This window comes from Euleptes europaea, chromosome 4 (genome assembly GCF_029931775.1).
Source record: "Euleptes europaea isolate rEulEur1 chromosome 4, rEulEur1.hap1, whole genome shotgun sequence".
Taxonomy (NCBI): Eukaryota; Metazoa; Chordata; class Lepidosauria; order Squamata; family Sphaerodactylidae; genus Euleptes; species Euleptes europaea.
In genome coordinates, this window is record NC_079315.1 from 100,231,575 (window position 1) to 100,303,467 (window position 71,893).

A 71,893-nucleotide genomic window follows, 5' to 3' on the forward strand; every position below is an offset into this window, starting at 1 on the left:
AGGAGCAGAATTGACCCTGCATAAATGGCCTGTGTCTCTTTATACACATTTGGAGAGTGCCCCAACACGCTCGAATGTATCAAGAAGATTTTGGAACACAAAATGTGCAGTTCAAGAGTTGCAAGTGTGTGTGTGTGGGTGGGGGAATAACTATGTTGGAAACCGGTCAAGACAGTGGACTTTCCATTGACTTTTGGCACAGTTGTCACATTGTGTTGCCCTAAACAGCGGTCTTGTTTGTCTATATGGTCGAGACGGTCTCTAATTCACACAAGCAGGTCAGCGAATGCCACAGCATTACTTCCCCAGCATCATCCACTATTTGCAAGAATGGGTCGTCTTGTTTGGGCTTCATGTATGAAACATTTCAAATAAATGTTTGGCCTCCAAATACAGGTTTATTTTCAAAGGTCATCGTAATTATAAATGGCGTCCTGTATTTACAGTGTCCTTAACTGATGGGTCGCAGAAAGGGGGAAGAAAAACCCTCCATAAACGTTTCAGGTTAATTCCCACCATATCTTACTCTTTATCATGCCCGGTGACCCGTCTCACTTTATCTGTATGGGCCTGCTAAGTTTAACACTTTTCAAACAACACCTAGTATTTGTGACAAATCAAAATAAACAGCAAGTTTTACCCATGAGAAAAAGAAGTAAAGTGGGAGCCGGAGATACTGTTAAAGAAACTGGGGGGGGGGGAGAGTGAAAAAACTATTTATACCATCTCAAATGTCCTCACAAGTTTGAAGGAAGGGCAAGGGATTTTCCCCACCCCCTCAGTAGGTCTGAGAAGGATTCCAGTTTACCTCTCACATAGAGAGGAAAGCTCTGGATTTGACTGAAGCTGGTACAGCATATTTTAACAAAAGGACAGACATGCCCAGAATACACATAATATGATTTTGGAAACTCAGTAGGAGCCAAAGCATCCTCCCCCATGCAACGGATAATTTCACGGTACCAAGAATAAATTGTCTGGATGTTTTTCCAACAAGGGTAGAAGACTTTCCTCCTTTGGAGGTCCAATCCCTGGACTTGCTGTGCAACTGAACATTTTGAAGATAGCCCTTTTCGGATGTTCCAAACACACACTAACATTTGTAAGGATACTGGGATTTTAGCAGCCAGCTCGGCCCAACTACTACCCTTCAGTTTACATATGTTCATTAGAAGATATGCATAGACCTGAAGTGCGTTAAGACGTATGTATAGCTCTCTCTGTGAGCTCAGGAATGTGGCTTTTTCAGGGTACCTGGCAGGAGGAGGAAGAGGAGAAAGAGGAAGAGTTGGTTTTTATATGCCGACTTTCTCTATCACTTAAGGAAAAATCAAACCGCTTACAATCACCTTCCCTTCCTCTCCCCACCACAGACACCTTGTGCGGTAGGTGGGACTGAGAGAGTGTGACTATCCCAAGGTCACCCAACTGGTTTCATATATAGGAGTGGGGAAACAAATCCAGTTCACCAGATTAGCCTCTGCCACTCATGTGGAGGAATGGGGAATCAAACCCGTTTCTCCAGATGAGAGTCCACCGCTCCAAACCACCGCTCTTAACCACTACACCACACTGGACAGAGAGATCCCCACATTGATACACTTGTCCATGCACACAAGGCCATCCTAACGCATGGGCCCGATGGGCACTTGCCCCCGGGGGCCCTGAGCATAGGGGCCCTATGCTAATCTGTGTATGTTAAGTGACTTGCCATAAATAAATACTACTACACAGTAGTCTAGACTATACTAAACTATAAAATAATATTTGCTGCAATGTTATTGTGTTACAAATGGACATTGCGATTTGTCTCTGATTTAGTATCCCTAGGTTAGTATTGCAGTCTCCTCTGCCACAGTGCCACCTCACATGCATGTAGGCCTATGTGTATGGATCTCGTGCTGTATAACGTAATTTAGCGTATATGTTACATCACACTCAAACTCAGTTGATGTTACTAACATTAGACCTACTGTAGTACTATTAATAGCTGCTGTACAGCATGCTTTTAATGTTTTAACACCAGTTTTGTTGATGTGCCAATAAAATAAATATATGTTTAATATTACTGACTATTTACTTTTTATTCCTGTGAGTGGTTGTCGTAGGGGCCCCAGCACACTGGTTTGCCCAGGGGCCCATAATACTGTTAAGACAGCCCTGCGTGCACACAAATGCCTTCCAATTAACTCACATAGGTCAGAGCAGAACCTCTTTCCACGATCCAGGATCAGATATTCATTAATTGTCTGTTTTAAGAAAAAGGGCTCCTTTCACACTGGAAACTGATGGCAAAATAGAGGTATAAGCAAGTGCTTAATTCTCCCATCGACATCAATAAAGCTCAAATGGTTAACTTTGAGTAGATTGCACTCTGGGACTTTAAAAGCTTTTTTTGTTGTTGTTTGTGTGTGTGTGGTTTTGTTGTTGTTGTTTTTAAACAGAAAATATTGTGCCTGCAATAATAATCCAGAGAGCATAAGGAATTTGGTGGTTCTCTCTCCACATCCGTATATTCCTGTAAGAGACAAATAGAAACATTTTATAATGTTCACATCTTCCAGTGAATGAACCTTGGTCAAAACTGAAGATGCTTGATAAGATACTTGCTCTGCTTCTAATGAAGAAAAAGCTTCCTTGTGTTTCAGATGTGCTTGATTTCTCAAAGGAGAGATGATGGAGCCAACAGTAGAATTAACTCCCATGTCTTTACACAACACTCATGCTTTCCAATAGCACATGCACAGCACTTGCTAATGAATTGTGTCCATGTCACCCTGGCTCCATTTGTTCCAGATACACTTTTTCCAGATACCTTGTGGTCATCAGATAATAATCTACTGGTGGTTCCCTGGCCCTAAGAATCATAGAATTATAGAATCATAGAGTTGGAAGGGACCACCAGGGTCATCTAGTCCAACCCCCTGCACAATGCAGGAAATTCACAACTACTTCCCCTGCCCACACACCCAGTGACCCCTACTCCATGCCCGGAAGATGGCTAAGATGCCCTCCCTCTCATCATCTGCTTAAAGTCATAGAATCAGCATTGCTGACAGATGGCCATCTAATCTCTTCTTAAAAACCTCCAGGGAAGGAGAGCTCACCACCTTTTGAGGAAGCCTGTTCCACTGAGGAACTGCTCTGTTAGAAAATTCTTCCTAATGTCTAGATGGAAACTCTTTTGATTTAATTTCAGTCCGTTGGTTCTGGTCCGACCTTCTGGGGCCACAGTAAACAACTCGGCACCGTCCTCGATATGACAGCCCTTCAAGTACTTGAAGATGGTTATCATATCCCCTCTCAGTCTTCTCCTTTTCAGGCTAAACATACCAAGCTCCTTCAACCTTTCCTCATAGGATCTGGTCTCCAGACCCTCACCATCTTTGTTGCCTCTGTGTGTGGCTATCTTTGATGAGAGCCAGGGCCTTCTCGACCATGGCACGGCCTGGTGGAATGCTCTGCCTGGTCACATCAGGGCCCTGTGGGACCTGAAAGAGTTCTTCAGGGACTGCAAGACAGAGCTTTTCTGCCAGGCCTACAGTCGAGGGCAGCCGCGGGTATCATCTTTTGCTGGCCTCCTTATTCTCCCCCTCCGCATTTATGTTATTTTTATTAATTGAGGTAACCTGCCACCTATTCCAAGTGCAATGAGTTGAATTAGGCGCCATCTGGAGTTTTAAGGCTTTTAATTGGGATTTTCTTGTTTAATTTTATCAATTATTATTAATTTTATTGTGGATGTTTGGATGTATTTTAAATTATGCTACCCGCCCTGAACCTGGCCTTGGCCAGGGCGGGCGGGCTATAAATCGCAAAATAAATAAATAAATGAGGAGGGAGGGGCTGATTGAGATTTTTTCCAGATCTGAGGCAAGAAAAGTCATTCTGCATATGCTAAAAGATGCTACTTCCCAGAAGCAGAACCAAGGGAAAACACACATTGCTTGCTCTCCGACCCAGTAACCATTGGTGCAACCACATATTATTTTTCTTACCCAACCTGGTCTAAGGCTGTATAACACCACTTGTTTTCCAAGTGCATAGGCCCATTTAATTGTTTATAAGGACTTAAGTAAATGACACATGACAGATGAACAGACTTCCCAATGTCTTAAATGTCACTCAAAAGCAGCTATGAATGTGGATTGAGGCTGTTGGATTGGGCAATGAAAAGTTACGCCATTTCCTTACATCACTACTCAAATCCAAACCCACCACCATGGCTATTAGCATTAGTAGGGAAAAAGACATGCAACCTGTCTTTTTTCTCTATGCATTAGTAAATTCTTATTGGAAACTCTTCTGGGAAGGATTAATTCTCCTGCCCAACCTTCATTACTTAGAACAGTAACACACACAAACTCAACTAATCCCCTTCTCCAAAGTAAGAAGTCTGGGCTTAATCCTCAGCCTCACCTGCTAAAATTGGTCTCCAATAATTAATCAGCTAAACCTTCCAGTTGTTGGAAGCAGGCCTAGTTTAAATGTTCATGAACATACATTACCCGTGAATTTCCTGCATTGTACAGGAGGTTAGACTAGATGACCCCTTGAGGCACCTTCCAGCTCTATGTTTCTATAACATCCTTCATCATTCACCTGGATCAACACAACCCACTGTACTTTGTTATGCCTTTGGGGCTTTTAGATTCTCCAGGCCACGACGAACAGCCATCTTCTGAGTTGTTGCATTTGCTATAGGGGTTTCAGCCTGCCCTGCCTGAAGAATGGTGCTGATTGCTGCTAGTTCACATCAGAGTCCGCATGATTAGTGCAAAACCAATGAGAGTAAGATGCACATGTATCTATGCTCCTTCTGAGAGGGCCCCTTCCCCTGTGGCGCTAGTCTTACCTGAATTATCTAGCAGCCCTCAAGATCTACTTAACACCAGATTTCTGTAGCGAGAGCATCGTTTCACCTTTAGGCTGGATCCCCACCCCTGACCCCATCTCTGCTAATTTTATTTTCCAGCAAAAAAATTATATCCTTAAAAAAAACCCAAAAGTACTGGTTAACAGCGCTGCATTGCTGAAAGGGCCAATTGATCTCATGTTTTGTTCTCGTGAAAGTTCTGTATTCTATGGAAAACTCAGTGGGTGCGGAGTTTTTTTTTTTTTTTTTTAATTTGAAATGACATTCGATGATTTTGGAGTGTAATTATTTTTCACTTTCTGAAGCTCAGTCTCTGGGCACTTCTGTGGTACTCATTTCCCCTGACAATGTCATATCAATGGAATAGTTGGGGGTCTGTCATGGGTAGGGGGCTTGGCCTTGGGGGCAGGGGTTTAAGAGGATGCTCTATGGGTCCATTGTGCCTTTTCTTATACCCTAATTCAACTGTGTGTTGTAGTAATGCCTACTCTTGTTCCTACCCACAAGCGGGGCCTATTTATTTCAACAGAGGAAGATGATAGGGCTGCCAACAACCCTGAGGGGAAAAATGCCCTGCCCCTTTAACAGAGGCTTCTTACATGGAAATGGACAAGTGAAACATTTCCTGAGCAGGGAAGTAAATAGCATCACCTGCTAAATAACACCTCGTTAAGCCTCGGCTAAGGGGTGGACCTTTTTTTCTCCAGGTTGTTGGCAACCCTGTGGCCCAGAGACACAGATGAATACCCATGCAGGTCATCTTCTATCAAAATAAAGCACCTGTGGGCAGAGGAAGGGGGTTGCATGTGCAGTTTATAAGGCCCTTCTGCAAGGGGTACTGCATCCATCTGTCCCCCAGAAAACCAGTTGAGCTGGAGGTGTCCAAGGGCTTCTTTCCTCCTTATATACAACAAATGAGTATTTGCCACCCTTTCACAATACTCAAACATTGCCACTAGTGTTTCACCAGGGCACCCATCCCTGGCCTGACCTTCCACAGGCCTAAGGCCCAACCTGCAACCTGACATTTAGCACCTTCTGAACAGATCACTTGGAAGGTCATAGGTCTCCAAGTTCTTGGCTAGCTAAAAGACTGTGCTGCTACTTTTCAAAGGGGGAGTTGGAGAGAGAGAAAAAGGAAATATATGATTATTGATCTCATCTCTCTCCACCCTCCTCAGCCTCAGGAAGGAGAGGCTCCACCGGAGAAACGCAATTTCCAGTTACCAGAGAAGATCTCTCCTCTAACCGGACATCCTCGGTCTTAATTGAATGGCTTCGATCGCCACTTAAACAATGCCAAATGCAAGAGCTGAGTTTTCTTTTTCTCAGCAAAAACCTGAAGCAGAGGAATGAGGGAAGAAAGGGGGGAGAGAATCGAGAAACCTCAATTCGGTGTTTGATGGGGAATCTATTCTTTTTTTTTCAGATGTGGGGAATAGAGGGATGGAAGAAAGACAGGGGAGTGTGGTTAGGGAGCTGTATTGATCCCTCAGGATTTCAGACTACCTTCTTGCTGGTAAATCGACACAACACTTCCAGATCTGCCAGGTTTATGGCCCTATCCAAGAAGTTAGGGGAAAATAAGGGATTTCAGTGTAGCTAAAGACTAATTTATAGCCCAGGCTAGTCCAATCTGGTCAGATCTCAGAAGAAGAAAAAGAGTTGGTTTTTATATGCTGACTTTCTCTACCACTTAAGAAAGAATCAAACTGGCTTACAATCACCTTCCCTTCCCCACAACAGATACCCTGTGAGGTAGGTGGGGCTGAGAGAGTGTGACTAGCCCAAGGTCACCCAGCTGGCTTCAGGTGGAGGAGTGAGGAAACCAACCTGGTTCATCAGACTAGCGTCTGCCATCATATGGAGGAGTGGGGAATCAAACCTGGTTCTCCAGATCAGAGTCCACCACTCCAAACCACCGCTCTTATCCACTACACCACACTGGCTCAGAAGCTAAGCAGGGTTGGCTCTGGCTTGTATTTGGTTGAGAGATCTCCAAGGAATACCAGGGGTGTGAGGCAGAGGCAGGCAACGGCGAACCACCTCTGAACATCTCTTGCCTTGAAAAACCCTACGAGATTGCCATAAATCAGCAATCCCTTGATGGCAATAAAAAGACTAATAAATAAATAAATAAATTCAGGAGTCAAAGGGAACAAATATCACCTGCCTAAGCAGTTTAGGGATCGAGAGCAATTCCTTCACCCTGAAAGTGGTTGGAATGCCCGGATCCCACTCTCCCTTGTCAGGTGTGGCTGTGCCCCTGAATTAACTTGAACACATGAAGCTGCCTTATGCTGAATCAGACCCTTGGCCCATCAAAGTCAGTATTGTCTACTCAGACCGGCAGCGGCTCTCCGGGGTCTCAGCTAGAGGTCTTTCGCAACACCTACCTGCCTAGCCCCTTTAACTGGCAATGCCGGGGATTGAACCTGGGACCTTCTGCATGCCAAGCAGAGGCTTTCCCACTGAGCCAGCCCCCTCCCCCTAATCCGAGGCGATCAATGGAAGGAGAGAGGAGACGGGGGGGGAGAGAGGGGGGGGGGGAGAGAGGGGGGGGGATAGACACGATGCCTGTTTTGAGCCATTAAAACCACCCCGCCTGCCCTGCAGCCTCCAGGTGGGGCGTTGGTTGTCCTGTCTGCGAGGTGTGGCGGCCAGAGCGGAGGGCCGGTGGGGACTTGAAGGAAACCTCTCCGCGCCGATCCCAGGGAGAGATAAGGAGCCGCCCAGCCACCGGCCCTGTCTAGACTTCGGACCCCACAGCGAGCCAGCCCGAGACTGTTTGCAGGAGCCTCCGCGCACCGCCGACCCCGGCGGTTGCTCTCTCGCTCCGGCCGGCCGGGGTCCGCGCCCTGGAGCGGGGCCCGAGGGAGAGGACCCGACGGGGCGAGCGGGCCTGGCAGAGCCGGCCTCCCCCGCCAGACCCCAGCAACCCACCCACGCCTCGCCCCTGGTGGGGAAACAGACCCGCCTGGCCGAGCAAAGGCAGGCGCGCCGGCAGGGAGAAACTGACCAGCCCTTTGGCTGCCTTTGACAGTCCGGGGCAGCTCGCTTGGTTCGTGGGTTTGTCCGGGGAGGGGGGAGGGGGGAGGGGGGAGGGGGGAGGGGGGAGGGCGGGGGAGCATTTGGGGAAGGGCTTTCTCTCGCCAGGTCCAGAAAAAAAGACGTCGCTGGTTATAAGAGAATTTTACAGCCAGCGAGGAAGGCAATGGCAAACCACTTCGGTTAGCCTCTTGCCTTAGAATCGAATCGCATCATCGAGTTGGAAGGAAGCACCAGGGTCATCTAGTCCAACCCTCTGCACAATGCAGGAGATTCACAACTACCTCCCCCCCACACACACCCCAGTGACCCCTACTCCATGCCCAGAAGACGGCCAAAATGCCTCCCTCCCATCATCTGCCTAAGGTCACAGAATCAGCATTGCTGGCAGATGGCCATCTAGCCTCTGCTTAAAACCTCCAGGGAAGGAGAGTTTACCACCTCCCAAGGAAGCCTGTTCCACTGAGGAACCGCTCTGTTAGAAAATTCTTCCTAATGTCTAGACGGAAACTCTTTTGATTTAATTTCAACCCGTTGGTTCTGGTCCGACCTTCTGGAGCAACAGAAAACAACTCGGCGCCATCCTTTCTATGTCAGCCCTCCAAGTACTTGAAGATGGTTATCATGTCACCTCTCAGTCTTCTCCTCTTCAGGCTAAACATACCCAGCTCCTTCAACCTTGAAAACCCTACTGGGTTTCTCATAAGTCGCTGCGACTCGAAGGCACTTTGCAACCACGCAAGGCTTAAAATGACCATAAAGGTTATTTGGGGGGGGGGGGCTTCCTTCATTGGTGCGGCAATGACCCATCAATAAGTATTTACCGATTATGGTGATGATGGGGAGGAGAGAAACGCCCCCAATAAATACTGGGAATGTTTTGACATCGCGGCAAAATTGGGTGAAATCAATCACCCAAGGGATCTTCCGGTACCTTAAAGGCTCACAGTAAAATCCTATACAGAGTTGCTCCAGTGTTGAAATCAACGGGTGAAGATGGCACTCACCTTTCCATGCCACAAATCCCTTGTCCTCTTGCTTTAAAGCGCTTTGGGGGGGGGGAGAGATACAACTTGGCACCCGGAGGCTAGACCGGATTGTTTCGACGGATTTAAACATGAGGCGGGAGCGAGCGATTCCAACCGCGCTATCCTATGCAGGTTCACTCCTAAGTAAGCCTCGAGATATTCAATGGAATTGACTTCCAAGAAAATGGGCATACGATTACATTGAAAGCTTCTACCCCCCCCCCCACCAAATTCAGATCCGTGGGATCTAAGTCCTAAACGATCCTAAACGCAAACAAGCAACGTTTGGGGTCGGATGACAAGCGCTTCGCCCCCAGAATGGAAGTTCTCGGGTTCCAAAACCGCCAGAAGCGCCATGCTTCCGCTGACCTTCCCGGTTAGGAAAACCCAGCGACTGAAAGACGACAGCAATAGAGGCCATCGGTGCATCTAGCTACGCCTGTACCCACACACTCCCTAACAGAACATCAGTGCTCCTCATCCCGGCCAGAGGAGGAGGAAGAAGAATTTTCTAACAGTTGGAGCGGTTCCTCAGTGGAACAGGCTTCCTCGGGAGGTGGTAAGCGCTCCTTCCCTGGAGTTTTTTAAGAAGTTAGATGGCCATCTGTCAGCAACGCTGATTCTATGACCTTAGGCAGTTCATGAGAGGGAAGCCATCTTGGCCATCTTCTGGGTATGGAGTGGGGTTCACTGGGCAGGGGGAGGTAGTTGTGAATCTCCTGCATTGAGCAGGAGGCTGGACTAGATGGCCCTGGGGGTGCCTTCCAACTCTATGATTCTAAGAAGAGGAAGAGTTGGTTTTTATATGCCGACTTTCTCTGCCACTTAAGGAAGACTCAAACCGGCTTACAATCACCTTCCCTTCCCCTCTCCACAACAGACACCCTGTGAGGTAGGTGGGGCTGAGAAAGCTCTAAGAGAACTGCGACTAGCCCAAGGTCGCCCAGCTGGCTTCATGTGGAGGAGCTGGGAAACAAATCCAGTTCACCAGATTAGCGCCGGTCCGCTCATGTGGAGGAGTGGGGGATCGAACCCGGTTCTCTAGATCACAGAGTCCACGGCTCCAAACCACCGCTCTTAACCACTACACCACGCTGGAAGAGACATCAAGGGACACACGTCTCTTTTTTTTTCCCCCGAGAGGGAATTCCTCTGCAAATATCCCGGGCTTGTGCAAACAAAACAGCCGCTTATCTCCAGCGCGAAAACTCTCTTTGCTCGGCCTAACCTCACCTGGGTGGGTGGGAGGAGGCGGCCCGGCGCAAAACCATCGCATTGTCCCGCTCCCTTCTGGCTGGCTCCCTCCCCCAGTCTGCACGCCTGAAGTCTTCCGGAGGTGAAGAGAGATCTCCCCGCCAGCTCCTGGGACATTGTCCGCGGGCGGGCTGGTGTTTGTGGCGCCTGAGCTCAAACAGCCCCCTTCCAGCGGCTCGGCTGGGTTATCAAGAAAACAACACGCCCGAAAACACACTCGCTCCCCCGGATCTCCGGCCAGCGTCCCAGGCAGACCCGACAGGAGAGGCGGGTTGTGTTGACACTTGAGGACGGGACCAACAGCGCATTCCGGAGGAGAGTTACTCTCCTTCGGAATGCACTGCAAGGCTCCCTCTGTCCAACACACTTTGGGCGAAAACGCACGGGAGGTTTTGCCTTGGCTTGGCCGCTGTCTAAATGCACGTTTTCCCCAGCCAAATTCTCAAAACTGAAAAATAAGCCCCCCATGCAGAGTTTGGAGAATTCAGATGGGGGGAATGTGCATCAAGAGAGCGGCAAACCCAAGGCAAAACCTCCCCGTGCGTTTTAGCCCTTTATTTATTCTTTCCTTTTGTTTCCTCCCCCCCCCCCGTCGGTCGAGGGCTCTAAGTCCTAAAAGGAATACTTCCCGGGAAGCAAGTTCCACGGGTCTTCCTTCCGAGTAAACACTAAGGCTAAGGATCATGTCCCTTTCAACGGTCCCTTGCGATGGGAATCTTTGCAGTGTTTCCATTTAAAAAAAAAAAGATACTCCTGTTTCTTTATCCCAAAATGAAACTAAGAAGGGTGGGGTGAGCCTTCATGTCACGTGCTTACTTGGACTTTAAAAAATGTAGCCAAATGCCAGCAGCTACTTTGGCCAGTTATGCGTAGGGTTTTTTTTTTGCTTGGGTTTGCCGCTCTCTAGATGCACTTTCCCCCCATCTGAATTCTCAAAACTCCACAATAAGCCCCCATGCAGAGTTGTGAGAATTTGGATGGGGAAAATGTGCACCTAGAGAGCGGCAAATCCAAGGCAAAACCTCCCATGCGTAATGTTTTCACGAAGAGAGAGAAGCCCGGGTATAATTTAAGGAACTGTTGGAATTACCGCGTCTTATCTGACCAATATCACATAGCACTAAGGAGAGTACGACCCAGCGACAGTTAAGTCCTATGGATTTCAAAGCCATTTAAGTATTCGCTTAAATACCGTTCACCTAAATGGGCGGAACTGAAATGCTTTGCCTTGTGCGGGAGGGTGATCTGAAGTTTCTCGAACGGTTAAAGTTGTAAGTCCTCTGCACCCTTCCGTGGGTTGAACAAAGAGAAACTTATTTCTGAGGAAGTGTGCATAGAATTGCACCACTGGTAGCTGAAATTAGGTCTCTCAATATTTGCATTTTTAAGCGTCGTTATTAGGGAAAGGTCGTAATACAAATAGATATGAGAAGCCAAAAAGAACAAGACGGAGGTGTTTTTTCGGCAGGATGTCCACGATGTGCTAAAAGAACCAGCGAGCTTCTGACTTGCAGGCAAGCCTGTTCTAGGGCTGAAGCCCGATAACGACCGGCTGAAATAAACGTAAGCACTTTCCGAAATTCCGCCACGACCACTTTCCTTTAATGGGGAGGGGGGCGGATGTAGTAAAAAAAAATATTTTAGGGTAAAACCATGATCATAGCTCGTCGGCTTCCCAAAGCGGCGTCCTCAAGGACTCTTCTAGCCTTGCGCTTGAGATCTTGTAACTTGGAAAATCGGGGGGGGGGGGGGATCTGGAGCCTTAGGCCATTTACGCATGGGAAGTTTTGCCTCTCTCTAGGTGCACATTTCCTCTATCCCAAGGCTCAAAACTCTGCATAGGAGCTTATTTTTGAGTTTTGATCATTGGGATGGGGAAAATGTGCATCTAGAGAGAAGCAAATCCAAGGCAAAGCCTCCCGTGCATAAATGGTTTTAGATTTCTTGCTACCCAAACCGGGGGACTTTCTCCTGGGGCTGCGAAGTCTTCCCGACTGGTGCGTTCTTTGCAAACGTAATTAAACCTCCCCCCCCCTCCTTTCATTTGCGGACAAAGCACATAATTCTAATCTTGCTCGAAGAGGGGGGGGAGAGTCTCCTCTTTAAAATCTGCACGTCCCAGCTCCAGAGATTGCGAGCTGCAAGGGACACAAACCTTGCCATCCCGATAATCGAGGCCGAAGAAACCCACGCCCAAAGATTAACTCCTGTCAATACCATTACCGCTTTTCAGGGTTTGGTTAAGTTTTCTCTTGGTCTACTTGGGAGTATATATCTATGCTTCCTGATAAAGCTGCTGCGCTGTGTGCTCTTACTCTGACTTGGGAGTTAGTTCCACTGAAACACAGTGGAATAAGGACGATGCATAAACACGCGTTTATCTTTTTGCCCAATGCGCCTTTCTCCAAAGAAGCTGGACAGTTCCGTAGAAGCCACACTGAAAGCAACGCCGACTTTAACCGGTGGAAACCCATTGGTCCACTCCGCTTAGTGAAAGAGCAGGACCTACGTCCGGAGACACCGGGTCAAGCAGACGGCCAATACATAAAACAACCCAATTTAGTTCGGATTAATCAATAATGAAAAAAAAGTACTGCTGTCTGAGTCACAAATGCAGGGGGAGATTAGAATGCCTCACACACCCCCACCAATAAACATAGAGAGATTTTTTTTTTTTTAGGGGAGCAAACCTTTGACAATCAGACACAAACAGACAAACAAGACCTTACAATGAGCTATGGGGTAATTAACCTGCATTCAGTCTGCCATCCTGAGCCCAACTTCTTGGATGCTGGCAGTTCAGGGTAGGTCTATAAGAGACCCCGAACGTGTGTCCAGTTTCACTGGTAAGGAAGAGTTCCCAGATATTGGAGATATACTGGATTAGTTGCTCCAGAAACCGCAGCAAATGAATGACACAAACCAGAAAGAGGCACTAGATTGGCAAAAGTGAGTTTCTTCTGTTGCCATTTATGCCCGGGAGGTTTTGCCTTGGATTCGCCACTCTTTAGATGCAATCCCCTCCCCCATCCATACTCTCAAAACTCAACAATAAGCCCCCATGCAGAGTTTTGAGACTTCGGATGGGGAAATATGCATCTAGAGAGTGGCAAATCCAATACAAAACCTTCCATGAATAAATGGCCTGTGCCTTAAACTGTCTTTAGCAAGCTGAATAATTCTCATGTTTTAGGCTGAAGTTTTAGCAATGCAGTTGGAAACAGAGGAACATCGTTCTAAGTCCATTTGAATCAATAGAATCATAGAATTGGAAGGGACCACCAGGGTCATGCAGTTCAACCCAGTGCACCACGCAGGAAATTCACAACTACCTCCCCCACACACACCCAGTGCCCAGAAGATGGCCAAGATGCCCTCACTCTCATGATCTGCCTAAGTTCATAAAATCAGCATTGCTGACAGATGGCCATCTAGCCTCTGCTTAAAAACCTCCAGGGAAGGAGACCTCACCACCTCCTGAGGAAGCCTGTTCAACTGAGGAGCCGCTCTGTTAGAAAATTCTTCCTAATGTCTAGACGAAAACTCTCCTGATTTAATTTCAACCCGTTGGTTCTGGTCCGACCTTCTGGGGCAACAGAAAACAACTCCACACCATCCTCTATATGACAGCCCTTCAAGTACTTGAAGATGGTTATCATATCCCCCTCAGTCTTCTCCTCTTCAGGCTAAACATACCCAGCTCCTTCATCCTTTCCTCATAGGACTTGGTCTCCAGACCCCTCCCCATCTTTGTTGCCCTCCTCTGGACCCGTTCCACGTTCCAATAGGTTCGGAAAGATACAATGCTTGTTTAGGACTGCACTACATGTCTCCTAAAATGCTTCATTTGAGCCCCCCACACACACGCCAACTAACAGGAAGAAAATCGGTTCCTCGGCCTGAAATTGGCTAGGGGTTTTTATAGGGGCGTGGGTGGGTGACAGATTCCTGTATGAAACCCTGCAGAATCAGCCATCTAAAACAGGAAGCGGAAACGACGGCGCCCTGCCTAGCAAGGGGTTTCCCGATGGGAAAAAGAGGAAGTTGATGAACTAGGCCCCATGGAAGTCAAAAGGAACCTTTCCTTTCGCTAGTTTTTGGGTATTCACTTACGACCCCACCCCTTCATTCCACCTCTGTTGAGATTATTACCCTTGAGTCGTTTGCACACATATATAGAAGAGGCGGCTAAAAGCAATGCCCCTGCCCCCAAGTATCTAGCAATCTTGCAGCAGACCACGGCCCATAAGCAAAGAAGCTGGGGAAAGAACGCCAGCATTGCAAATTAGTTTGAAACCAGTTCCAAACCGGAGTGGCTGCCAGGAAATCCTGCGGCGTTAACGGCAAGATTATAAGAATTCCGTCTCTGAATGCTCTCCCGGCTTCTTGACGAGTCCCCATTCAGTTCAATGGGATTTAGCCCGCGTAGGATGCTTCCTCCTACTCACATCCCAGTACATTCAATAGGAGGAAGTTTACGTTTCTTGGAAAGAACCGACCCTTAAACGGTTGGAAAACGGGGGCATCTGGACGCTGGTTGCAACAGAATTCGGTGGGCAGACTCGGACTGAGTCCCAGGCCATTTATGCACGGAAGGTTTTGCCTTGGATTTGCCACTCTCTAAATGCACATTTCCCCCATCTGAATTCTCTAATCTCCAAAAAAAAAAAAAAAAAAAAATTAAGCCCCCATGCAGATTTTTGGGAATTCAGATGAGGAAAATATGCATCGAGAGAGCAGCAAATCCAAGGCAAAACCTCCCATGCGTTTTTGCCCACAGTTTCCCCATCTGACTTCTCAAAACTCTGCATGGGCGTTTAGTTTTGAGCTTTGAGTATTTGGATGGGGAAAACGCGCATCTACAGAGCGACAAATCCAAGGCAAAACCTCCTGTGCATAAATGGCCCCAGTCTGCCTTGTAGCTGGAGGTCCAAAAACGCTGCCTTAACCGATGGGAAGAGCGAAGTTCGCGCACCCGACCGAAGTGCTGTGGACTGCCGGGTCAGTTCAAGGGATGACACCGCTTCGTGCCTCCTATCCCAGATTAGACCCATTCAGCTACTGACTCGGGCTACCCTGTCGTAACTGGGACCAAGAGGGAAAGGGTTCGAGGATGCTACAGAACAGTTCGTTCCTCCTGCTGTGTTTGAGCTGGAATAGTAAGGGGGGGGGGGGTTGGATGGTTAACTGAGCTATATCCCAGCCCATCTTCTCGAGAAGCCCAGCTTCCTTGCAAGGAACAAAGCTGTCCCAAGAAAGGCACGGATCAACAAAAACCTGTTACAGCCGGTCATGCCGACACTGATGCGATCCTAGACCCGCTTCCTTGCCAAGCGTATTTGAATCAATTGTCACCATTATCAAGTCAGCGCAGAGTCAAATGAAGCCTTTCTTGGAAGTAAGATGCGGTGGGGGGGGGGGGGCGCTACAGAATTTACGCCGAGAAAATGCTCCCAGGATCGCAGCCAGGGGCACGATCCGGCCCAAAGCGCCACATTTTTAAAAAGGCAATCCTACACCTGGGCTTAAGCCCGCTGTCGATTTAGTTCGTCTGACTCAGGAGTAAAATATGCACCGAACCCAGTTGGACGCGCAGCCTTCTCCTAGCCCTGCTTACTCGGAAGTAATTCCTTTTGACTTGAACGGGACTTAGGCCCAGGCAAGGGTGCAAAGGCTGGCAGCCCCGAAGTTGTTTCGCTTTGGCTGGATCGTGTCCCTAGCTCGTTTGCTGCTCTTGGGCAGGAAAAGGTTTTGGAAGGGGAAAGACACCCAAGCAAGGGCGCGCAAGCAAGCATGTATTTACCTGTGCAGTGGCGAATCTTTAGACATTTATTAGGAAAGCATAGCTCCCCAACCCAACATATCCCCAGACTATGCTTGTTTTGAACTGGTATTAACATTTGAGACGCTTGTGACACCCGATTTTTTTAATGTAGATTTTCATATTTATTGGGGAAGGGGGGGAATTGACTACATTTGCCTTCAAGCATGGCTGGGAGGGAGAATAGGGCTATTTATGCATGGGAGGTTTTGCCTTGGATTTGCCGCTGTCTAGATGCAAATTTCCCCCACCTGAATTCTCAAAACCCTGCATGGGGGTTATTGTTGAGTTTTGAGAAGTTGGCTGGGGGAAATGTGCATATAGAGAGCAGCAAATCCAAGGCAAAACCTCCCATGTATAAATGGGATAGGTTTTTGTTTTTAACCCTAGTTTGCTCGTTTCTCTTTCCTGCAGCCCCAATCCTAGTCGCGTTTACTCAGAAGTAAGTACCACTGACTCCTATCAGATTTACTCCCAGGTAAGTGCGCGGCCCTGGGGTCCAAACTGTTTTGTTTGTGACTTGCTCTGCGAGATCAAGGGGGAGCGCTTTGGTGGCGCTGTTAAACAAATCAACATACTTCTGTCAGGCATTCTTTAAACGAAACACATTTTCCCACCCAGAAGCCAATCAATGCGATCCTCAAGCCCCTTGGGATCAGGGTTCAAGTATCTTCACTTGCGTGGGCACGTCCCGAAGCCTATCCCTTTTAAAAAGTCCGTTTAAGCCACATTTTAAAACCCGTAAGAAACCAGGGAACTCTGTTGTCAGACTTCATATAAGTCCTCCAACAACCACAAACCTCTTAGAACAACAAACTTCCCCCAAAAAAACAAACCTCCCCGAAACTAAAATCCCACCTCTTGCTCAATGGAAACTAATGCGCCCCCCTTCCGAAAATGTTCTGGGTGGGCTACTTGAACGACTCTGCCCGAGGAAATGTACCCGGTGGCGCTGATCGCCCCGATCCACGCCCTACTCTGTAACTGCCAGAAAAAGAATAGAAATACAGAAAAGCCCCGACAGAGATCAACCTCCTGTCATCTTTCCTAAAAAAAAAAAAAAAAATCTCTTGTATCCTATTCCCTCCCTCTCTGAAAGGGCTGAAAAACAGCCCCCAAACACAGAAGGTTCACCAAAATAAGAGCCTTGAAGAGGACGAGCCAGGGGGTGAAATGGGACCCACCACTGGAACCCACAGTGGATGAAAGCGGACCCAAAAAGCTCCAATTCCTGTTTATGAAAGAGTCTGTAGTGGGAATGAATTCTCGGCCTTATACTTTCTCTTACTCCGACTTGTTTTTCTGGGACCAGGGTGGCTCTTCTGCGGTTCTTGGGGTATACAGACTTATCTGTCCTGGGGGAAACTCCTAGGCAACTAGGAATATAGTTTTCACCATGATAGACAGACAGACAGACAGAAACTCGGGTTTCAAACGCGTTAAAGAACCTGTTTATCTGTTAATAGGGGTGAGCCCCCCATCCTTCAAAGATTGCCTGCTACACTTCGCTTTACCAACAGTGTGGATCAGGGTTCAAGTAACGCGACGCAACGGGGGGTGAATCGGACCGCGCTCTCCCAAACAAGCCGCGCAGACATCCGACTCCGGTCAATTCTGTGGGGCTTACTCCCAGGGAAACCCCCTTAGGATCTCCCCCCCCCCCCCCCGAGACGCTGCCGAGCTTGCGGAGTCGCGTTCACAGCCGGAGCCCTGAAATGCAGCCCGAGGAACCCCCTGACGGGAGATGCGGATCGCACCTTTGGGCCGGCGCAGCTCACCCCCCCCCCTCGCCTCCTCACCCTGCTCTCCCTAGCTTTCACCAGCGGGACCCCCCCCCTTTCCCCACCTACAAGAAAACGGAAGTCGAAAGAAAAACAACAAGCTCTGATCGGCAAGTCGCCTCCAGCCAGAATCTCTCCCCCCCCACGCCGTTCCCAACGCTCCTGACAACAGACGCTGATGAATCGCAGTCATCCTTCACTTGCTAAACAAAATACATCCCCCCCCTCCTCTTCATCCTCTCCGCCTTCCCCAAATGAAAACAAGAGGTCAATTAAACAGCCAGGAGACTCTGGAAGAGAACAATATCCCCCCCCCCACTCCTTCCATAGATATATCTTATCTATCTATGCCAAAATTGCAAATAGTGAGTTGGGTGGGGGAAGGGTCGGAGCAGGCCTACTCGGAAGTAAGCCCCTGTTATTCCATGGGCTTACCCCCCAATGAAACTCTGGTAGAGAAAAATACTTTCCCCCTTTCCATATCTATATCTACCGATGCCAAACTAGCAAATACTGAGTTGGATGGGGGAAGCGTCAGAACAGGTCTACTCGGAAGTAAGCCCCTGTTATTCCATGGGCTTACTCCCAAGGAAATTCTGGTAGAGAACAACATTTCCCCCCCCCTTCCCATAACTATATCTATCTATGCCAAACTAGCAAATACTGAGGGGGAGGGCAGTATCGCGGCAGGTCTACTCGAAAGTAAACCCATGTTCTTCCATGGGCTGACTCCCAAGGAAGGCTCCTGAGGATTGGGCCCAGTGACTCAGCTCCTCCACACAGATCTTTTCGCTGGAAGAGATCCTTTTTGCCACCGAGCACAAACAAGCATGTCTTTATAGCGTTCGCCACAGCCCCTGTTCGGGGGCACAGATGAAAAGACAACACACGCCCCTCCGGTGTATCTAAGGCTTCCTCCCCCCCAAAAAAGTAGTTTGCTAAGTAGTCTAAAGTTTCTTAGGACTTTATGTGCCAGGTAGATCCTCAACGGCCTTGTTCCAAAGTTATCAGAGAGTAAAGAGTAAGACTAAGCTGGTCTACTCAGAATCCTGCTTAGGTCTACTCAATGGGCTTTACTTCCAGGGAAATTTCCTGGAAGTTCACTGTCAGTTCGCCTTGGCCCAGCATTCAACATTTTAAAGCAGGAGGTTCGGCCATTTCACCCTGGAAAGAAGTCAGAAACGGAACTTTACAAGCTGATGGTTAATACGTATAATAAAATACTGCACCCTCCTTATCTCAGGCAATATTTTATTACAAGTATTCAGCAGCTAACTTGTAACTATACTATATATATATATATATATATATATATATATATATATATATATATAATATTGTGGTATATTATATATATCAAAGAGGGCGCTGGGATCATTGTTCTGAATTACTTTATTGTTTCTGTATGTATACCAAACGTTTAATTAGTGAAATAGTCCTGAAGATAATAATCATTCTACATACCGCGCTTTTATTTCGCATAATACTTAAGGAAGAGGGAATTTTTTTTTAACGGACCAACCTCCAAAATCAAAATAAAAGCCCCACATATAATTGGACATAAATTGCAAAGACCGCGGTCAAAAGCCTTCTTCCACCTTTCTTTATACACACACACACACACACACACACACACACACACACATTCATTCTTCTGGGTACAATTTCCTGGGAAGTTTTTCTGCGCAAGACAGAAACGTACTTGCTACAAGAGATCTTGCGGAGGAGAACTTCCCAGCGTGGTTCGTGCCCTTTTCCTGTCAAGCTTCAGCAAAAACCAAATGGGAAAACAAACCGACAAACAAAGACACCGCCCTCCCAAATAACATTTTTTTTAAAGGCAAATCAGGACATGACAAAGTAGCAAGTCTTCGGATAATAAATAATAAATTATTTTATAATTTTTGCAATGCGAGAGAGCAAACAAAAGTATTTTTTTCCCCGCTCGTCGGTTCCAGAGAGCGAGAAAGCGAGAAAGAGAAACAGTCCATTTTTTCTTTAGAAAAAAAGAAAAAGAAAAGAAACAACTATACACATCTCAGGGGGAAGGGAGGGGGAACGTTATTGAGCGGATGCCAGTCAAAAACACAACCCCGAGAGACACCATTTGTGTGTGTGGCCAAAAAAGAGGTATACCTTGTTGCAAATGAAATTTTAAACTGGGATTTAAAAAAAAACCTTCGAGCCCCGCCCCCCAGGATTCCCTCCTTTAAAAAAAAAAAACCCACGGATGTCATAGGAGGCTTCGGGAGAGGGGGGGGATCTCTAACCCCCAAAAGAAGGAGGGGAGGGGGAGAAGCTACAGTACATGCTATAGGAGACCATAACCCCCTCCCTGGTTAAAGTCAACGGGGATTAAACTTAACAAAACAAAAATGAAATTTGCAAACCACTCGCTGTTCCTCCTTCTTTCAATGGCTCGTTCAGTCTGGAGGGGCTATAGATTGTCCTTTCTTGATGTCGGGGAAAGTAACCTATCAGAGCTCCTTTCCAAAATGTTTTTTTTTTAAATACATTTTGTTTTTTGGCAATGGGAAAGGCCAGCTGACAAACAGCACCGAGAGGGTTAAGAAGGGAGGCAAGACTTTCGAGGATGGGCATTCACTGAAGGATACCATCTGGGAAAAGGTGGGAGATCTTCAGGACCGGATCCTTCACGTTTTTCAAACGTCTGTTTGGTTTCCTGGATCCTCTTCCGATCCTTTTGCTTGGGTATGTTTTTTTAAAAAAGCATTTTCCTTTGCTCTTTGAATGTTATTCTAGTAAGATCCCATGATTGTCTTCACAGTGTTGCTACCTTATCATTGCAAAAGGAAACAAAACAAAAACAAAACTCCCCAGGCAGTTCGCGGAGTTTTCTTTGCTTAGGTTCATGAACAAGGTTGTATTAAATATGGTTTTTTTTTTTCATTCTTTCTTTTTCTAGACATTTTTTTTTGAGTCCCCAAACGTGGTAGCTCTCCCATTCTCTCCAGCAGGGGGCGAAAAGATTCGAGGACCACAACATCGTAGGGAATGTTCCTCATGCCTCGATAGGACTGGCTACCATGCTGTTGGGTGTATCCGGGAGTTGAGAGGACATGGATGCTACTTCACTTCCGGTGGAATTGGAGCCTGGGCCTCCTTCTGAAAAATTAACCTGCAGAGCATTTTTATTAAAAGAGAGAGAGAGAGAAATGTTTACAAGAAAGAAAAGGAATTGGTTTCAAAAAAATTATATAAATTTATATATAATCCTCTGTCACCACGATCAAGTTAATTCATGCCATTGTATTCCCTATTACTATTTATGGTTGTGAAAGCTGGACAATGAAGAAAGCTGATAGGAAGAAAGTAGATCCCTTTGAAATGTGGTGTTGGAGGGTAGTGTTATGGATACCGTGGACTGACCAAAAAAAAAAAAAAAATCAGTGGGTTATAGATAAATGAAGCCTGAACTGACCCTAGAAATGAAAATGACTAAACTAAGGCTGTCATACTTTGGTCACATTATGAGAAGACAGGAATTGTTGGAAAAGACAACAATGCTAGGAAAAGTTGAAGGCAGCAGGAAAAGAGGAAGTCCCAACAAGAGATGGATTGACTCTATAAAGGAAGCCAGGGCCCTCAGTTTGCAAGACCTGAGCAAGACTGTTAAAGATGAGACGTTTTGGAGGACATTCATAGGGTCACTATGAGTTGGAAGCAACTAGATGGCACTTAACATACACACACACATCACTACAATCTAGTCCCACTATTTAGATGCATTATTATATCATCCTTATTAAGTTTTGATGATGATTGTAGATTGTTACATTTTTAAATAATTACGTGAGAGTGGGTATGTGAAAGATACAAGTGGAATGTTACTAATTTTAGGGGGAAGGGGAGGCTAGACATTAGACAAGATCCAAAGAACTCCTAAACAGAATTCCAAGGAATTGGACATATTAAGTAGGCCTTTTGATGTTGGAGGACATGGCTAGGGCTGTTGAAAAAAAAAATCGGTTGAAATCCGAACTCCCCCGCTTCAGATCCCTGAAATTCGGGGGGAATCCAGAGTTCGGGGAAAAATTCGGCCCTCCGCGCGCCTTCAGGGGGATTCCCTGAAGGCGCGCGGGGGGCCCTTTAAACAGATCTGTGCCTCCCGGCTGGGAGGCGCAGATCTGTTTAAAGGGGCCCCCAACAAGCACCTCTGCGTTGTCTGCGCAGGCAACGCAGAAGGGTCTAAAGACCCCCCCAGCCTTGCCGGGACCCCCGGAAAGGATGGCGGGGGGCAAGCCCCTCTGCACCCTCTGTGCACAGAGGGGTCTAAGGACCCCCCCCCAGCCTTGCCGGGACTCCCGGGAAGGCTGGCGGGGGCTGTCAAGCCCCTCTGCGCTCTCTGAGCGAGGGACCCTTTAAACAGATCTGTGCCTCCCAGCTGGGAGGCACAGACCTGTTTAAAGGGGCCCCTCCCCGCGCCTTCATGGAAGCCCTGTGAAGGTGCGGGCCCCCCCCCCCGAATCTGCCAAATTTATTCTCCGAACCCCCGAAGTCGGCAAATTCGGCTCCCCCGTTTCCCGCCTTTTTTGAGTTTGGTTCGTCCAAACCGAAAAACAGCCGAATCGGGGGAAATTCGGCTGTTTTTCGGTTCATCCTGAACCGAATCAACAGCCCTAGACATGGCAGAAGACAAACATTTGCATACACAGAAAAACACAGTGAAAAAGTAGGCTTCTAAACTGGGGGGGATGGTGTTATTACAGAAATCCTTTTGATTTTGAACATACTGCCCCTTCTCCTGTACCACTAATGTGCCAATGAGTTGTGGCCATGGGAGATCCATGAGCAGATCTCCTGCTGTGTTTTTAAGGAAAATAGCAAGGGGGGTTAAATCAGGGACACAGTCTGGGAAAGGTGGGTTAGCCATTACCCTGATTGAAATTACCACTCTTACCATTTACCCAGAGAACAAAAATATGGTACCCACACATTTCCCCTGAGAGGCCAAAGAACACCTCCATGGGGTTCATCGACATCAGGAAAGCAAAAAGGGTTAACACAACCCATTGTTCCCATAGCTACTATTTCCACTATTTTTTTAATCAATAAAAGAGCTGTTCAGATATTTCTGGTATGATACTTAGTTTGCTCTCCATTGCAAGAGTGATAGGTCATGAAGCAATGGGAATGTCTGTTTGAGAAACATGAGTCTACGATCTCTCTGAGCAGATGGAACTAATCCAGATCCCAGCCATTATCAATCTATTAAATTCTGTAATAACAGTTGCATGGAGATTAAAAAGTGGGCAAATTCAACACCTTCAAAATCAAAGCATTCTAAAAGGAATCATCCTTGGATTTCGTGGAGCGTATTCAAAGCATGTCACATACATTATAACAGTGATCTTCACAACAACTCTGCAAGGTAGGCTGGTATCATTATCCCCACATTACAGAGAGAGGCTGAGAGATTAGTAGCTGGCCTAAAATGACTTCATGGGCCCATGCCTAATGTGAGATTTGTACTTGCAGGAATCCAGAATCTTAACAGCAAAGTTGAGCCTAATTTTGGAAATGTTTGCTGTGCGTTGCTTAAATTCAGTAGTATTTGTCATGTATGCTTCAGTAGATCACAAGAGAGAATAAAGAACAGCCCCCTTGAATGCATTCCCCTCAATCCACTGAGAACGGATTGCAGATAGAAGTAGGTTTCTTCAGGAAGAGAGGCCCTCTAAAGTATATTGTCCTCATTATGGAGAAAATTCCCATGATTCACCAGCATTCTCAGTAAGTAACAGTCTTGGAATCCTCCAAATCAGGATTTATGATTATTTATTTATGATTACATATGTTCCGAGGTTCTGTATCTGGCATCTTCAGGCAGAAGGATCTGGACAGCAGGCCTTGGATAGGTCTCCTATACCTTGGAGAACCAGAGTTCATGACGCCAGGCTTCACTGACCAAATTTCTGATTCAGTATAAAACGTTCACATTCATGTGGTCAGAGCTAAAAAGAACTTCTGGAGGAAGCCCTTGACCCCCTCCCTTTGTTGAGTCAGTGCAAGAAGAAGGGATGGTTGGAAATGGAATCTGTCCCCCATCACAAGCCCACCCATCTCATTGGTGATCAGTAATATGAGTAACAGTACCCAGCCGGATAGTGGGAATGCACTGGCAAAAGGGGCATCAAGATTAGGCCCCACTATTTTGTTTCATTGAGAATCTGAGAAGAATTTTTATCCTTCAGCTCTGTTAGGTCTTTGGAACCATGACTGGCCCAAGGTCACCCAGCTGGCTTCATGTGTAGCAGTGGGGAAACAAATCCAGTTCACCAGATTAGCTTCCGCCGCTCATGTGGAGTGGGGAATCGAACCTGGTTCTCCAGATCAGAGTCTTCCACGCGCACCATTGTCTAGGTCAGTACCAATGAACACTCCTCTATTAATGTAATCCTAAATTAATTAATGAGGGGTTAGTGTGATTGCCCTGAACTGAATAGCTCAGACTAGCCCAATCTCATCAGATCTTAGAAGCTAAACAGGGTCAGCCCTGGTTACTATTTGGACGGGAGACCACCAAGGAAGTCCAGACAGAAGAAGAAGAGTTGGCTTTTATATGCCTACTTTCTCTACCACTTAAGAATGAAACCAGTTTACAATCGCCTTCCCTTCCCCTCCCCACAACAGGCACCCTGTGAGGTAGGAGGGGCTGACAGAGCTCTAACAGAGTGCTGACTAGCCCAAGGTCACCCAGCTGGCTTCATGTGTAGGAGTGGGGAAACAAATCCAGTTCACCAGATTAGTTTCATGTGGAGGAGTGGGGAATCAAACCTGGTTCTCCAGTTCAGAGTCCACCAAACCACCACTCTTAAACCATGCTGGCACGCAGAGGCAGGTAATGGCAAACCACCTCTGAACCTCTCTTGCCTTGAGTACCCCATGAGGTCCCCATACATCAACTGTGACTTGATGGCAAAAAAAAAAAGTGTGATTGAATTTAGGGGGGTTTGCTTCTGGAAAACCATGCCTATCATCATGCCGCACAGTGTTTACACAAGAACACTTCTTAATCTGGAATGTATCGCTTGGGATTTTCACCACCAGAGAAGCAAATTTAATCCAACCCATTGTGAATTAGAACTATAATAAATTACAAGCAGGAACCTACAAGGACTCAATATTTTCTCTTTCTCTTCCCTGAAAGCCCCCATAGCCTCTCCCCTATATCTGCTTCTCTCCTTCCACCAACCCCACAGCCAACCTACATTTATCCACACCAGTTTTCAGCTGAGAGCCAGCCCATTGTGGTGGTTAAGAGCAGCAGACTCTAATCTGGAGAACCGGGTTCAATTCCCCACTCCACATGAATCCTGCTGGGTGACCTTGAGCCAGTCACATTTCTCTCAGACCTCTCTCAGTCCGTGAAGGGGCAGGCAGTGGCAAATCACCTCTGAACATCTCTTGCCTGGAAAACCCTACGGGGTCTCCGTAAATCAGCTGTGACTTGATAGCATGCACATGCACACACATACACACACTGTCTTCTGCTCTCTCTTTCCTCCCCCTGGCAGTAGGGCTGTCGATTCGGTTCGTTCCCAACTGAAAAACCGCCACATTTTCCCCGATTCGGCGGTATCCAGTTCGGGAAGAACCAAATTCAAAAAAGGCGGGGAACGGGGGGAGCCGAATTTGCCGACTTCGGGGGTTCATCGAATAAATTCGGCAAATTCGGGGTTTGGCTCCCCCCCGCGCGCCTTCACGGGGCTTCCCTGAAGGCACGCGGGGGGGGGGGCTTTAAACAGATCTGTGCCTCCCAGCGGGAGGCCAGATCTGTTCCACCCCACCCCCCGTGCACCTTCCTTCCCTGAAGGCGCGCAGGTGGGGAATTTTCCCCCGAACTCCGGATCTCGCCCGAACTTCGGGGATTCGAAGTGGGGCAGTTCGGACTTCGGCACCCCCCGAATTTAAAAGGGCCGAATTTTGCCGAAGACAAACTGTACCAAATTTTTTTTCAACAGCCCTACCTGGCAGCTTCAACTTGGAAAACTATGGTCCAGTTGTGTGGTGCCAGCCACCGGGCCAGGCCCACTTGCATAGTAGGGAACCCTCAAGGATTTGTGGGGCAGGCACATTTTCCCCCTCCCATTATTTCCCCTTTCCCTCCTCTTGGAAAACCCCATATCCTCTGAAAACCCTTTCCCTGCTTCATTCTCTTTCTCAGCCATTCACCAACCTACCTTTTACCTGCCTCCCATCTTCGGCTATGTTCATTATTTGTTTATTTCATTTATACCCCACCTTTCTCCACAGTGGGGACCAAAGCAGCTGAGTGTATACAATTCTCCTCTCCTTTTTATCCTTACAACCACCCTGTGAAATAGGTTAGGTGGAAAGTATGTGAATGGTCTATAATTACCCAGTGAGACTGGTCATTTTACCCAGGTCTCCCAGACCTTAGTCTGAAGCTCTAACTGCTAGGGCACACTGGCTTTCATAGGGTGGGTGGCTGCTGTTGAACAGTGGCAAGCAGCCAGAGCTAGGTGAGTCACATAAGTCAGATGATATCAAGTCATTCAGTGGTTGCTGCCAAACCTGGCCCTGATATGTCCTCCCTTAAAGACCCAAACAGTGTTTTTCAGGTTTGTGGAAAGATCTGTCTTGTCCATTCATGGTTTCCCATCCTAATACTAACCAGGGCCTTGCTTGCTTCAGACTTTCTTCCAAATTAACGTCCTGGTCCTGAATATCATATTTGGAATTTCATCCCACTATCCTAATATTGCTTGTTGTACTATGCTTTATTGTGCAGATTAAGGCAGTGAACTTTTGAGGAGAAAAAGGAGGAGCAGGAGAAGCCCTGAACCTGGCTTGAGGGAATGAGGGCAGGCTATAAATTTGAAAAATAAATAAATAAGGAGGAGGAGGAGAGTTGGTTTTTATGTGATGACTTTCTCTACCATTTAAGGAGAATCAAACTGGTTTACAGTCTCCGCCCCTTCCTCTCCCCGCAACAGTCACCTTGTGAGGTAGGCGAGGCTAAGAGAATTGGGAAAGAATTGTGACTAGCCCAAGGTCACCCAGCAGGCTTCAAGTGGAGGAGTGAGGAAACCAACCTGGTTCACCAGATTAGAGTCCGCTCATGTGGAGGAGTGGGGAATCAAATCCAATTCTCCAGGTTAGAGTCCGCCGCTCTTAACCACTATACTCTGTCCTGACAGATTTACTTCTGAATAAATGTATATTACATTTATTCATGCAATGTGTGTCACACTAGCAGTAAGAAAGGTGGACTATAAAGAACTACAAGAAAAATAAATAATTAAATGCAATTGTCTACCCATTAAGCTGACTTATACAGAGTTCCATGGCTACTACTGACTTCCTTGGCTGGTAGCCACTCTGCAGGGTCTCAGGTATTTCACATCAACTGCTGACTGGTTCTTCTAACTGAAGGTGTGGAGGTCTTTGTGCATGCAAAGCCAGTGCTCTACCACTAAGCCATGCCCCCCTTTTCTGCTATATGTAATTCATTGGCTGAGGTGGGCTGCAAACAATGAGACATTTTTTTCCTATTGTTCCCGAGTTGCCTGATATTGCTTGTAATCATAGATAACTATGATGTTTGCTATGGAGTTTGCTTTTTAAGGTCAGGCATCTTTGATAATGCTTCCAAGGTGGGTTGCGGATGGTCTCAGGTGGGCTCCAATAGTCGATAGCCTTGCATGCCAATGCTAAGTACGCACTTGAATTTAAAGTTCCATTGAGGTCTAAAGAACTTCTTTCCGTGATGTGCCCGAGTGTATTCATGTGCGTTTCACTGCTTTATGAATCAGCTTCCCTATACATTTCAATGATAAAGCTCAACGCATGCATCTCTTTGCACATAGCCAAGCCATCTCCTCTACTTAATTGAGCTGGAAAATTCTTACAGGTAGATGAGCTCTGAAAATAAGTCACATGAACACAAGAAGCTGTCTCTATTGAATCAGACCCTTGGTCCATCAAGTCAGTATTGTCTACTCAGACCAGCAGTGGCTCTCCAGGGTCTCAGGCAAAGGTCTTTCACATCAGCTACCTGCCTAGTCCCATTAACTGGAGATGCCGGGGATTGAACCTGGGACCTTCTGCATGCCAAGCAGATGCTCTACCACTGAGCCGCAGTCCCTCCCCTCCCTGGATCAGGGGAAACAGATTCATTCCAAGAGAAGGCTGGAAACAGAGTATAGTTCCTAACAATCAAAAGTGACTTTTAAGGTGTGTGTGTGTGGGGGGGGGATCACTTCCCATGTTTCTTTTGTCCCACTCTGGTCAAACAGATTATGCAATATTTTTTAAAAAAATAAATGCAAAAACTGTTTATCAGAGGCCACAAGAAGGGTGAGAGTACTTAAGAGCAGTCTACTTCCAAACTGCCTTCAGTTTTTAATAAGCCCATAAACAAACCACCTATCTCTAGTCTATGGATGCTTTCACACAACCTGAATAATGCACTTTCAATGCACTTTAACAATCGTTTGCAAGTGGATTTTGCCATTTCACACAATAAAATCCAGCTGCAAAGTGCATTGAAAGTGGATTGAAAGTGCATTATTTGGCATGTGTGAAAGTGCCCTAGGTTAGGTTCAATGTGAGAAAATAAGAACAATGGGCCTTTGGGTATCAGAGCCACCCCAAGATATGTCACACCATCTGGAGGGCCTGACTCAAAAGGGCATCCCACCATCCCTTCCAATACTGCAACCAAACTGTGCAGCAGTGCAAGGGACCATGGTCACCTCTCTGATCACACAGAGCTTCTTTGACACCCCTGGGCTTCTGCCCCAACCAACGTACAGTGCAATCCTATGCAGAGGTACTCTGGTCTAAGCCTTAGGACAGTACTGTTGGCAACTTGTTTGCATAGCCCAGTTAAACGTGACTAGTTTTTTGCCCCTGGATAAACCTCCCTACCAAATTCACTGTGATTTGTCTAGAATGCCATTGCACATGTAATTTGCATCCCACTTTTGCCTTTGTTCTCATTCTTTCTTATTCTGTCAAAAAAAATTCCATGGCCTATCACATTCTTGCCCTGACCTAAATGGCCCAGGCCAGCCAAATCCCATCACATCTTGGAAGCTAAGCAGGGTCAACCCTGGTGAGTACTTGGATGGGAGACCACCAGCAATGTGGCAGGCAATGGCAAACCACTGCTGAATATCTCTTGCCTTGAAAACTCTACAGGGTTGCCATAAGTCAGCGGTAACTTGACAGCACTTTCCACTACCGTACCCTCTTGTCCTAAAATCATTTGTCAAATGTTCCTTACACTCGTTTCCTCTTCTATCCAAAGTCTGCCCATTGCCTATATTGTCAAAAGCTGCATTGAAAGACCCTGGAGGATGATAATTGTATCTGAATGACGCACAGTACCTAGGATAAAGCTGGACAACTGATAGACCATTCTCAAACATACTGGGCCAATCCAACCATTAGACAAGGTGAGGGCATCCACCACAGGTGATTTGGAAGTATCACTGAAGGACAAAAATGTTGGGTCTTTTATGCCTGGCTGTTTTCTCATGATTACCCCCCCACACACACACACACACACACTGCTTCGGGGTTTTGCTTTGATTATGCATGCCTTTTCCGACAGTCAGAGGTTGCCTCACTCTCCCCGCGCATTTCCGTACGTTTGCCCTTGTTTTCTGGATGCTGGCTGAAATAGCATCCAGCAAACACGGGCAAAACACACAGAAACTCGTGGGGAGAGCAAGGTGACCCGAAGCAGTCAGAGGGGGTGCAAGGGAAACAGACATGCATAAAAGGCCTTACATAACTGAACTGATGAACATAAAGGCCATGCTGGATCAGACCAAGACCCATCAAGTCCACAGTCTGTTCACACAGTGGCCACCAGGTGTTTCTAGGAAGCCCACAAACAGAATGACTGCAGCAGCATCCTGCCTAATATAATGGGCATGCTCCTCTGATACTAGAGAGAATAGTATGCTTTACCACCATGAAGGCACAATTTGAATTTCCTTTATAATACACCAAAATATTTTGAGATAGTTCTGTAAACATGTTTAATCAGAAGTATGTTCCAGTAGATTCAGTAGGCCTTTCCTACTAATAATCGTGCTTAGGACTACAGGAACCAAGTATCAAGTGACATCAAGTAATGACAATACCAATTTTAAATTCAATTAAATGAGTCAGGTTCTCTCTGCAGCATCACAGCTAACGTTATCAAAAGGAAGAGATTTCTGTTCTTTCCCAAACCCCTTTGTCCTGCTATATTTTGGAAACAACTTTCATTTGATGTTCTATCATTGCTAACAAGAACGTTAATCACTGAAAAACCATTCATAACATACCTTATCATTTTAAAGATCTGGTTTAAACACACTTAGGCCAGGAAATTGAGTTAAGGTTGAACTTCTGTCCTTAAATCACTTGGTTGGGCCTAAGTATTGCAGATGATATGGTCCCATATGAGCTGCCAAATGATGTAGGCATAAGGGAGTTAAGAACAGAACTGACTGGTACATTCCTGTTAGCTTTTTTGGGGAAAGCCAGCCCATTAAACACTATGTATCTCTCACATGTAACAATATAAATCACATTTTTAAAATCTGTTTAGCAATGGAAGTTTAGAAATACACACTGAAAAGTATAGTATTTTTTAAAAAATGTAAGCAATTTGGCTAAATTATACATTTGAACACGGTCCCAAGACTAATGTTACAATATCCCTTATCCAGACTGCTTGGGACCAGAAGTGGTCTGTATTTCAGATCTTTCCGTATTTTGGAATTTTTGCATATACATGATATCTTGGGGATGGGGCCCAAGTCTAAACACAAAATTCATTTCTGTTTTATATATGTTTTATACACACTTTATACATATAGCCTGAATGTAATTTTAAACAATATTTTAATAATTTTGTGTACATTGAACCATCCATGGCACTGCTGAGGGCCTGTGAGTAATGCCTGCATGTCAACTCAAAAGGTCCGGTTTTCGGATCAGTCCGGATATCGGATGTCCAGATAAGGGATCAACAACCTGTATATCATAGTAATCCATGTATACAAAATGTGTGTATAGGAGGAAAAATAGGGGCAGGTTTTGGGAGTAAGGGATGCACACATGTATATTTAGGGACTGGTTTCTTAACTTTCTTACCCTCGGGACAGAGAGACCTTTATGGGAGACAGACCACTATGTGATCCAAGTCAACATCTTGAGCAGTGCAATCCATGTGTCATATTGGAGCACTACTAGATGTCTTTGTTGAGTTAACATCTGGATATGTTGGAGATCTTAAATAGCTCTGAGTAATAAACATAGGAGATAGACACAGCAGTTAAGTTGCTGGACTTGGCTATGGGAAGCCCAAATGCCACTATCTTCTGCTAAGTCATGAATGAAACTGGGAGTGCCTTTGGTAGCTCTTGACCTAACCTCTTCCACTGGGTAAATAGGAGGATAAAAATCAAACCTGTATCAGAATTTAAAAACACTTTGTACTCAAACAAAATGTGCTGCAACCTGACACCTAGCTAGGCTGCTTAAATTATACCGGCCTCAGTGACAGATAAGCCTTGTTGATCGCATACAGGATTGCAGCCAAGAATGATACTTTTTTAAAAAGTCTGCATGAGTTATACAAATTAATAGGAATAATTAGGGTTTGTCACTCAGTTATAGGATTCTGAGCAGATCTTTCTATGGATTTTGGTCAATCAAGGCTACACTCCCAAAGGTACTTTCCTGGGGGGTAAGTCCCATTGTACAACACACTTATTTCAGGGTAGGCCTGTCTAGGATTGTTCCTTAAAACTGCATGGATGTGAATATGGATTTTTTTAAAAAAACACCGTGAGGGGAGAGGGATTCTCTGATTTTAGGAGTAGTGCAAAACATCTCATAGAGGGCATTGCATCTCTCCAGCATGAGTGGGGGTGTCGCTTGAGTCTGGAGTTTTATTGCACATAATTTCAATGGATCAAAGGGTTTTTTAACATTAATTCAACTAGCTAATTAATTGACATAACCTTGGCTCCCAATTTCCTCTCTCTGTTGTTTAAAATTTTTAAAAGCAGCGCATTTTTTTAAAAAAGTTTCATAAATGCGTGAAAAGGATTTGGGCCCTGATCTTCTCATTTAAATCCAAGAGTTAAAATTAATACCTAGGCACATAAGATTTATTTATTACAGAGATGGTTATTGAGTCTTACATCCAGATCTAGCATCCTGTCCCATACCCCTCTTCTTTCTACATCCCGACAGGAAAATCAGTTCGGTGCAGGGAATTCCCATGGAGCTTCTATGGGGTGGTCATGAGTCTGTGGCAAAGGGTTACCTGCACCCGGCTGGCCAACAGAGAGAAGAACCTTCCTCTGCAACCCTGTCTCCTGAGAATGCCAACTCCCTCCCCCTTGGGGTTGCCAGGTTCCTCTTTGCCACTGGCAGGAGTTTTTTTGGGCAGAGCCTGAAGAGGGTGGGGTCTGGGGAGGGGAGGGACTTCAGTGCCATAGAGTCCAATTGCCAAAGCGGCCGTTCTCTCCAGGTGAACTGATCTCTATAGGCTGGAGATCAGCTGTAATAGCAGGAGATCTCTGGCTAGCACGGTGGTTCTCAACCTTTGTTGCTCCATTCCCCCCTTTCACCATTGTTCAGAATATAATTCCTCCCTTCCCAAAATAGTCTATCTCAAAAGGTGCACTCCAAACAACATGCACTTTTGCTGAACAGTGGCACCAATCCCCCCCCCCAACCCTAAAATCCTCCCCGGGGGATTCCCCCCTTGTTGAGAACCCCTGGGCTACTTGGTGGTTGGCAACCCTACTCGCCCCTCCCCCACCTTCCCTGGGAAGCATCAGGCGGGATCTGGAGCCCAATCCCCCCCCCTTTCCTGGGAAGCATCAGGTGGGAAGTGGACCCCGACATGGAAGATCCGGGTCCAAGGGGACGGGAGACGGGAGGGTGGTCCCGGCAGGGCTCCGAGCCCCGGCCCGCAGACCCCGACGGCGCCTCCCCCCCCCCGGACGGCGGGCGAGGCGACACTTACCAGTTGCTGAAAGGCCGGCTGGTCGATGTCGCTTTGCAGGGCGAAGTCGCTGAGGACTTTCCAGGGGGGCTGGTAGCTCTGCACCTCCACCGGGTTGGCCTGCAAGCCGCCGTCGTGCCTCTCCGGGCTCGACGCCACCATCGGAGTGCCGGTCAGGCCCTGGATGTTCTGCAAACAGAGCGGCGCGAGCGGTGAATGCCTCGACGGCAGCAAGGGCCACCGTCAACCCCCCCCCCCTTCCCTGCCCCTATCAAACAGGCCGGCTTTATTGACTCTGCTAATCGGCCTTCTTTCTCTGGCTCTTGCACGGTGTTGTCCCAACTGCCTCCCTTCGCTGGAAGGACCGGAGCCGGGCGGGCACCCCGAAAACCCCGTGGGGCCATTTATGCACGGGAGGTTGTGCCTTGGACACGCTTTCTGTACGTGCATTTCCCCCCATCCCAATTCTCAGAACTCAAAAAGAAACCCCCGTGCAGAGTTTGGAGAATTCAGATGGGGGAACTGTAGGTATAGGCCATTTATGTTTGGGAGGTTTTGCCGCTCTGTAGATGCACATTTCCCCCCCATCTGAGTTCTCAAAGCTCAACCATAAGCCCCCATGCAAAGTTTTGACAATGCGGATGGGAAGAAAGGCGCATCTATAGAGCTGCAAATCCAAGGCAAAACCTCCCGTGCATAAATGGCCTATGTAACAGCTCGATTCCAGACATGGTCGCCCCCCCCACCTCCACCCAGTGGCAGGGCCGGTGCCAGTCATTTTTGCGCCCTACGCAAGGCTAACTACTTGTGCCCCCCCCATTGCTAACCAATATTCAAAAATAGATGTCTTGTAGAATAAAAGCACAACATTTTTTTTATAAGACGTTATAATTATATTCCATCGCACTGTTGTGGCACTTATCTTAAAAGAAAATATATATATATATATAAATTGTCAGTTGCATTATTCCCCAAGAAGCTAATCTGTTTAAAACTGTGCCCCTCAGACCAATTCTGCGCCCCTCTGAGGTCTGCGCCCTAGGCGACTGCCTAGTTCGCCTAATGGTAGCAGGCAGGCCCAGGCCACAGGGGAGGCTAGCGGTCCCCTGGCGGGTAATTGTGCCGAAAGGGGTGGCTGGGTATGTACGGATCGGGGCCGCGATCCCGTGTTTTCGACTGGCAATGCCCCCTCCTTTTGTGCTTTTAGGCATGCCAAGAGGAACAAAAGGCAAGGACATTGGGGGGCTTGAGTGAACGTATTGAGGAGAAGGCTGTGGTGCCCAGGGGTGCGTAAATGCTGCTGAGAAGACCCACTGGTTGGAAGGTGGGGTGGTCGTGACCTCTTATGTAAGCAGGACCCCCGATCCGAAGCAGGCTTCCTTGAATCGCGTTGGACGACTTTCTATCAACCGTTATTACGCACCGGGAGAGGATTAAATGGGTTCCCTTAACACGGGTTTAGAAATTAACAATATGGTCACGATCCTGACTCTCCTCCCCTGAAGGGCCTGATGATAGAACTGACCTTGGCATAAGGCCGTCAAGGCGGATACAAAATGGTTTTCTCCAGCTCTGGGCTGGAAAAAATGGGTCTCCTCTTGCAGTAAATCACTTGAGCATGACAGGTCGATTTCCTTCTGGGAAAGTGACAGCCGCTTCCCCTCCGACTCACATTTTCTCGGCTCTAAACCTCACGGCTTGCTAAAGCCAAGTGAGCGAGGTTAGGATCGGGGCCCTTCAGACTTCGCAAGTAACCAGCGAGGCTTTGGAGCTAAGCGGGTGTCCAGACTTCCTGGAAAGCAGCCAGGAGAAAAGGAGCAGCTTTCTGGATCCTCAGGTCCGAAACTGCAACGGATTGCAACCGGACCTTATTTGGGCACGAGGGTCATTGACACAGACGGATTAACTTTCGAGTAAACAGGCACTTGCAGGGCCGCCGAGTCCCTCCTCCAAAATCGCGCGGGCCTTCGCCCCCCCCCCCCCAGGCCTGTTAAACCGAAGCGCTCGGTTGTAAACGGTTTCACTTCTGCGGACCACAATAGGACGACACCGGGTTTGGTTCCGGGATTTCCACCGGACCAGATTGTGCATAAGGATGCGGGGCTCGGCCGTATCCAGGCCACTGACATTTCCTTGACACGGAAGTGAGATCAATAGCCTCAAAGGAATTTACTTCCAGGAAAACGCGTTTGGGCCCAGGCTTCGGTCAACACAAATATACAAAGGCCATTTATTCGTGGGGGAGGTTTTGCCGCTCTCTAGATGCACATTTCCCCCATCCAACTTCTCAAAACTCAAAAATAAGCCCCCATGCAGAGTTTTGAACATTCAAATGGAGAAAATGTACATCTAGGGAGTGGCAAATCCAGGGCAAAACCTCCCATGCATAAATTGACAAAGTTTGGTGGGCGGTGGACTGCGGGTCTCCCGGTTCTGGCCAGCCCAAAGAAGCTTTAAAAGCCATCTCTGTAAACACAAGAGTCTCCCGGCCTTTCAGAGGGGGTTGCCCCCGAAATCTCTCCCACACTTACGCAACTCGCTTACTTTCAAGCGAGGTGTAGGAACATACCAAACGCTTTAAATTCCACTTAACCAGGTAGGCAGCCCCGGCCTTAATAAATTGAGAAGTGGTTTCCTTCCTTCCCCAGATTTATGGACTGAGCCCTGCAAACGGTTTCCCAGACGACTGCGGGGAAGAGAGGCGGGGATGGGGAGACGGCAGCTCCTTTGCATCCAAACCTGACAACTTTTTTTTCTCGATTTCTTCGTTTCCAGGCATGGAAATGGCGCGATTCCCTCGGCTCGGCGCCGTCCTAGGCGCAACGGCTTGCTGGCGAGTGCCTCTGGGCTCGGTGGGATTCACTCCGACGCGGTTGCAGCTTTGGAGGGGAATTCTACGGAGACGCACGGGAGGCGAAAACGCACGGGAGGTTTTGCCTGGGATTTGCCACTCTCTGGATGCACATTTCCCCCAGCCAAATTCTCAGAACTCAAAAATAAGCCCCCAAGGCAGATTTTTGAGAATTCAGTTGGGGAAAATGTGCATCTACAGAGCGGCAAATCCAAGACAAAATCTCCCATGCGTTTAGTAAATCAGTGGGCTCCCGCGGGGATCGATTGCCCTACAATAGGGCTCGTTGGGACTCGCTGATATCAATGGGACTTTCTTCCGAGGCACCTTCGGGCTGCGGGCTTTCTAAGCCCAGGGCAAAGCGGGCAGCAGCGTCTAACGCTGAGATCTCGGGCACGTTTCTTGCACGTAAACGCCACAACATTCAGGGGACCGAATAGTCATTTATGCCCGGGAGGTTTTGCCTTGGATTAGCCGCTCTCGGGATGCACATTTCCCCCGTCCAAATTCTCAGAACTCTGCATGCGGGCTTATTGTTAAGCGTTGAGAATCTGGATGGGGAAAATGTGCATCGAGAGTAGCAGCAAATCCAAGGCAAAACCTCCCAAGTATAAATGCCCATTTAATGACTTCTGGGGAAAGACCGGGATGCACCGAAGCAGAATACTGCTAAATCGAGGCGTTAGGCGCAGGGAATGACGCTCCACTAAACTCGGAGGGAGATTCGCTTTCAAGTAAACACACATCGGAGTCTGGGTTCAGTTCTATTCAGCTGAATGGGCGACAATCGCCTCTCTTTTTAAAACAAAAATCTGTACCCCATTAGAGTTAGTATCTGGCCTCCAGCGATGTAATATTGGTATCCAAGATGAGAGAAGCGCCAGGCATTTCGGGAGGCTCCTTCAACTCACTTGATCTGGGTCTGCTTCTTAAACTGCTCAAGCTTTCCCGTGGTGTGACTTCAGGAGAGAGACGTTTTTAAAAGCCACCCCTTCCTCCTCATTATCCGCCCCTCCCTTCCCCATATGCAGCCACAGATCTTAAGGAAGGTCATTAGAAGGCATGAGATGAAATGCACAAAAGCAGAGATTCGGGAAGAGCCCCATGCTTTTCAAAGGACCTGCTCTCGAGTAAAATGGCTTGAGGGTTGGGTCTCAACAGGCCAGTGGGGCCAACCAAGACTTGCCAGTCACTGCTGGGCCCCTTCTTTAGAAGAAGAGTTGGGTTTTATATGACGACTTTCTCTACCACTTAAGGAAGAATCAAACTAGTTTACAATCACCTTCCCAAGGAAGAATCAAACCGGCTTACAATCGCCTTCACTTCCCCTCCCCACAACAGACACCCTGTGAGGTAGGTGGGGCTGAGAGAGCTCTAAGAGAACTGTGACTAGCCCAAGGTCACCCAGCTGACTTCATGTGGAGGAGTGGGGAAACCAACCCAGTTCACCAGATTAGCATCAGCCGCTCATGTGGAGGAGTGGGGAATCAAACCCAGTTCTCCAGATCAGAGTCCACTGCTCCAAACCACTACACCACGCTGGCTTTCTTTACGAATAAGCCCCATTTCTTTAGCAAAAAGAATTCCCAGTCCACCACGGTGGCATTTTTCTAGCCCCCTGCAGCCCTGCAAATAATAATAATAATAATAATAATAATAATAATAATAATAATCCAGAGCACAACCCTTGCTCACATTTCCTTCCCTAGCTAGCAGGATTTCTCTCCTCCCCTCTTCCTCCCTTGCAGGGCTGCTGCGCGCTTTTAACAGCTGTCACCAACACAGATGCCGCAGGTGAAGTTTTGTCCGGTCCATCTAGCTCCTGGGTGGCACCCTCCCTTCTGCCTGAAAAGCGCCGTTGATTGGCACTCCCCGGCGCTCTTGGCACCAGCCAATCCGTCAAACGCCCACGCGAAAGGAGCGCGTTCCCCCATAAAAAACCTCAAATGGCATGCGCAAAGAACCCAAGCCAGGAAAGCGCGCCCCCTAAGGGCCGGGAGGACGCCACTCACGGTCTTGTCGTTGGGCTGCTGCTGCTGCAGCTGCTTCATCATGATGCTCCGCTTCTTGTCCTTGCAGCGCTTGTTCTGAAACCAGACCCGGATGACCCTGGGGCTGAGGCCGGTCATCTCCACCAGCTGCTCCTTCATGAGGGCGTCGGGCCGGGGGTTGGCAGCGTAGCAGGTCCGCAAGGTGTGCAGCTGCTTCTCGTTGAGGACGGTGCGGACGCGGGTGGTCTTCTCCGGCTGCTTGTGGACGTGCGGCCTGAGAGCCGGCTGCCTGGCAGAGATAGGTTCTGCTGTAAAGGAAGGGGAGGGGGGAGGAGGGAGGGACAGGAGCCCTGTGAGTGGCGGGGGAGGGCAAGACGAGGACCCCCCCTCCCCCAGTCTCCAGGCCTCTGGAGGCCCAGCCTACAGCCAGCATCAAGATCTCCATCCTTGAGCGCCTTTCCTCGGGAAGAAAAGCGCCTGGAATCAAAAGGTGTGGGGGAATGGACTTCTCTGGTCTTTGGGTAGGGACTCCCACCCGTGTTCAATTGCGGGAGGGGCCTTGGCTCAGTGGAAGAGCATCTGCTTGGCATGCAGAAGGTCCCAGGTTCAATCCCCGGCATCTCCAGTTAAAAGTAGGTGATGTGAAAGTAGATGATGTGAAAGACCTCTGCCTGAGACCCTGGAGAACACATGAAGTTGCCTTATACTAAATCAGACCCTTGGTCCATCGAAGTCAGGATTGTCTACTCAGACCAGGGTCTCAGGCAGGGGTCTTTCACATCACCTACTTGCCTTGTCCCTTTAACGGGAGATGCCGGGGATGGAACCTGGGACCTTCTGCATGACAAGCAGATGCTCTGCCACTGAGCCACGGCCCCACCCCAGACTGCCGGTCTGAGTAGACAATACTGACTTCAATGGACTAAGGGTCTGATTCAATTGGTCTCACTCAGCAAGCTTCGATCCCAGATAGGCTCAGTTTAGGAGCTCCCTCAGCAAACCAACCATCCCGCCGAATTGCACATTCAGGATTCTGGGACGTGGCTGGTGTTGGACAGTGGGCATCAACAGTGGGCCAGACCGTGGGTACACGTTGATCCTTTTGGGTTTCAGGTAGAGGTCTCTCACCTCACCTGGCCCTTTTTGTAGCCGGAGGTGCCCGCGGCTGAGCCCGGGGCCTTCTGCATGCAGGGCAGGCATTCACCACTGAGCCAGCCCTCCCCTACCCCCCACCCCGTGGCAACTCAGACTTCCTGAGGAATGAGCACCACGTGTGGTTTGGAAAGATGGTGGGAGCCACCCCCCCTTTTAGTGACGCCACAGCCTGCCTCTAAGAGCTGAAAGGGGGTCGAATCTTGTCCATCCTCTCCCCACCCCCATCAGTTACCCAGCCCAGCCAAATGGATTCAGTGCAAACCAAAGAATCACCAGCACGCCAACGGCCTAGGTAGAAACTCTCCTTCAGGTTTGCTCATTCATGACTGTAAATGCCGCCCACCCAACCATTCCACCACTGTGTCTTTACCTACACGTCCCTCTCTCTCCCATCATCCACATTAAAAAAAAAACAACTGCTTAAAACATGAACATTTTCGATTACATTTCCCACAAGAAGCAGACTGGAACATACTTAGTGAGAAAAGTTGGGAGGAACTATAGCAGTTCTTTTGTAAATACTACCAGCAAAACACAAACAGTTGCTAAATCCCCAACCATGTTTCTCTGTCTTTGCTACTCTCTAGTTTCTCTCCCCCCCTCTCAATACGGCAGATACCGATTGTAAAAGCAACGCTACATATGATTTCTCAGAAGTAAGCCCAACTGTATTAAATGAGAATGACTCATTTAAGTGTGCAAAGGCTTATAGCCTAAATTTACTCAGGAGAAAGTTCCTTTTAACAGCAATGGGAGAGTTCCTTCCAGGAATCTAGGGACTGGGGTGGTGGATTGCGGTCTGAACTGTACTTGTGCGCAAATAAAATAAGAAGATAAGCCCCTAGCTGGATCAGAACAAAGGATCATCAGGTCCTCCAAGCTGTTTCCCAGAGTGGCCAGCCAGATGTTCCCAGAAGGTCGATAAGCAGGCCCGGGAGACCAGCGATTCTGCCGCTGGCATCCCTCAGAACTAAGTCTTCGGAGCTACCCTGTGTCTCTGAGCACGTGAAGTAGTTTCAGAAGGTAGCCAGGTCGGAAGAGCCAGGTTCGAGTCCAGAAGCACCTTAGAGACCAACACAATTTCCAGGGTATGGGCTTTCCAAAGGCAAAGCTGACCAAGGAAATTTGACCACTTCGACCCTCCAAAGCTTTTACCCCGAACATCTTGAGGGCTTTAAGGTGTTACTGAGCTCGACTCTGGCTCTGAGCACAGAAGCTCCTTTTAACATCATAACTAACGATTTCCGTGAATTTACCTGTTCCGTTTGGAAGCCATCTAAATCAGTGGCCTCGCTACTTCTTGGGGCGTTGTGTTGATTTTCCTTCGAAAATCCTGGCCCTGCTGTCCACAAATTATGCATGGTGTGGAGACAGTGGACAGGGAGAAGCTTTTCTCCCTTTCTCATAATGCCAGAACGTGGGGTCATCTGCTGAAGCTGGAGGGTGAGAGATTCAAAACAGATAAAAGGAAGTATTTCCTCACACATTGCATAGTTAAATTGTGGAACTCCCTGCCCCAGGATGTGGTGATGGCTGCCAACTTGGAGGGCTTTAAGAGGGGAGTGGACATGTCCATGTAGGATAGGGTTATCCATGGCTACCCATCAGAATGAATACTAGTCATGATGCATACTTATTCTCTCCAGTATCAGAGAACATGCCTATTATATTAGGTGCTGTGGAAACAGGCAGGGGAATGCTGCTTCAGTCGTCTTGTTTGTGGGCTTCCTAGAGGCACCTGGTTGGCCACTGAGTGAACAGACTGCTGGACTTGATGGGCCTTGGTCTGATCCAGCCTGGCTTGTCTTATGTTCTTAAATTTTCTTTGGGTGCCCCTAAGGTCTAGTATTAGGGCAAAAGGGGGGGCTGTCTATGTCCAATTTCGCCACGTTACAAATCTGTATAATTTTATAAAGCCCAGTTGAAACGAATGGCATTCTCTTCGGAATGAATCTGTCTAGGATGTGTGGGGGTTGTATAGTAAATATTAACCCACGGGGGGGGGGGATTAACACACTGCACTCCCAGGTCTTTCTTTCCACCTTATCTTCCCACACACCCCTTATCAGATTGCTATTGTGTCTGCAAAAAATAAAACGCAGCGCAGCACATTGACATTTTACTGCATGATCCTAACCATCCCTGCTCAGAAGTAAACCCTGCTCAGCTCGACGGAATGTATCGCCTGGAATTGGCTACAGAGATTGCAGTCGGTATCGGAGAAAGTAGATCCCTTGCTGAATGGATCGATTGGTCCTAGCTTCCCGGTATGTATGTCTGGGAGTCTGCTGTCCTTAAACCGGTTATTTCAAACCAGTAGCGCCGATTTTGGACTTCGGTTTGGGGATCTCAGCGCAGATGCGACAGATCGCTTCCCCCTTCCAAAGCGGATTGTTGGGGGAGGGGGGGCAGATATGACAGGAAGACCTAAGAGTTACAGGCTCTGGACTGGAATGCCTCTAAATCTGTTTTGTTTACCCTCGTGGAATGGAAAATTTTTGGGGGGGGCAGAGTTTGAGATGCAGGAAAATGCAACAAAATGAGGAAAAATGCACTTGGGAAAGGGGGGGAGATGCCTACAGTCCATTCTAAAGTCCCCGGTGCTGAAATTCTCACCCAAATCACAGAAAGACCACGGGGAGAAAGAAGAATCCCTTTGAAGGCCAATTACAGAAGATTAGCTTGTTGACAGTTTTAAATTACAGCTTGAAGGGCTCTCGCCTGTAGTTATTAGCTTCCCTGTTTCAGAAATCGGCTGCTCCCCCTCTCCTCCCCACCCCCATGAGTAATTCAAACTAGGCCAAAATTCTGCACAGCGTAGTGGCAAGGGAGGGAGTCTAGGATGGGCTCTCCAGGAGAAAGGACACCTCCCAGAATCATAGAGTTGGAAGGGGCCATACAGGCCATCTCGTCCAACCCCCTGCTCCATGCAGGATCAGCCTAGAGCCTTGAAGACTGCCAGAGAGGGGAACTCGCCCCCTCCCTAGGCAGCCCATTCCACTCCTGAACAAACCCTTACTGTACATTTCCCCCTTAATGTCTTCATCCCCTTCACCCAATTCTCCTTGCTCTATTGCCAACTTCCTCCTGCTCCAAAGGGGATCTCTTCCCTCCTTTTAGCACCGTGCTGATAAAATACCCTATACGTGTACATGCGGCGGGATCCGAAACATTCCCGGTACATCCATGCGAGCATGCATAAGTCTGCAGCCTTGTTCCTAGAAATGCAAGATACCGCGACTGGGCAAACGTGCCTCTAATCTCTCTAACCCCCGCCTTCCTCCCCACACCTCTTGCCACGCTAGCTACCAGCAAACATATGATCCGGGTGATATACCTGCAGCTCATGGCACAGAGCTTTTAGCCTTGTACACACCGCCACGCCCACAAAACACGAGGTTGTGCCTATTTCTTTTAAGCCTCCAGGTATCCTCTCCGTAAGTCCTTAAGGGGTAAAGCGCAGGCACCCACCGATGTCCCTTTGGTACCATAACCAAGCTCCTGGTGCATTCCAGACAATGCAAGTGTCCCAGGCGGCTTGCTGCTCAACCATTTCAAAACACACATCTGAGCCGGCTTAGGAATTTGCTCCTGGGAGACGACTCCACCAGGGTGCCAAGGTCTTCACGATCCTAAACACACTTCTATAGAGCTCAATGCCAAGCATACTTACTCCGAAGTAAATACACTGGCTAATACCCTACATTGAGGCATTTTACGCCATTACTATTGCAGTTGATATAATTTAGCAGCTTCAACCCAGATGCCTTCACTAACTGCCTTTGATTTTGATGGAACTTACTTCCAGGGCTGTAGGCCTACACTTACGGGGAAGTAACTCCCCTTGAAACCAGTGGTGTTTCCTTCAGAGTATTCATGTCTGGGGTTCAGTTCCAGGTTGGTAAGGTTTGAAGATCAAGGAGGAATAATATTTTTGCCAGCAAGTATTATCTATGCAAAATGTGCGATTTGGCCTGAGGCCCTAAGCATGCCTTAGAAAGCGAGTTCTCCTTAAGATCTATTGGACCAACATCCACATAAATTAAAGAGGCCAGCCCAAATGAAGGGTGTCCAAGACTGCAATTCTAGGCGCCCTTCTCTATTCAGCTGTGAATAGCTACTTCCAAGCAAACATGCATAAAATCGGGTCCCTGATCCCAGTGATTTAAATAGGTCATTGCACTTCAGGCCCTCCAGATACATCTCTATAGATGTAGCTGAGGCCTCCTAAACCAGAGAGGACCCGATCCAGCCACATCACATTACATGTTTAACCTAGTGGATTTCAGCGGAAACACGTGCTTTACTTGTCCTTCCCAGAAGTTAAGAGGATGACAGAAGTCCTTAAATGTGGCCATGTCTTGGGGGGCGGGGGGGGGACAATACATCTCGCGGTGTTTGTATTTATAGTGCTTAAACAGGTCCACGCGTTCTCATTTGCCACAATGTGGGGGATCTGGTCTCTCTCCTGTCGACCCGACGGCTACAGAAATCCCAACGTCCGGGGAACCGCGCCGGGCGCCTCCAAGACCTCCCACCCACCCCCTATCAAAAGGTCGGTCCGAAGCCCCACTCCGGGGCCGGGCGGTACCTGCCATCTGCAGCGGCCGGGCGGGGTGCAGGGGGCTGAGGGGGTCGCCGGCGCCCAGGCTGGCCCTCTCCACCACGTCGTGGTCGGCCCGGCAGAAGAGGCCGTCCTCCCGCAGCGCGAACTCGTCCCCTGGGATGAGCTGGCGGCTGCAGGCCACGCAGCGGAAGCACTCGATGTGGTACACCTTGGAGCGGGCCCGCATCACGAAGTCGTTCTTGCTGAAGCCGATGTTGCACTTCGCGCACTTGATGCCGTAGAGCCTGAGCCCGGCCCCGCCGGGAGAGGAAAAGAGAGAAAGACACAGAGAGGTCATTCGGGACGCCCCGTCGAAGCCAGCCCGCCGCGCCTGGCTCCCCGCACCCCGCCCGGGAGCCGCCGGCCCGGCTCCGCCGCTGCTTCGACGGCATCTGCCGCGCTCCAGCCGGTCGGACCAGGCATTTGGGAAACCAGGAGCTGGAAAACCCAGCGGGATCCGAATTATTCGACGACTCCTCCGTCCCTTTTGCAAACAGCGGCGGAGGTTCCCGGCCCCACAACAGGAAAGGAGGATTTTTTTTTTTTAAGAGATGGGGGAGTTCCATATATAACATTTTTGGGCAAGACTCTCTTCTTTCTCTCCCTGTCCTTATTCCCTCCCCCCCCTTCTTCTGTTTAGCCCCAGGCAAAGGAAAAGGAGGTCTCCGACCATTTATGAAGGGAGGTTTTGCCTTGGATTCGCCGCCCTCTAGATGCACATTTTCCCCATCCGAATTCTTAGAACTCTACATGGGGGCTTATTGTTGAGTTTTGGGAGTTTGGATGGGGGAAATGTGCATCTGGAGAGCGGCAAATCCAAGACCAAACCTCCCAGGCATAAATGGAGTCTAGAATCTGCCCTATCGACTGGCTTGTGGAACTAGGATTTCCGCATCTCCTCCGGAAGCTTTTGTTAACCACATAGACACGGGAAGCCAGCGAGGGGGACCAAAGACCACCATTCGTGCAAATAGTCATTCCCCCCCCATCTCGTTTTTTTAAAACATCCCGATGTGAAAGGATGCCCGTATTCTAGCGCGCTTCCTTGTAAAGTAGCCTTACAAGTAATAACGTTTTCTGTCTGCGCTGGAATACGTGCATTGTGGAATATTCGCTCCCTCCCCTCTGGGTCTGCACCAGAGGCAAAACCCTCGGCTGTTCTTGGGATCTAGGCCTTCCAACCATATCCTATGCATGTTGACTTATAGAATCCCTTGCAAATTCACTGGGGCATACCCACAGATAAGCCTGCACAGGGCTGAGGCAGGCAGGCATCTAGCCCCAAAAATAAACCTGCCTCGCTTTATCAGTTCTGCTTGGCGAGGGGTGTTATCGCCCCCTTCCAGAACCGTCGGATCGCCTTAATTGCGCCACCCTCCCGGTTTCCTCTAAAGTAATCCTACTGAGATCAGTGGGATTGTACATTATAGACAGATCATGAATGCAAGGGGCAACTTTCTAATTAAAAATAACAACTCAATTTCTCAGGAAGAGCGACGCGGAATTTCGAATTGCTGTTCAAGATTCAGCAGCACCGAAAGAGCTGTATGCTGAGAACCACTGAGAAGTTCAGACAGGTACAGAAATCAAGATCTGTCTGGCTGATGCCTTTTATGACCCTCCTCTTCCAAGGATGCATGGGCAAAAACGCATGGGAGGTTTTGCCTTGGATTTGCCGCTCTCTAAATGCACATTATACCCAGCCCAACTCTCCGAACTAAAAAACAAGCCCCCATGCAGAGTTTTGAGAATTCAGATGGGGAAAACGTGCATCTAGAGAGCGGCGAATCCAAGGCAAAACCTCCCATGCGTTTTCACCCCATGTCTTCGGCTAAGCTTTGGGTTCCCTGTTCGGTTACACCATGTAGGTATGGACACACAGCTATCTATTTATGTGCAGGCTGTATCCCCTTTGGAAAGGGGCTAGAGGGAAATGAAGAAAGAGGAAACTAATAAGGTCTTAAATTACCAGCTTTATCTGTAAATATCCCAGAACACCGCAAACAGAACTCTTCCAATCCTGAGCGAGATCAAGGCCAAGGAGCTCAGGAATACCCCGATCCGAACCCTATTCTTGCAGGCCAAGAAGTCCTATTGAAATCAACGGGCCAGATCATGAAACAAGGCTGCGTAACCTAACGTACTGACACGGAAGCCACTGAGAATCAATAATAAGGTTGCCTTTTAAATCCGTCTATTCAGAATCGGGGTTCCAGCGCAGGAATCGTCACAGCATTTTTTTTCCCCCGGAAATCGACGCACCTCGTCTCTTGGGTTTACTCGCGAGTAAGAATGCTTACTCGCGAGTAAGATATCGTCGAGCCGAAAGGGCGCCGGGGGAGGGGGTCAGTAAACAAGCGGTAACACACAGCGCCTCCCAAAACTAGCATCCAAGATATATATATATTTTTGAGAATGCCCTCCCGCCGTCCCCCAGTGCTCTTTCAGATCTTCCCGGCCAAGCGAGCATCTGATCCGGAAAGGTCGGCTCTGCCAAGAGATCCCGCGGCACGGAAACGGAGGCCCGGCGCGACGCCTGACGGCAGCCAGTTCTCTGGGACAAAGGCAGGCTACAAATAACGAGAATCCCTCTCCTTCGCTCCCTGCAAGGCTTTCCGAGGAGCGACCCCCCGTCCCTCCCCGCTGGCGTGTTTCCTTTTAAAACCAAGAGTTTCTTAGCGGAGGAATCCACGTTTGCCCTCTCGAGGAGAAAGCCCCATTCGTTTCCCCCCAGAATAACCTTTCGGAAGAAAACTGCACCGTGGGAACCTCGGGGTGATTCACGAAGACTCGCTACGTGGGTGTGTGCGGGAGAGACAGGTCCTATTTAGGGCAGGACCGCCACAAACACACACACAAACATGCCTCGGGCCAGCCGAATGGCATGGTTCCCTGCTCTCGGCTTGCAGGGAGAGTGGATTGGGTCCCCCGCTGGTGAGTTTGCTCAACCTTTCCCCCCTCTGCAAAAGTTCAAATCCACACTACACAGTAGCCCGGCACCTCTGAGGTCCTCTCTCCCCCTCCCAACAGGAAGAAAATAAAGGCGCCTCTTTCTAACCCTCCCCCCCCCCGCGTTTAAAAAAGGAGGGGTGTCTCGCCAGAATGTCAGGGGTGGCCAATCGTGCTGGGTTTTTTTTTATCAGCTCCCAGATTTTCATGCTAGGAAGGAAGCCGTCCCCATTATCTAAATGTACCGATTGTTCGCCAACAGATGAGGGGCAATTTGATCTCCCCTGTCCAATTCATCAAGGCAGATAAGATAAGAAAAGGAGAAGCAGTCCGAGAGCGCCCAAAGGGTTAATATTTAAAAAGATTAAATGTCAGGCTTTTATTTTTATTTAAAGTCTGGTATTGGGAGCGGGCCGTCTTACTGGAAACAGAGCCAAAATAAATACTACTGTTACTACTAATAATAATACACTCCTAACCTTCTAAAAGGTTTAAGGAAGGGGAGAAGCAGGGGCTATCCTTCCTTAGGGCTATCCTTCCTTTATTTATTTCTAAAGAAGGGGAAGGCCTATTTTAACTGGACCAACACCCCCCACACACACACTTTGCTGTAGTATAGCTTAAAAAATGAAATCATGCACACCCAGACTGGAGGTTGTACGGCGAGCAGGCCCCAGGGCCAGCCGCTATATTTCAATTACGCCGGCGTTCACTAGAGTTGGATGGGGGTAGAAAGGAAGACGGCTGCGATCCTGCGCCAGCGCCGACCCATTGTAACCCCCCCACGTTCATTACTCCCCCCCCATTATATACTTCCTCTCCTCCACTAACCAGGACAGTAGTTAGCCGGTCTTATTAAATAATGCCGTCCCTTCTAACCTCCAGGATTTTAAGATGTTCACTCGCAAGGCAAACCTGCTGATTTCAGTAGAACTTCTGCCCCAGTGGTTTGCGTTTAGGCCGGGGGGGGGGGCGAAATCCAGCGGCCAGGGATCTAACCCTTGGGAGGGAGTTTCACAGCAAAAGAGGCTACTGGAAAAGCGCACCTTTAGGAACGCCCGGGAGCGAAGGTATCCGCTTGAGTCTTCACCCAAATTGTGGGTGAGCAGGAGGGAGATTTACTCCCCAGTCACTGGCGTCTAGGGCCCAGATATAAATCTCACCGGTTTCACTAGAACATCTGTACTACTAAAGCTGTAACCCCATTCCGAGGAATCGAGGAGCAAACCCCACTGGAGTTAATGGGACTCTAAAAGATATTTATGCACTGGAGGCTTTGCCTTGGATTTGCCCCTCTCTAGATGCATGTCCTCCCCACCCCATCCAAATCCCCCAAACTCAACAATAACCCCCCCATGCAGAGTTTGGAGAATTCGGATGGGCAAAACGTGCATCTAGAGAGAGTCAAAACCAAGGAAAACCTCCCACCCAGGCATCAATGGAGTTAAGTTAACGTGCACAGGATGGGGCTGTTTTAAAGGAACAGGGATATATGGCTGCAGAACTCACCGAAACACCAATCGAAACCCTAAAACACATCACAGGAGTCCCTCGCCCCAATCCACGAAACGGTGGCGGTGTCAACGATTCCCTTTTAGCAAAAGGAGGGCCAAGGAAAACAACAACAACAACAACAATGAACATTATTGTTGTTGTTATTAACGGGATATTCTCCACCCGCAGCCACAATCAAGAAGCCCTGACAACCCTTTCGCCCCTCCACCAGCCTGATTTTTTTTTAACGCCTAATTACGACGAGAGAGGCCGTTTATGCACGGGAGATTTTGCCTTGGATCTGCTGCTCTCTAGATGCAAACTTTCCCCATCCAAATCCTCCAAGCACAACAATAAGCCCCCATGCAGAGTTTGGAGAATCCGGATGGGGGAAATGAGCATCTAGAGAGCGGCGAACCCGAGGCCAAACCTCCCGCGCAGGAATGGCCAGAGAGAGAACAAGAAAGGCAAGCCGCCTACCTGATATAGTCTCTTTTACAGTAGGTTTTCCCGTCCCTAACGAAGCACGTACACGTCTCGTCCAAATACTGATTACATTCCGCGCACTTCAAGCACGCCGCGTGCCATTCCAAATCCGGGGAAACTCGCAGGATATACTGATCGTGGATTTGATTGCCGCAGCCGACGCATAGGGAAATCAGGCGCTTTTCTGAAAGGCAAATAATAAAAAAAGGGCATGATTGACGAACCGTTCGCTCTCCTACGGCGATAAACACACTTTATTAGTGTCGATCACCCGCGTAGGGTGCGCTCCTCTTTGGGAGCGCGTTGTTGTTGTTATTGTGGCTGCGTTATTGGAGGGGGGGAAGAGGGGGAGAGAAGAAAAAAAGATTGTGAGTGCGTGTAGGATAGAGAGAGCGGCATTGAGAATGGTAATTGGAGTGTGCCATCAAAGGCTTCCCTCATTTAGAAAAGGAGGCGGAACAGTAAATTCAAATGTAGATGGGGCATTAAACTGGAGCGTGCACATTTCACGCGCCGGCCACGCAAGCAAAACACCCCTTTTGGTGTGGTTTTTTTTTTGTGGGGGGGGAGGCCTGTGGGTTATTATTAATTTTCTAACTTAAGGCTTTGAACAGAAAAGACTGGGGGGAGGGAGAGAGCGCGGCCAGGCTTTTCTGAAGCCCAGCTTACATCTACCCAGAGAATAGTCAAGGTCTTGATCTGTCAGTTTCACTCGTTTTTTGTCAATTTCACTCGCTCCGACCGAGGGTCCGGGCTGCTCTCCGCCGGGCAGGCGTCCTACCGCCCGGGTTTAACCCGGAGCGATGAAGGTGGCGCACTCCTGGATCCGAAGCCGAGTTGCTTGGAAGGGAAGCCCCGTCGAGTTGCACGGCAATTGCTCTTTTTCCCAAGAAGCGGTGGAAAGCGATGCCACCAATGGGACTGCGCCCCAAGACCGCGATGCTCGGTACAGATGAGCGGGAAACTCCGCGCTTGCAACGGAACCCCTTTCCAGCAAATGCTTTCAGGATCCTGGCGTGGTCGGTTTCCCCTTCCCGGGGGACCCCCTTCTCCTCCTCCGCCACCCAATTTTGACGCCCGGTCCCATTTCCCCTAACCCCCCACCCCCACCTTCTGCTCCATCAAAGTCTCCCCCTTTCACCCCAGACTTTTCCATCAAAGCGACCGCCGCGGGACCCCCCAGCACCGCAAGCTCGCGGGGTTAGGGTGGGCGAGCGCAACAGCCGCCTACCTCCAAGGTCTCTCGCAGCCAAGACAGGATCACGAGTTGTGTTTGTGTGTTTTAAAATGCATATATATATATATATAAATATTCTATTATTACTGATTTAAAAACAACAACAACAACACCCGAGCAATCCCTTACTTTTCGGTGGGTCTCCCATGTCGCCCATATCCGCAAGAGGATATATTGTCCACAGTGAAATGGTGCAGGGCTTCGAAGGCGCTTCCCCCAAGAAGAAGAAAAAGAAGAAGAAGGGGGGGCGGGGAGAAAGCAATGCAATGAAAGGCTGTTGCTTCTTTCAGGGAGAGATGCTGTCGGGGGAAGGGGAAGGTGCCGCCGGCCGTGTCCCTCAGAGAAGCAGTCCAACGCGCGCGGGGTGGGGGGTCACAGCTGCAAGCCCCCCCCCTTCCCCTCTTCTCAGGACTGTAATTACGGAGGGGAGCACAAGGCAAGGGCGCAGCGCCGGGACGAGCCGCGAAGCGCAAGCGGGCGGCTGGCTGGCTGGCTGGCAGGGCTCGGTGTGGGTCTCCGCGCGCCGCGGCCGCCAGCCTCTTCCTTATCTCTTACTCAAACTTCTCTGCTCCAACTCCGCCGCCTCGCCATTGGTCGGCGTCGGCCGCGGGGACGTCAAGCCCGCCCGCCTCTGATTGGCCGGCCGGGACACAGGAGCAGCTGTTCTGATTATCATATTTCGGCGGCTGCCGCGCCGGGAGGGGGGGGGCGGGAAGGGGTGGTGGCAGCAGCAGCAGAAGAAGAGACCCGCGCCCGGCCAGGGAGACCCCGGGGTGGCAGAGGGGGGCAACTTTTCCACTCCCCCTTTTCCTCTCCCCTTTTCCACTCGCCCTTTGATTCCCCTTTTCTCCCCCCATCCCCAAAAATCTAAATTTTTGCCCCCCACCTGGCATCCTTGGCTTCCACGCTCCTCCCCTCGACGTTAGGTTATATGGCCGGCCGCTGTTTTGTAGCGTTCTCGTTTTCTCTCGGCTTTTTTTTTTTTTTTGGCTAGAGAAGGGGAAAATCGGACGTCGGCTTCCTTCCAGCGTTTCTCCCCCTCTTCACTCGCACCTCCCCCACCCCACCCCGGCCCGAAATCTCCCTCCCCGCCACGACCCGGAGAAATTGATCGGGCGACTCTCGGCATCGTTAGGAAGGAGAGGGAGGAGCGGGGGGGGGGGAGGATTAAGAGAAATGTAATCTGTATTATGCCCCGAAAGGGGGGCAATAAAGGCTTAGCCGCTTGGATATTTACCCGCTGTACTTTTCTTTTTTAATTATTTGAGATGAAGATTTTTTTTAATTATTTTTTTGGGAAGGCGCTGGGGAGAATCTACAGTTGTCGGAGATATTCCGAGTGCTGCTGCCTATCAATGGCTCCCACTTCCCCCCATTTCCACCCCCTCCACCTTCTTTCATATTTCCTTCCCTGATGGTCAGAAAAACGTGAGCTTAGCCGCCACCAGCAATAGACGGTCGCACCGATCCTAACTAAGCGTTAGCGTGCCCTACTGAAGCCAGAGGGACAAGTGTGTTTGAACTCGCTTAACTCGGTGGTCTTATTTTTTAATGACTCCTCCGTGAAAGATTACAGTGGTGGGATCTTCTTCTACTGCGAACAGTACTACTGCTATTAGGGCTACTACGCGTAGAAAAAGCACGCCCCACCATTCGATCTCTATAACTTTGGGCGGTTCGCTCAGTTACGTTATCATGAAAGGCTCTGGGAGGGCCTGGAAAATGGGGATACTCCAGTCCCCGGAGTCAGAATAAGCTTGGTCTAAAGCTAAATCACGTTTTACATCCGCTTGTGGGACTGATAACCTCACCCACGTACTGAACTCCATGAATAGAAATGGACAAGTATTTCTTCAGAGGCAGTATACAATCCTACTCCTCAATCATCAGGACGGTTCAGGACTTCGGCTTAACTGGGTTGTGGATCGTGCTGACTTGGCTGGTTGGCGATTCCTTGGGACTTTCGTGTCTCTCTCTCATCCGAATTGCTTACGGCTTCTTCCGGGCGTCAAGGCGGTGTTGTTATAATACAGAACTGAACTGAGTCTATGGACATTTATGCATGGGAGGTTTTGCCTTGGGTTTGCCGCTCTCTAGATGCACATTTTCCCCATCCGAATTCTCAAAACTCTGCACGGGGGCTTGTTGTTGAGTTTTGACAATTCAGATGGGGAAAATGTGCACCTAGAGAGCAGCAAATCCAAGGCAAAACCTCCCATGCATAAATGGCCTATAAGCGAAGTTTAAAGAGGGACGGTCCCATTCGCTTCCACGGGGTGACATCGCCTTGTGCTTTAAGACCGTAGTGCAAAATCGGCGCATTATCTGATCATGTATCAAGCGGCGATCTACTCACAAGGCAATTGTGACAGGAACAATCTAGTGTGAGAAATTCTCCCGTGCACACTTGCTCAACACCGTTTCATGTCCAGGGGACTTGTTCAGAATATCTGCTTTGTGGGTAAATGCCTTGCAACAAACCGATGCTCTAGGACTTTTTATAAGGAAGACAAACCACACTGACGAATGTGTCTGACAAATGAAACTGTCGTGGGTCTCTTAGGTGCTACTGGACTCAAATCTAACTGTTCTACTGCAGACCAACACGTCTACCCACTGGGGGGGGGGGACACCATACTCTAGACATCACGTTTGAGCAGGCAGGGAACTTCTGTTTCTTTAAATGTTTGTGGGAAAAGGGGGCAAAGCACCCTCCCCATTTATGTAACAAAATTGGTACAAATAGGAAAACACGGAGTCATTGATCTGAAGTTCTGTTAGTTAAGGATGCTCACGAATTATAGGGGAAATATCCTCAGACTTCCTTTAAAAAAAAAGTTGTTTTCATTGGCGCAGTACAAGAAGGAGAAGTAAATACACCCTTCGGTTTACTTATAATAAAAGAAGGAATTTAACGTTCCTGCAAGAGATAAGTCCGACGGCTAATCTTGGAATGATCCTGAGATAAGGTCAGAAGGCAATGTGGACGATGTAAACAAAACCTGGCGGGTAGATTTCGTGGTACAGTTTATACGGTAGCAATTGGGGGGGGGGGAGATCATTTTTTTAAAAAAGAAGGAAAGAAAGAAACCTCCTGCAGCGTTTAGATCTGGAAACCTATAAGCAATTACCACGAATAATTGCTAATGATAGCAATCCTCAATCGGGCAGGAGTGTGTGTGGGGGATGGAAGAGTGAGAGAAAGAGAGGGGCTGTTTTGACGGTAAGAGCTGAGCCCAACAATAAGACCACCCCCCTCGATTGCTTATCACCCCTGGACGAATAAGAGAAATTCCATAAGCACAGACAGATAAAACGACTGTATGCTGGGGGAACCTTGTGCTTGCCGGATGGAGATGGATGAAGGGTTTTTTCCCCTCTTGTTGTTGTGTTTGGCTTTTTCCCCTGCCATCCCACCGAGAAGACGTAATTGGGTCAAGATACCGTGGATTTAAATATTGCATAATTTCGTAGGCGGAAAGGAGAAAAAAATTAGCATCCCTTTAACTCTCTGGATGCAAATTCGCACGACACGCATTCGGTTCCTCTTCTTTCAACAAGTCTCCCTTTCCTTCCAAGACTTCTGACCCTAGATCTGTAATACATCCTCGGCCGGTGTGTCCTTTTGTCCGCCTCTTTGCTTAATCTTAACACATCTCTGTAATATCTAATAACTATAGTATTCAGAATGTCAGAGAGACATACAAAGAATATTTAGAGACCACGAAGTCCCCTGCCGTTGAAACCAACTGCGGTGCTCCGATTGATGCTAATGGCCCGGATTTGCTCCCTTTAAGATGGTGTTGCACAATCTAGAACATGTATATTAGCATTCATTTGGAGCATACGCGATGCACATATTCTACATATATTTGTGGGTTTTTTCCCTCTCTTAAAAAACAACAACCCAGATTTGTTCGGCTGGAAAGTGGAGGCGACGCTTTTGGCGGCCACTCGGTCGCAACAGCGACCCCTTGTGTCCAAAAGCGGAACGCTCGCCTCTCGGTGAGCCGTCAGAAGACAACCCCCCCCCCATCCACCCCAGTTCTGGAGACCTTTAATTTTTCCATTTCTACAAACATAATTAAGCGCCCTGCACTAATGAGGTTCCCTCGTGGGCCACATGAATGAAAGGGTTTTACGGGCAGCAAAAGAAAAGGGGAAACTCGTATAACTTTTTATAAGACGCCCGATCATAATATAAAAACCGGCGGGGGGTTCGAATAGATTTGAATGGATGGGTTATTTCTCTGCGAGTCCCTTGCGATCTCTCCCCCCCACCCAAATGTCTGCATTCTTTTTGGCTTAACCAACCTCGAAGGGAGTATACAAGTAGGAGACTATTACTGATTTTTCCAGCCTATCCCGTTGTTCGGAAATTACAGTGTCTGCTTTCTAATTCGCCTCCCCACCCCCCACCCAGCCTTTCCCTTTTTGTTTAAATACTTCTGGGAGAGGGGAATAAAATTTAAGCTCGATGTGCGAGAACCTGTCCCCGCCCCACCAAACCGGGGCGAGGAAGAAGGAGGGCTCGCGGCGAGGGTGGGAATTGGGTTTCCTTCTTCGCTACCGGATTGTCTGTCTGCCAGAAGCTGCCGTCGAAAGGGGAGTAAGAAAGGAGACACGGGCAGGATCAAAACGCGTGAGCGAATCAGGTAAAAATGAATTCGGAGCCGAACGGTCTTGTTGATGCTAGAAGACATTGGGGAGGGGAAAAGTAAATGTGCATATTTTGGAGACACGTTGTAAAAATTCTTTCTTTCTCTCTTTCTCTCTCTCTCTTTTCTCATCAAGAAAGAAAGAAACACCAATTTCCAGACTCGAGAGGAGAAACCACAAAGGCCATTTATGCATGGGAGGTTTTGCCCTGGATTTGCCCCTCTCTAGATGCACATTTCCCTCATCCGAATCCTCCAAACTCTGCCTGGGGGCTTATTGTTGAGTTTGGAGAACTTGGATACGAAAAATGTGCATCTAGAGAGCAGCAAATTCAAGGCAAAACCTCCCAGCCGTTTACTCCGAAGTAGTCCCATTGAAGTCCGCCGGGCTACTCCGGAGTAAAGGGAATGGAAAATTGCAGCTTTATGACGCTTATAGAAAATAAACCGGCTTTCCTCATTCCCGGTGTCTCTTTCTGTGCGGGCAGGAGCGTAGAGCGGGCTGGGTGCGATTCTCTGTGAGGGGGGGGGGTGTTGGGGGGAGGGGGGAAAGAGAGGGGGATTAACCCTTAGATCCCTCCGTCTCTTTCTCTCTACCTGGAGACCGCGCTAACTTGTAGAGGCATCCCTGCTAACGGTTACACCCACCAGAAGGAAGACTGTATTACGGCAGCTGGAAAATAGATGCGTGTTTTTTAAGGGTGTGTGTGGGGAAAACTTTCCCATCCTGAATATAAGGCCAGCCAGAGTGTCTGGAACGCGAAACAAAAGAAATGGAAGCAATTCTGGGGTGACGGTGGTGGGTGGAAGGGACTTTCCAGAGCTTGTCCTGCCTCCTGCTTAATGCTTCGCAAAACAAAAGGATCAACATTGATTTCATTTCAACAGGTTCCCTTCTGGTTGGTCGCCGACCAGAATCTGAAGCCACAGCTTCATAAAACTATGAAAATAATTTTAAAAGGAGGCTGGAATCCTCAGCGAAGCAAAGGGAACTCACTTTCAGGTCAATAGGTTTTGGACGGGACCGTAGGAAAGGGCGGCTTTTAATTTAATTTAACATGATGGTTAAATTTTCTTTGTGAGGTGTGTTCTTTTGATGCATTTGATCGGGAAGGGCTTTCGAGGGTCCCAAATGTCTTCACGCTTCCTTCGACCTTAAAGCCCCAGTCCGACGTTGGGCGCCCTCGGTCCTGCGGGGTCCGCAGGACCGTTGGGGGGGGGGGTGCTTGGCCACCTTCCGTCCGGATTGCTTTCCATTGAGCCCGCGCCCCGCCTGGCATTGCCCGTGGAAGCCTGCAGAAATAGAAAGCACCTTTTCGGTGGGGGTGGGACGTTTGCAGGAGGAGGGGAATGACGGAGGAGCCTGGGGATTTTGGAAATGCTAGATCATCGTAGAAACCAGTCCTGGAAACGTGGGCGATCCTGACGTTCAGGTCTCTGCTTCTCTACAGGTGTGCGAAACCCTCTGCGCCTCCCGAGATGCGGGAATACTTAGGAGGCCGCCAGATGCCGGCAAACCCGACCCCCTCCGCGCGGTTACTCGGAAGACCCGTCGAGGTCCGTCGGACGGACGCCTAAGAAAGTGGGCGCCACCCACCTGGCCGCAAACCCCCCTTCATACCATTGGGTGGACTTCTGGGTAGACCTGGGTCAATGCGTGCTGATGTGCATGGGTGCGCACGGGTATGAAACACGCCCTGGGACCAGCTGCCTGGACTGCGACCCCTCGGAAGGGCGTGGCGTCGATCCCAGCACCCGCCGCCGGGCAGCTTCGGAAAGTCAGAAACGGTGCCCTGCCCAGACAGTAGCCAAAACGTGCTCCACATTACTCCTGCAATAAATGGGGAGGTCTTTCACATCTCTGCCTGAGACCCTGGAGAGCCGCTGCCGGTCTGAGTAGACAATGCTGACTTTGATGGACCACGGGGCTGATCCAGCTTCGTGTCTTTATGTGTTCAACCCAGTTCACCAGATTAGCCTCCCCCGCTCATGTGGAGGAGCGGGGAATCAAACCCGGTTCTCCAGATTTGAGTCCACAGCTCCAAACCACCGCTCTTAGCCACGCTGGAGACACAGGAGCAGTTTGTGGAGCAGAGTTTGTGGAGCAGAGTGGGAGTCTGGGGGAGGGGGGGTTTGGCAAAAATCTCCCTCCTCCACAAAGAGAACTGCCATTCTGCTGATGCAGTATGGTGCAGTGGTTAGAGCACTGACCTAACATCTGAGAGTGTGTGACTTTTGTTATTATAATTATCATGCCAATAAAGGTGACTGAAACGGAACTGTATAAGGCAGCTTCATGTGTTTATGCAATAACAACAACAACAATAATGCAGTGGTAGAAATCAGGAAAGGAAAACACTCCTCCACCTACCTGTGGGAAAGGCAAGACAAAGTGCCCAGTGACTAACTCTTGCACACGGTGCCCTGTATGGGGCCACTCTCAAGTATTCCAGACCTGTGCATGTTTGCTCCTATCCTCCTAAGACCCTTCTTCTTTTCTCCTGAAGGTAATAATTGTGAGAGAAGAAATGGGGAGGGGCCATGGCTCAGAGCTGGAGCACCTGCTTTGCGTGCAGATGGCCCCTCCCCTGTTCAATCTCCAGCAGATTCAGTTCTAAAAGGACTAGGTAGTGGGTATCCTGAAAGAACCCCACTGGAGAGCTTAGAGAGCTGCTGCCAGTCAGAGTAGACAATACTGGTCTTGACAGACCAATCAATGGCCTCACTCAGTATAAAGTAGCTTCATGGGTCAGTCCACGGTTGCTGGGAAAGGGAAACCCTGTAGGAAAAGAGGAAGCCCTAACAACTGCCTCTGTGGATTGACTCTATAAAGGAAGACATGGCTCTCAGATTGCAAGACCTGAGCAAAGATGTTAACAGAACATTTGGGAGGTCATTAATTCATAGGGTCACCATGAGTTGGAAGAGACTTAACACAGAGGTATAGGAGAACAGTTGCCAATGAGAATCCCTCTCAGGTTACCCAGGACATCTCACACACATGAACACACATGCAAAGCTTCTTTAGACTGTATCAGACCATCAGTCCATTAAGGTCAGTAGTGTCTACTCAGACTGGCAGCAGCTCTCCCAGGTCTTAGCACAGCGGAGGTCTTTCTCATCACCTAAAACCTGGTCATTTTAACTGGAGATGCCAGAGATTGAACCTGAGACCTTCTGCATGCCATGCACTGAGCCACAGCCTGTCCCTTCCCCTCTCACTGTGGGAAGCTATTACTTTGACTAGGTGGACCATTGGTCTGATTCCACAGGGCTGTTCTTGTGTTCAGGAAACACTGGCTTTTGTGAGCCAGTATTGCATAGTGGTGACCCTGTCAAACTAAGAGACCTGTCTTCAAGTCCCCAATCCTGAAGCTCACAAGGTGCCCTTGGGGCAGCTATGCTCTCTCCTCCTAACCTTCTGTATAGGGCTGTTGTGACTGTGAGAGGGAAGCCACGTACTCCATCCTGAGCTTTTTGGTGGAAGATTGAATTTTTTAAAAATGTGATAAATGATAGGTTCCTTCACAATGTTTGTGTCACTCCACTTGTAACAGCCCTAAGGTGGGTTGCAACTAATCATTCACTTTATGTGCTTTCACTTCATCCTGCCTGAGATGCACCATGAGAGCATCCACAATTGTTACCTATCAACTGTAATGGGTAGCAGAGTGGCTAGGAGGGCAAATGGTGAGCTGCAAAGTCTCATCTAGTGGCCACCATCTCTCAGCCTTCACCTTGCAGATGTATTTGGGAATGATCATGATAACAGTAACAGTCTGCCTTACGGTGATAATGTATGTGAAATGATAGGACCATTCTAGAGTCCAGATAGTTGAACCCTTAAGTATCTGGACTCTGGGGCCAGAAGACAGATGGATCCTGCTTCCTGCTTTCAATGCATATAGGCAAAAAACATGGACCTGGAGGATGCTTAGATGATCATAGTGATCTGGGAGGATCTGGGACTCCTCATTCTGGAACTCCTCACTCTGCCACATGGGTGGATCCCATCCTCCCAATATGCATGTGTGTCACTTAATTTCTCTGTGCATTTCCTGATACCCTCCCAGATCATTGTGATCATCTAAGCATCCTCCAGGTTCATGTTTTTTGCCCATAAGCATTGGAAGAAGAAGGCGGGATCCATCTGTTTTCTGGCTCTGGAGTCCAGATCCTTAAGGGTTTGACTGTACAATCCATAGATTGTATACCTATGTATTGCACATTGTAGTCCGTAGAGGCCCCCTCCCAGTTTATTTTCTTGGGGGGGGGATTGCTATGAGGTGTCTTCACTATCGCTATTGTGAACTTGTATGTACCCCATCCTTCTTCACATCCATGTGGTCTGGCCTAGAGAAGTGGCAGAAGGGATGGCTGAGCCCAGAGGTGGTTGAACCGTGTAACTTCAGGTAGCAAAATCACATTGGGAATGCTCCCCTGCACATAAATAATTAAAAAAAGCCTTCAGGTAGAGAGTACAGTAACAGCAAGACACCAATGGGCTTGCGTCTTTCTAACCCATGGCTATGATCTTACTTTCCAAGGAGTTCTTCTAGAAGTGGCATTTTCTCCCTTGCGGTCATGAGATGGTACAGTTGGCTTTGACTCCTCAGTCTGCCACATGGGTGGGTTCCATCCTCAGTTCCTCCCAACATGCATGTGCGTCACTTAATTTCTCTGTGCATTTTGTGACTGGCAGCTGAATATGTGAGCTCATTCCTTTGAAATTGCTGTTTAAAGTACCTTGAGAGCTTTTTAGCTGTGGGCATGGAGCAGTGGACTCTGATCTGGTGAACCGGGTTTTGTTTCCCCACTCCTACACATGAAACCAGCTGGGCGACCTTGGGCTAGTCACAGTTCTCTCCGAACTCTCTCAGCCCCACCTACCTCACAGGGTGTCTGTTATGGGGAAGGGAAGGGAAAGTGATTGTAAGCTGGTTTGATTCTTCCTTAAGTGGTAGAGAAAGTTGGCATATAAAAACCAACTCTTCTTCTTTTCATTACTCTCACATTTTCGTTCATGCTCCATTGTATTTAGCTATTGGGGCTTAATAACCAATGTGGTATAGTGGTTAAGAGTGTCGCAGGAGGATTTGGGAGACCCCGGCTCAAATCCCCACTCTGCCTTAGGAGCTTGCTGGGTGACCTTGAGGCAGCCACACTATCTCAGCCTAGCCTACCTCACAGGGTTGTTGTGAGGATAAAATGAAGGAGAGAACGAAGTAAGCTGCTTTGAGTTCCTGCTGGGCAGAAAGGGGAGGCACAATGAATGAATGAATTAAATAAATAATCTGAGCCTTGATTCACCCACACTGAGCCAGGAAACAGCTAGTGTAGCAGCCAGAGGAGTGAAAGGCACCCCCTGGCTCATGTGCTGCACAGCTGCACACTACTAGACCATTGCTATCAGCCCACAGGACCAGTTCTGTGCCAAAAAAGAAGTAGAAATTGAAGAAGAAGAAGAGTTGGTTTTTATACCCCAAGGATTGCACTGTAAGTTTGGGAAAGCCAAAAATAATTTTGCCATGCAAAACAGTGTTGTTTAAAAAAAAAAAATCCTAAATTGTCATGCTGGTTTTAAGGAGACTTCTGTGGGGTATACCATTTCAGATGTGGAGCCTGTATTAGTTGTTTATCTTAAAGCGTTGAATTCATCAGTTAGGTTCAAAAGTAGACGTTAATTATTTTTAATATCCAGAATATACCAAAATAATAAAACACTACTTTTTCAGTGTTTCATGGGATTCCCTTCTATGTGTTGCTTAGCTGGTTTTTTTCCCTGAGTTAAAACTCATAAAGAAGAAGAGTTGGTTTTTATACCCCAATTTTCTCTATCTTTTACCCCAGCTTTCTCTATCTTTTATCCCAATTTTCTCTATCTTTTACGAGTTTCAAACCAGCTTGCAATCGCCTTCCCTTTCTCTCCCCACAACAGACACGCTGTGAGGTAGGTGGGGCTGAGAGAGTTCTGAGAGAACTGTGACTGGCCCAAGGTCACCCTGCAGGCTTCATATGGAAGAGAGGGGAATCAAACCCGGTTCTCCAGATTAGAGTGCACTGCTCTTAACCACTATACCACGATGGACTATGGGTGCTTTCACACATACCGAATAATGCACTGTAAGCTGTTATGGAGCCAATAGGGGTGTGATCAAAGCATTTTCAGTCACCTTAATTAATCTTCCCCACCCAAACAGGGCTCATTTAACCCTTAAAAGCTCATAGCATAATGGGCTGGCTGAGAGGTAGGGCTAAAGCATATACACCTCACAACACTCACCCCTAAACTCCCCTTCAGGGTGTTGCAAGTTGTTTGGAGGATCAGTTCCCCCTCCCTCTTCATTCCTACCCTTTAATTGACATGCAGCTCCTGTCAACATGCCATATTAAATTCAGGGCCTGGTGTTGCTGTTTCTGGAGGTCATCTTTTTTTTTTTTAAAAAAAAACACTTATAAATTTAGTACTTTTCAGTTCAAGAGTTCCACAAGTGTACTGAACATGCCATATCATTTGTAGATGGCCTCATTTTGCTTCCATGCTCACAAATTCAGATCCGTCAATAAGTCTGATCCACAATTCTGTTTAGCCAAGAGCCTGAACATTTGCCTATTTTACAGTGCTGTCCGAAACCCTTCTAACCAAAACCCAGAGTGGTGTAGTGGTTAAGAGCGGTTGGAGCGATGGAGTCTGATCTGGAGAACCGGGTTTGATTCCCCACTCCTCCACATGAGCAGCGGAGGCTAATCTGGTGAACTGGATTTGTTTCCCCGCACCTCCACACGAAGCCAGCTGGGTGACCTTGGGCAAGTCACACTCTCTCAAGCCTTACCTACCTCACAGGGTGTCTGTTGTGGGGAGGGGAAGGGAAGGTGATTGTAAGCCAGTTTGATTCTCCCTTAAGTGGCAGACAAAGTAGGCATATAAAAACCAAAATGGAATCATTGGGGAAGTATATCAGTTCCTTGATTCCGTTTTTGATACAGCAATGATCTCTATAGCTTTATTGGTCACTTTACTACAGAAGATACAGGGACCCTACTCACACATTCTCTTAAACCATGCAACAGCACTTTAAAAAAAGCTGGTTCTGCCAACAGACCTTGTATGTGCTAATATCGCCACCCAAGGCAGGATCAGCACACACAGGGGCAAGCCAGACTTTTCCAAAGCTCTGCTAGTTTAAAGGTGATTGCAATGTGGAACATTCATCTTTCCCAATGTGGGTGGCTTTGCGTGTTTCAGGAAGTGCTGAAAGGAGGTTGAGCATGTGATTCTCTTGCTGGGAGATGGATAATGCGTCTGTATCCATAGCTGGAGCTAGGGGGAGACCACTTCCAATTTGCTTGTCATCCCAGGGTTGCTAACAAGTAGAAATCTCTGAAGGGCCTTTCACATTTTTTACTGGGACCATGGAATGATTTAAACATTTTTAGTCCATGGGTCATCAGCCTTTTGACCCATTTGTTGATGTATTAACGAGTCATATTAAAATAAATGTAAGGAGCCCATGTCTTTTAGTAGACAGTACCCAAAACTGTTTTTTGAAGGAAAAAGTAAGAATGAATAAAAGTGCTTGTTGTCCCCATTTGTGCTCTTATCTCTCAGGCCCACCAGGTATTGGTTTTTAAGTTAAACTGATGACAATTTTTGGTGAAGCATCTGTGATTTAAAGCATGACGCTCAAGTATTTCCTACAATAAATGGCAGTGGTTACCTACATTTTGTGGCAAATCCAGACATTTGCCTTTCCAATCACGCTACAATGCCATCTGGGTTGGTCCAGCCTCAAAGGCCACATAGGCAGCTGCCTGGGGCTACAGGATTCCAAGGGCTCCAGGTTAAGGCTATCCTTCAGGGAAAACACCATTATCTTCTCTGCCTCCGACCCTTGGGACCAATGTGTTCCAAAGCATTTGTAACCCCTGCAGTTTAGTCCGTTTCCCCTCATTCCATACAAATGAATGGAGTGCAAAATATTATTGAATACACAAAGCTGCCTTATACTGAATCAGACCCTTGGTCCATCAAAGTCAGTATTGTCTACTCAGACCAGCAGCAGCTCTCCAGGGTCTCAGGCAGGAGTCTTTCACATCACCTACTTGCCTGGTCCCTTTAACTGGAGATGCTGGGGATTGAACCTGGGACCTTCTGCATGCCAAGCAGATGCTCTACCACTGAGCCACAGCCCCTCTCCCCAATTCTTTGCTCCACTCATGAATATGGAGCAAGAAAAAGCATCTGGAACTCCCTGAGGGAAAAAAAAAACACATTACCCATTGCATGCTGTGCACAGGTATTTGGGTGGTGGGAGGAGAACTGATTTTTATCTAGTGCAGCAAAACAGTCTGCCTCCAGTATCCTATTTTACTGGCAATGAATATGGTACCATTTGCATGTTGTGCAATAATATCTCTCCCACCCCAGAGTGAGTAAATATTGATATTGGGGGGAGCTCAATCCTAAACAGACTTTGCATAGTGGGACTTTCCCGCTTCCCCTGTTGGTTGCAGCCCACTGAGCTCCCTCCCCACTTTTTCTGGGGGATCAGCAGACTCTCAGAATTGCCGTGGGGCACAGTTGAGGTCTGTAGTGGTGGGGCAAATCAGACAAAACCACTTCCCCCTGAGTTAAGAGCCACTGAATTTTTCAGAACTGTACAGCTGGATATATGCCACTGTGATAGTTGCCCCTGCAGCTTGTCGTTCTGAGGGTCTTGCAATTGGGGCTGTTGAATTTTTTGGGGGGTAAAATTCAGATTTGGCAAAATTCAGCCCGTTTTTATTCGGGAAATGCCGAAGTCCGAACTCCCCTGCTTCGGGTCCAAACTCGCCAAATTCAGCTCCCCGTTTTCCCGCCTTTTTTGAGTTCGGTTCCATCAGAACTAAAAACTGCCGAATCAGGGGGAATTCGGCTGTTTTTCGGTTCGGGACGAACTGAATTGACAGCCCTACTTGCAATACTCATGTTCCATGTTTCATTGTTAATATTCCCAGAGGTGTCTTATCATGGTACAATCACTTGACAAACTGGTTGCCATCTCACCAAATGGTAAGGAGCATTTAATCACGCAGGTCCAGGGTAAAATGTTTGATAAAATGGTTATTGTGGCCCTTATTGTCACATAAATGGCTAGTGGAAGATTTTCAGTTTGAAGGTGTTGCAGAACAGCCCCACTGACCTTCAGGCCCTGTTCTGTCTTGCCCTCTGAGGCCCCTGAGCACCAGCAGCCACTCAAGTCTCCACCTGCCATATGCCACTTGCTCAATTTTCCCAACCCTTGGAAGGGTCTTTCTCTCCCTCTTTCAGTTCACCCATTGCCACCACCTGGTCTTTGTAGAAATTGAAGAAGAAGACTTGGTTTTTATACCCTGCTTTTCTCTACCTTAAGGAGTCTCAAAGCAGCTTAGAATCGCCTTCCCTTCCTCTCCCCACAACAGGCACCTTGTGAGGTAGGTGGGGCTCAGAGAGTTCAGAGAGAACTGTGACTAGCCCAAGGTCACCCAGCAGGCTTCATGTGGAGGAGTGGGGAAACCAACCCAGTTCACAAGATTAGAGTCCACTGCTCTTAACTACTATACCCTGCTGGCCCTCACTACCCACTGTGAAAGCCAGGTCTCACAGCTTTCCTCTCCAATGCTATTATTCTCAGGCCTTGCCTCATGCCTATGTCTCCCACTAATACAGGGACAGCTTGCTGCACTTGCACACCACTGGGCAATTAGCCACTTGCCAATTGCCCCCCCCCCCCATGATCGTTTTAAAATAGTATGTTTGAACAATGGAGATCTAGGTCATACAGAGAACAGCTACCAGCACTAAAAGTTATAAAAACATTTATTAAAAAGAAAATGCCTTCACATATGCTCAGCACAGCAACAGACTGATGGAGGGGTTCAGAGGAAATGTGTAAACACACAATTCCTCTGTCTCTCACTCTGAACATACCCCAGCTGATGTTATTCTAAGGCAGGCTCCTTAACTTAAAGGTTACAGTGATTCTAAAAGGTTTTAATCACCTTGGAGTCTTTGTTCAAGCCTGCAGTCCCCTACATGGCAATAGCCATCTTCAGCAGGACCCCAGGTGAGGGCTCTGTCTCCTTAACTGGGATCATCAAAAGAGACCCTCCCCTTTGTACCAAGGAGTTTTATTATCTCTCTTTGCTCACCCTGTTTGTGGATCAAAGAAGCCTCTTCCTGAAAGCTCGAAGAAGAGACCTTCTAGCATCTTAACCTTCCCAAATTTCTGTTTCCCCTACATGTCAATTTTTTTAGCAGAAGGTATGAGATGACTACTTCATTATGTCCAGCCAGGGAGAAATTCACTTTTCTAAAGCCTGGCTGGGTAAGTTCGGAGAGCAGTTGACCTCCCCCTCTTGCTGGTCTCGGCTGGGGAAGACAAAAACTTTTCAAAACTCAAGGTGAAGCTTTTGTACAGTCCAAATCTCCAAAGTAAAACACATTTCACCACAGAAGGCAAAGCTGCCTCTCAGCTTCAGCCCTTGCAGACAGAGGATGTTCAGGAAGTCTAAAAATAAACAAACTTTTTCTAATGGCCCATCTGCACTGGAAGAACTTTGAGCATAATGCTTTGCCAAAAGGCTTAAATAATTGAACAGTAATAAAAGTCAAACCACAGGGTCTCTATTTTCTTCCTATGATGGAAGGGCTATCAGCTCAAACTCCAGTGGATGTTCCCATTTCTTATTGATATGTCCCCCCCAGGATGATATAGAAAACAAATTCTGCAGAATTTTATATGGGCACGCACACACACATATACACAAGGCTGTATAACACATTTTAAAAAATAATTGTGCAACCCACAATCTGAACTCCTCACCAAAAAAATCTAATTCTGACACTTGTATATGTTGTACAAATTAAGCACAGATCATACTTCATAGAGAACATAAACCCAGAGTTTTCTTTGTCCCTTGACAAATTTTTCCCAGTTTTCAAAGAGCTTTATCTTAATTTGTGATTTTGATTTGGAGGTTTGTCCAAATCACTAGGACAAATGTTTGTTTCTAATCCAGGCACTCTGTAATCCTATAAAGTTGTAGCACACTGCCTTTGGGATTCTGTGCCTTTTGACCTGCTGGCTCCACCCTTTGGCTTGGGGCCATGAGATGTTCTTTGCTAGGTTTTAGCTTCCCAGTCCACCAAAGGATGACCTGTATGTCCTTGACATCTCAACCTGGCAGGTGCATAAGAGCATTGTTAATAGGACACTTTGGGTTAGAAGTCTCGAAGGACATAAGGAGAACAGCATATGGAGCCCAACCTATTTATAGGTGAAAAGCGGTCAACTGAGCTGGATCCAGAAGAGAACAAGAAGACAGTGCAGCTCTCAGTTTGAAGGGGGGGAATTTGCAGCAGTTCACCCCAATCAAGAGATGGACTGCTGCATTCTACACAAGCTGGATAATGATCATATTCTGGGAAGCCCCACACAGTTCAGTACAATACTGTAACCTCCGAGTTTAATGACTGGCAGGCCCACATCTGCAAGGAGGGCTTTCAATCTTCACATTGGAAGGAGTTGGTGGAAAGTGCATTTTGTCTGTGCTGCTGTCTGGAATTCCATGAGGGGTCCAGGAGACCCCAATATTTCAAAGAAGAATGACTAAATGGGGCTTATTGGTGACATGACAAGATCAATGGACTAGTCACATTGACTTAAATCAAAGTCCTTCTCTTAGTTTGTTAGCCAGCTTTGTCTTTAGTTTAATGATAAAATCTGCAACTTAAAGATATCCCCTTCCCTTCTACAATGTTGAAGAACTGCTCATTTGTCGAGTTGTCCTAAGATCAGATGACCTTAGTTTGTTTTAGAGCAAGGTTTGAAGTCTCCTGTATGAGGTGATTTGGTTGCTGCTTATATTAAAGGCAGAGCTCCGTGGCACAGAGTGGTAAGCTGCAGTACTGCAGTCCAAGCTCTGCTCATGACCTGAGTTCGATCCCGATGGAAGTTGGTTTCAGGTAGCCGGCTCAAGGTTGACTCAGCCTTCCATCCTTCCGAGGTTGGTAAAACGAGTACCCAGCTTGCTGGGGGTAAAGGGAAGATGACTGGGGAAGGCACTGGCAAACCACCACATAAACAAAATCTGCCTAGTAAATGTTGGGATGTGACATCACCCCATGGGTCAGGAATGACCGGGTGCTTGCATAGGGGACCTTTACCTTTATATGAAAGGTGTTTTAAGCACCTGGTTAGTATTTGGATGGGAGACCACCAAGGAATACCAGGGTTGCTGTGCAGAGGAAGGCACTGGCAAACCACCTCTGTTAGTCTCTTACCATGAAAACCCCCCAAAAGGGGTTGCCATAAGTCGGCTGCAAGTTGATGGCACTTTACACGCACACATACATGAGTAACCAGGAACAAATTCTGTCATGATTTATCACGGGTTGATGTACACACATCCAGAAACATTGTTAATTCTGTACCAGATTGTGTGAGCAACTGTCCATATCGCAAGACCCACAATTTGGGTTAAGCATTTCCATCAAGCCACACAAGATATTAGATAAAAAATACCCCATAAGACGCATTTCAGGATGTGTTTTTAATTCGTTTCTGTGTTTAGGACCACTGAGGAAGGCCTATTCAGGCTGAAACGCATATGGTTCAGTATTGGTCATTTATATTGAATGTATATCAACTGTGTATAAGAATTGAAAAAAAATGTGTATAAGAATTGAAAAAAAAATTCGGTATAGTTCGGCTTCGGCAAAATTCGGCCCGTTTTTATTCGGGCCGTGCTGAAGTCCGAATTCCCCCGCTTTGGATCCCCGGAAATTCAGGGGGATCCGTCGTTCGGGGGAAAATCCCCCCCGCGCTCTTTCAGGGGGATTCCATGAAGGCGCGCGGGGGGCCCTTTAAACAAGCCCCTCTGCGCTGTCTGCACAGGCAGCGCAGAGGGGTTTAAAGATCCCCGCCCCCCCTCCCGGGACTCCCGGGAAGGCAGGCAGGGGGCTCCCGGGAAGGCAGGTGGGGGGCTCTGCGCAGAGAGTGCAGAGGGGTTTGAAGACGCCCAGCGCGCCTCCAGGGAGTTTCCCTGGAGGCGCATGGGGTGCCCTTTAAATAGATTTGTGCCTCCCGGCTGAGAGGCACAAATCTATTTAAAGGGCACTCCGTGCGCCTCCACGGAAGCTCCCTGGAGGCGCCGGGGTGCCCTTTAAATAGAAGCTCCCTGGAGGCGCGGGGGGGGGAGGGGAAGCAGATCTGCACCTTCCAGCTGGAAGGCGCAGATCTGTTTAAAGGGCCCGAATTGGCCGAATTCATTCGGGAACACCCCGAACTCGGCCAATTCGGCTCCCCGGTTCCCCCCTTTTTTGGGTTCGGTTCGTCCGAACCGAAAAACCGCTGTATCGGGAGGAATTCAGCTGTTTTTCGGTTTGGGCCGAACCGCATCAACAGCCCTATTCCCCACTCCTCCACATGAGTGGCGGACTCTAATCTGGTGAACTGGATTTGTTTCCCCACTCCTACACATGAAACCAGCTGGGTGACCTTGGGCTAGTCACAGCTCTTAGAGCTCTCTCGGCCCCACCTACCTCACAGGGTATCTGTTGTGGGGAGGGAAAGGGAAGGTGATTGTAAGCTGGTGTGATTCTTTCTTAAGTGATAGAGAGAGTCGACATATAAAAACCAACTCTTCTTCTTCAAGAAGGAAGTCTGCAGGCTTTTATCATGCTTCCAAACAATCTTTTATCTCCCCCCACACCCTTTTATTTATATTGGACATCTCAGCTTGAAGTAATGAAAAATTATTGTGATGATTTGGGTGTGATCACTAAAAAGTCTGCCCAATGAGAAGATTTTACAAAGGGATTGTCCCATTTCCTTCCTTCAGTTTCAGAGGGAGAACTTCTGTTGTTACTTTCCTCACATTTATGTGTAGCAAAACTGATTGAGTACCTTTCTGTCAGGCAGAGGCACGTGATCCGAATAAATATTGTGTTTATCTTCTCAAGCTTTCCTTCTCTTAAACTTTCAAGTAGCAGGGCAGGCAGGAACTTGAATCTCCTCCATTGATCTTTCCCAGATGTAGACAATGACTGACACATATCTACTTTGCCGTCTTCTCCCCACTCTCCAATATGCGATGGAAGCAGGCAAACAACAACTAGAGATTGCTCTTCAGTTCGGTTTTCTGCTGTGTAGGACAGTATAACACCAGAAACCTGGGGGAGGGGGTCAAATGAGAACGAAGGCCAAAATGCTGGGCTAAATACAGAGAGATAAGAGCACATGGGAGCAGCCACTTGAAATGAATAGAATCATTAGAGACAGGCCTAGAGGTGCCAGGGAGTGGAGTTCACACAATGAGTAGTTAGCACATTGGAGATAATGGTCACTTCAGATGAATGGGTTAGTAGTGACAGCAGAGATGAGGTGGTAATGAGGAAGCCAAGGGAGCCCGGGTCAGAGGCTTCTGTTGAGAACCATGAAGTTTGTTCTAAATATTATTCCGATGTTCTTTTCTGCTATTAATGCTGTTTCCACGTTATTCGAATGTGCAGCTGTTTGTGTTTCTGTGGTCCAAAACCCTACATCAATAATTTAGCACTCCAACGCGTACTATTTCGGATAGACAATCCTCCTTGCAACAAATCTGGTCAAAATGATAATTAAACATTAAATAATTAATTTAGGCAGCAATCTGGCACCCAGATACACATGTTTAAGTCTCACTGCAGTCAATGGGGCTTGGGCATGCATAGAATGCCGCAGGAGTAAAGCCGCGCGGTATGGAAAGCAAATGAGTGCTTCTAACTCTTTGAGATATCAAGTTATGGAACAGTCTCCTCTTGGAACAGGTGTGCAGCAACAAAGGATATCACTAGTTTTAAAGCAGATAGATACAGGTATAACGTTTTTAATGCTTATGATGGTGCAACAGTTGGAAGGGGTTATTTTCTTCCTCACCTCATGTTCTTCTCCCTCTCTCATGCCTGCCTCTGTGTATCAGGGACACACTGTCAAAAGCAGAGGGACCCACAGAAAAAGCCTAGTTTGTTCAGACCCAAATGTCAGAAGAAAGTGCATTCAGGTGAGTTAATCTTCTGGTGTTAATAAGGAGCTTGTTCTCAGAGTGGATTTTGATGAACAATTTCCCTAATGCACACCTCCTAGGGTTTTATTTTTTTTCTATGTCCAGGTTTTGGACAGAGTGTTCTGCAGGTGCCATATGCTACATCCAATTCTCTTTCCTTTCTTTCCTGTCTGTGTTACCCGTGGCCATTGATAAAACTTTGCACAAAAGCAGTCTTGATGTGATTGAGCAGTATGGCTGCTTTCAAAGTGTGGTGTGGTGTTTTGCCAACATGCACAGAAAGGATCTATGAAGTAATCATGCATATCTCATCCACAGGTATCTGATGAAGGGAGCTTTGGCTCTCAAAAGCTTCTACCTTGAAAATCTGGTTGGTCTCTAAGGTGCTAGTGGACTTGAATCTTGCTCTTCTACTGTAGACCAACATGGCTACCCACCTGAAAATATCTTACTTATATATTATTTTTAAGAGGAGGCTGAATTTCATCAGGGCTCACCTCTGCATTGGCATTGTGGAGAGTGAAGGTACAAATGAGCTGCTGACTTATGGTGATCCTGTAGGGTTTTCAAGGCAAGAGATGCTCAGAGGTGGTTTGCCATTCCCTGACTCTGCGTAGCAACCCTGGTATTGCTTGGAGGTCTCCCATCCAAGTATTAACCAGAGCCGACCCTGCTTAGCTTCTTAGATCTTACGAGATCAGGCTAATCTGGCCTGTCCAGGTCAGGGTGCAGCATACTCTACATTCTCCTAATTAAACCAGAATATGGGAGAGGCTGAATGGAAAACAGATTAAGGTTTACACACACACACACCATAATTTCTCAGCAAAAATAGAAGGACTCTTCTCTCAGTTATGCTAGAATAAGAATCAGGAGATCATGACTAGGAACATTTGGGTAAGCCATACATAGGCTTTTTAGCTACAATTTTTATAAAGATAATGTATAATTCTGTGAATTTATAATTTTAAAATGTTTCTTTTCCCCCCCAAAAGTTATTTGATATTCTGGAAGTTTGAATTATTATATTGATTCTATTTTTATTGGTTTTGGACTGTATTAAATACACCCACCCACACACCCACGCATGGGAGAAATCATTTATTTCAAAGTTATAATGAAGACAAGCCTGGCCAGTGCAGGGCCAGATATGGATTGGGGCACAGTGGACAGCATAGGCAGTGAGGAGATGCTGCACGGGCCTGGTTAGTTAGCTGAGGCTCACTAAAATCACTGATGCCTCCATGCCACTATCCAACAAGGAGAAATGGGTTGTAATTACTGGATCTGTATTGCCCAGCCTAGCCAGTGTTGAATGAGAGAGAAGGAACAGCTAGGTCAGCAGGTGCAGGGAAGGCAATATATAGGGTTGCCAGGTCCTACCTTACAACCGGTGGGAGATTTAAGGAGGTGGGGTTCGGGGCGGTGACCAGCTTCATCTATGTGATGACATCACTCACTGTATAAGTGGAAGTGCCGGAGTGAGGCTTTTCCTGCCCCCTCCTATTCATCAGTCTCCAGGCAGCCGGTTTCGCACACCCCCCCACAGCTGCTCAGCTGTTTGGCGACGGTGCAGGTTTTCTCATTTATTCTTCCACATCTCTGTGGCTTCCCTGGCCTTCTCTGCCTTTCCTCCCGGGGAAAGCTGCTTGGGAAGCAGGGATGTTGGGCAGAGCGGCAGAGAAGGCTCATACTGCTGGGGTGGCCAGGGAAGCCGCGGAGATAAGGCAGAGCTAAAGAGAAAGCCCACGCCACCACCAAACAGCTGAGTGGTGGTGGGGAAACCTGGGACATTGGGCAGAGTGGCAGAGATGCTCCCCCTCACTGTCACTCAGCTGAGCAGCGATGGGGGGGCGCGCGCGAAACCGGCTGCCTGGAGACTGAGGAACAGGGGGCAGAAAAAGCCTCACCCCGGCACTTCTGCTTATATGGTAAGTGATGTCATCGTGCCATAACATGCCCCCCCTCTTCCCTGCCTACATCTGCCCTCTGACCAGCTGAGAGTCGGCGGGCAACAACAGCAAAGAGCAGTAGATTGCCCGCCATAACCGGGCAGTTGAGAACTCTAGCAATACAACAACCTATGTGTCTGTATATGAATTAGAGTGTGAGAGACTGAATGTGTATTCGAAAAGAGTGTGACAGAATGTTTCTATCTTTCTCTTTATGTGCATGGGCCTCCTATTTGCCCACCTGAGGGGGGGGGGGGCTGCCTGCCCTGAGCCCTAATTTCCAGCACACGAGGAATTGAGGAATGGGGGGGAAAAATGGACTCCGCTTTGTGACGTTCTAGGGATTTCCCCTAGATGATGCTAAAGACGATCAAGACTAGGGGAGGTAGCCTAGAGCATCAAACAGAAATGGCATTGGTTTCTCCACAAACTCTGCCCTTCCCAGGTACATCTAGGGAGCCAGTGTGGAGTAGTGGTTAAGAGCGGCAGACTCTAATCTGGTGAATCAGATTTGTTTCCCCATTCTTCCACATGAAGCTTGCTGGGTGACCTTGGACTAGTCACAGTTCTCTCCAAACTCTCTCAGCCCCACTTACCTCACAAGGGGTGTGTTGCGGGAAGGGAAAGGGA

General features: G+C 48.0%; 1 protein-coding gene across 1 annotated transcript; it reads right to left on the bottom strand.

Moving 5' to 3' along the window:
• Positions 1-20,746: 20,746 nt before the first annotated feature.
• Positions 20,747-49,744, bottom strand: ISL1 (ISL LIM homeobox 1). Its single transcript, XM_056849047.1, has 6 exons — positions 49,717-49,744; positions 48,345-48,534; positions 43,407-43,666; positions 37,682-37,968; positions 32,840-33,007; positions 20,747-20,947 (listed from the first exon to the last, which is right to left on the bottom strand). The coding sequence occupies exons 1-6, from the start codon at positions 49,742-49,744 to the stop codon at positions 20,831-20,833; spliced, it is 1,050 nt and encodes a 349-aa protein (XP_056705025.1). The 3' UTR covers positions 20,747-20,830.
• Positions 49,745-71,893: the final 22,149 nt, after the last annotated feature.

Bases quoted from the DNA above. Each gene is read 5' to 3' on its own strand.
- ISL1 (XM_056849047.1), bottom strand. From the start codon at position 49,744: ATGGGCGACATGGGAGACCCACCGAAAA. The intron at 43,667-48,344 runs GTAGGCGGCTTG...GGCCGGGCTCAG, and splicing joins TGTAAAAGAGACTATATCAG to GCTCTACGGCATCAAGTGCG. The intron at 20,948-32,839 runs GTAAGTGTCGCC...AATGCTCTGCAG, and splicing joins AGCCGGCCTTTCAGCAACTG to GTTAATTTTTCAGAAGGAGG.